The following is a 72089-nucleotide window of genomic DNA, read 5'->3' on the forward strand; positions in this document are numbered from 1 at the left end:
ACCGCACAAGCCTTTGGGCTACACATTGTTTACGGACTATAGGGCAGCCCATGTTAGGGTTCGGCCCACACACACATCACACGCATAACCCTTAGGGAGTAGTAACCATCTCCTATTTTCTTAACAAAACATAACACACACAAGAACCCTAGACTCTTTCTCTCTCTCGTTTGCTTGGAACCCGGCGGCACACACACACTCTTTCCAACCGAAGATTCATATTACTCGGATCATCCTTACTACTCGTAATCCGGTTAGTGTGATTATTGTTTGTATTGATAGATGACATGTTGTTTATACGAATTTCATGATTATATGTTTGATCGGATTGTTTTGATTGTATGTGGTGATAATAGAATACATGGTTGTTGATGATGTTATGATCTTAACGTAGAACCGGATGTACGAATATATATATATATATATATATATATATATATATATATCGGTTGTAATGTGATTATGTGAATCGCCTGCCATGATATATGTTCTAGATCGTAGTCATGCGATAGTGTTCTAGCCGAATCGGATATGATGTTTGATTGATGTTGATGTTCATGCAAATCGGATATGTTTAAGTGTTTCGATAGGTTGTTCTTGATTATGAGTTGTTATGATTCAATGAATTGTTAGGGTTCATGTGGATTAAATGTAAATTGGTTGATTTGATCGGATATTGCTTGAATGGAAAACTGTTAGTATTGTTAATTGATTGTGGTTAATTTGGAAACTAATGATAGTTGTAACCGATTGCTTATTTCACGGAAATTATTAACTGATCGCACAAGACCAAACGCACAATCCATTTTAGTCTTGCCTGATCGCACAACATCTTGTGGATCGCACAAGCTGGTGCGGATCGCACAAGATGTTGGGCCACACACTTATACTGAACTGTTGTTGACTGTTGGGCCACAAAGCCCATTTCCTGATCGCACAACCCAGCTGGATCGTACAAGATCAGCTGGATCGCACAATGTCTTTGGTATGTTAATTTTGGGCCGAGTATGTTTATGTTTGAACTGTTAAACTGTTTGCGGGTTGTTGGGCCGGGAATTAGTGGGCTTAGACTTGTACATCGCACAAACTGATTTGGGCCGGACAGCCCAAGTACCCAGTCGCACAATGTTGACGGATCGTACAAGCTGGCCCAGTCGCACAAGATCAGCTGGATCGCACAAGTCACATGTCTTATTTAACTGTTGGGCCGGATGGTTTATTGGGTTGGGTTGTCCGATCGCACAACACAGGCCGGACCGCACAAGTCCACTTATGGGTTATAATTGGGCCGCACATGTTGTTGAATTACTTAAACTAATATTGGACCAATTCCTATTTTCACAAGTTGGATATGTTATGCTCGTTAACCATGTTACATGTTTGCCATGATTATTACATGCACGTTATCTGCTAACTTATGTGATACAAACGTGTATTATTTGAAGTCAAAACCTGACTTGTATGGTAACCCTGATAGGACGTGGTTGACCACCTACTAGCTTACCTGTACTTTTTGTGTACCTGCCAAGCAAACCAAGGTGAGTTCACACAGCCAAGGCATGGGATTCCCGGGTTGGGAATTGGGTTGGAATGTTTGTTAAGGAATGATTACTCGTACTTACGCAATCGCTAGACTACAGACCATCGTCCTCAGGATAGTCAGGACACTTACGTAAAACCTACGTAAACTAGTATCTACCATTGTCTCCCGGGTCGGGAGGACACTTACGTAAATCCTGCGTAACCTAATACCCACTACTGTCTTCCGGGTCGGAAGGACACTTACGTAAATCCTACGTAAACCCCATGCGTACCACTGTCCTCGGGGAAGGGCACTCACGTAAATCCTGCGTGACCTAGTACGTATTCCTGTTCTCGGTTTAAGAAGAACACATGGTTGTAAATAGTCAAGTAAGTACCATAATGGGAATCCCCCATTGTTAAGGATAAATGTGAGAATCCCTCACCAATAGTATATACTTGTATGGGAAACCCCCACTAGATGAACTTACATATTACTGTTACGAACTTACTTTCTATGAACTCGCTCAACTAGTTGTTGATTATTTGCTGCATGCCTTGCAGGGCCTTAGGTACTTACGGAGCTTGCACAAGGAGGAGCAGGTCGTTGTGGGCAAATGGATCGTGATTACTTATGTTACTTCATACATTAATACTTATGATTGGGTTTTCACATTAATGCTTCCGCTACACTTAAATTATGTTGGTTTGATAAACACCTTTCGTATTGATGGATATTTATTACTATTTATTACATGTTCAATATGATTGGTGGCTTGATCCTGGCCATGTCACGCTCCCAAGCGGTGATACTCCGCAGGTGGATTTTGGGGGTGTGACAATATATATATGTATATATATATATATGCCCATTTTGTGCTAGTCGCTTAGATCTCATAAGGGCTTTCAAATTCTCATGGATAGCTATTTGTTAACAAAAATTTAGGACCCATTTTTACTAATCGCACCGGGCTCTTAAATTCTCAGAGGCGACCCTAGGTAAAAAAAAAGGGATACCCCTGAATTTTTGTTCTAGTTCCGCCACTGGTGTGGTATAAAGCCCCTAGGTGCTCTATCACGCTGCATCAGCGCCATGTCACATAGGGGCTTTAAAGCCTCTTTCCTTTAACTTGCATGCAATGGTTTAAAGCCACCTATTAAACAAAATATAAAAAAAATAAAGAGCAAAAGATATGCTCATACTCAAATGAAAGATAAGAAAAATTGTGCATTTATGGTGCATTTAAAAAAATAATAACATATGAAAAAGATAGAAATGTTTGAAATATATTCCAATTTTACCCCTCCTTCATTAAAGTCCCCTTTTACTACTTTTTGGTGGTTTTGATGGAGTTTTTTCGTTTTCTCATTAAGATAAGTTTTCTCATGATCTAAGTACAAAACCATTAATTACAAACTAAATATTAGTTACAAGCCTTATGTAAATTATTTACATAATAAACTCAAATAATAGTAGGACTAAATCGAGCCCACACCCCCGCGTCACTTAACTTGTTTAATCTCTACCATTAATTCCCCGATCAACAAGTTAATCCAATACCTTAAAATACATGCCGATAACACTATAATTATCAACGTAGATTGGTGTTGTTTTAAGACGGGATATATTACTCCACAAGAGCCGATAAACATTATTAAGCCATCAAATATGAATCACCCAACAAATAAAATATCAAAGTATTGGTTCTCACTCTTCCAATTCATACTTCTTGAAAGAAGAAGCCTCAAAACACTAAAAAAACATTCAATTCATTAAATATAAAAGTTATAAACCCGTTTTATCATCGCAAAGTTGTAAAATTTCTAGACCATGTACTTTGATGTCCGAAAGGTAACAAACTCTTGACGGGTACATTACAAATCATGCTAATGTGGAAGATCACACGAAATGCATGGTAACATGACTATCAATCAAAACAGAGATGTCAACATCAAATCGGTTATGCCTCAATGAGCCCACGTCTCCTTAGATAAAATGGAACTTTATAGAATATTGTAGAACTCTATAGAAAAGTATAGATATATAATATTATATGCTTAAAAGAATTGTATAGAACTCTTTAGAATTAAACTTTTTAAGATTTGATTTGGTATAAATACGTGCAAGCCTTATTTGGCCTACACACTAACAAAAAGTAACTTAGAACTATCTCAGTAACACATTTTAACTTTCTTTTGAAAGTCGTTTGGATCAATACAAAATATTAAAATGACAAAACTTACTAAAGACAAAGTGTTACACAAAGGATGAAAAAGACAACTCCGTGAGAGGTGAGCATCTCTTAGTACCAAAAGTGATTCCATGCTTCTGTGTAGGGATGGGATTGGTACAGTACCCGTACCTATACCCGTACCAGTACCGAAAATACCGGTACCGAATTTGAATAAAACTAGGTACCAAATAATGTACCAAATATATAGGTACGGTACGGGTACGAGTACGGGTACTGGTACGGGTATTTTCGGTACAGTACCCGTTTGGTACCATTTTGTTTTTATTTACTTTTTGAGCATTTGTACGAGTACTAAATAGGTAAAATTGACATGAGTACCAATATAGTACGAGTACCAAATAGGTAAAATTGGTACGAGTACTAATATGATACGGGTACCATATAGGTAAAAGCAATACGAGTACATTAAAATTACCATAATATGAAATAAAATATAATACAAAAAAACTTTTAAAGGTATACATAGATTTCGGTACCAGTACCCGTTTTTACCCGTACCCGTACCCGTACCAATACCGAAAGTACCGAATACCAAAATCAATAAAACTGGGTACCGATACATGTACCAAATACCTAAAATCGGTACGGGTACAGGTACGGGTACGGGTATGGTACGGGTACGAGTACGGGTATTTGGGAAAAAAAGCTCATCCCTACTTCTGTGTTTGATAATATTATTAATGTTATTTACCACATATAAATAAGCAACATTTTGTTGTTTTTGGTATTGTACTATATGGATTGGGAGTGTTTCAAAAAAAATTTTGATTTTTCATTTTCAAACTAAAGGTTTTATCTTTTTATTTTAATCTCTTTTAAGTTTTTAATTTTTAACTCAAAGTTTTCTATTATTTGCAACTTAGTCCCAACACTTTTTTTATTTTCAACTTTGATCCCCTATACTTTTCATCTTTTACAAGTTTTTCATTTTACATTTCGTTTAAAATTTCGCGAGTCAACACGACGCAACTGTGTGTCTCTGTGGTTCAACGTTTTTTGTCTGTTTTTCCCGTTTGACAGGCTCGTCGCAACACGTCTATTATTCTATGTTTGACAAGTTCGTTCCAATGCGTGGGACCCTAAATCAACTTAGTTTTTTTCAACGTTTTACGTTTCGGTCTAATTTCTTCACATTAACACACCGCAACGGGTGTGCGTGATTCAACGATTTTACGTATGATTTTCGTTCAGTGTTATTTTTTTCTTTTTTTTATTTATTTTATTTTACGAGCTCTTCTGTTGTTGGTTGTGTGGCATTGGGGATACTTGGCACGACTTTGCAAACGTATTTAACCTATTAGTTTTTTTACTAAAAATAATTTGTTTCGAGTTCACCCCTATACCTCCTTTACTTAAAAAAACCTATTTTTACGTGCATATTTTTATGTACGTGTCGGTATGAATTCGATTTACTCTACGTTTTGATGTAAACTTTTTTTTCTGGAAACGAGTCAGATCAAATATAATATTTTTGTTTAAAAAAAACATCTTTTATGTGCACATATTTTATGTACGTTTCGGTATAAATTTGAGTTGGCGTATGTTTCAACCTAAATTTTTTGGGAAATGAGTGAGGTCAAATATAATCTGTTTCTGTGCTTATTTTATTAATGTTTCGTTAATTTTGTTTCGAACCGAGTGGAGTCAAATTGGGGTTTTCTTTTTTTCAAAAGTTTTAATTAATCTCTTTTGATTATACGTGTCAGCTTTTCCGTTATACACATTATGTTTCCTATGTATGAGTCAGATCCTATATAATACGTTATAATTGTACGGTATAAATTTAATTTACTTTATGTTTTGATCTAATCGCAATGCTTATATTTGTTACATTGAGTTCTATGTCGAAATACATGTCTTCATATGGTTAACGCATCACATAACGTTTAGACTAATACATTTAATGTTTGCAATGTACCCGCCCCGCAACACGCGCGGGTGTTATTCCTAGTTATTATTAAATTAAAACTTAAGTGTATATTATATACTATCTTAAAAGAGAAAGTCGGTGGCTATTCCACCGACCCCTCTTCAATTTCTCCTCTCAAGACCCTTCTTCTATTTTTCCTTCTAAGCTATCACTACCAACAATCGGAATTCCAGAACACAAGATTGACGAAATCAAAATGCATATGAACTCATTCTCAATCCATAAAAAGGAAAAAATAAGAAGCCGGACCTCCACGGTGGTTCACCGTCAAGGCAGACGGCGACGATGGCGACGCCATCGTTTCTGGAGGCGGATGCGGCGGCTCCGATGGGTTCCGTTTTTACAACCATGATCTCCGGCGAACCGCTATGATTTTTTAATCGAAGATTGATGACTCTTAGGCCACCCTCGACAGGTTAGATTGTAGCTTTATTGACGAATTCTTATGGTTTTTCAGTTTTTGCTTTTCCAAGGTTTGTAATTGTAATACTGTAGGTTCCCGTTCCTGCATCTTTATATTGGAAAATGAATTTTATGAGCTGTAATTTAGGGTTAATCTTCATTGTTGCTTGAACTTTATTGAATTTAATCTCCATATATTTAGTCTTCCATTGTTACCATGTTGTAATTTAAATTTGCCCTCTAATTAAATGAAGAGTAAACATAAATTGATGTTCTACAGAGAAATTGAAGCTCTGCACACCAGGTGTTCGCTTAAATGCTCATTTCAGATTTACATTTGAATTTGAGGTCTATTTGGTTTTGTTGATGCTATATAGATTCCAATAAAATATACTGATTACGTTAGATATCACTATGCTTAGATCACCTTATTCTCAAACTTACTACAGGAGGGCTACATCATTCTTGAGTGATAAAAGATACATAATCAGTTGAAGAAGCCTCCCTTTCTTTGTAGGCGGAGGTGAGTATGTCCTATTACCAAGTTATTATTCTTTATTCTAATTGTGTGAGTTATATTTCCTCTTATTCTTTTTATTTTCCAACGAGAGTTAAAGTTTTGTGCCCTTTGAAGATTGGGGATAAGAAACCAGATGATATAAGGACGAATAAAGATTGGTATGCGTTCTTTCATTAATATATTTTGTCATTGTTATGTATTTTAGTTGTTAACTAATCCTTCGCATCCGTATGCAAAACCATTAAAGGTTGAGCTATATATATGTACAGAGCTCTGTATCTGGTGCTCATGTTACTTTCATTATATAGTAGATACTAGAAAGCGATGTATATCCCAGGAGTAAGAAACACGACACTAATCCCAAATGAGGCAGTATAAAAGAAAAGTAAATGTCTGTTGTTTCTAAATATAAATAATAATGTGTAAATACACGGTTTTTTAGTTATTTTTCTCTACGTCTATTCAAAAGCAAATTTGATGTTTATAAAAATGAGATAAGTGTGCAGTCTGTGCCTAAATTGCCATATCATAGTACTTCCCCAGCCTATTAGTGTTAGTTAGAAGTGGAAAGTCTACAGTAAACAATTTGTTTAGTCATCTTTGAATCATTTAATTATATGCTATTAGGTAATAATTTTCTTTGGGTAAAAAATTTCAAGCACTTACTTCCATGTTACAGTACATCATTATGTTGGACTACATGATATAGTCCAGTTATAAATACATTGACTATGTAATATTCAAGTTGTGATGACGCAACTACACTCTTGATATTGTTTTACATCAACAATGGGTATGCCACACTTTGTTTTAATCTACTACTAGACAATTTTACCTATTTAACCAATTTTATTTATTATAAGATAATATTTTATTTTACATATTTGACCCCTTAGATATTAAACGCAATACAGATCAACATATTACTTAGACCAACTTCAACTCATTTAGTCTTTTCTTTTCAATGTAGGTAGTCGAGTTGGATAACAGGTCAAAACTGGCTTTGGTTTGAAACGAGACATTGCAATATTATGGTATGCTTATTATGATTTAATATAAAATAGCCTTTGGGTTGAAGCGATTCAAATTTATGACGTCCCTAAAAAAGGGTGTGCATGTTCCCAACCCAGCTTTCATGTAAGTCTCTTTGAGTCTTCCTATATAAAAAAACACATTCTATCACCTCTTTGTGAATGATTTAAAAAGATGGCTCTGAATTTTTTTTAATTCCAATCATTAGGTACTGTGTAAACACTACTATAGAAGAAGAAAGTGACGATGCAAAAGTTGTTTTCTTCAACGAAGCGTTGGAACAAATGCTGGAAAAAAGTTGGGGGGGGGGGGGTGAACAAAGTTGGGGTACTACCCGTCCTAGCAACCCGGATCCTAAAACAACTACCAAAAGAAGAAGACCAGATTCGCCAGGTACATAAATTACACATGCAAATTTATTTAAATTTTCAATGTAAAAGGGACAATTAACATCCCCTATCCATTACACAGTGAAACAACGGGAAAGCAAGCAAGGAAGTAAAAGGATAATGCGGAAGGTAACGTTTTTGACAAGCCAGAAAAACCCAAATCCATGTTGATTTTCTAGGGGAAAAAAGCCAACAGGAAAGGCTTTGCCTCCATATGCAACAACACAACGTCAACGTTTGAAGTAACGGAAGACATTTTGGCTCCAGCGACAACATGACAAAACTGGGAAGGTAACTAGCAAGGACACCGACTTTTGAAGAAAAAAAACTTAACAAAAAACTATTTATTACTCTTATCAAAGTTGTAGTATGAATCCTCCTTATTGTAACCCGACCTCTATATGTAGTTGAATGTTAGTGTAATCGATTATCACCTATTAGATTACCCAATCCATAGTTGCAATGTATCCACGCCGCAACGCGTGTGGGTACGATTCCTAGTTAAATTATGAAACACAACATTTGTGACATCTTCACAAACATTTAAACTAAAACGATCTTTCAAATAGGTCAAACGAAAGTTGAGGATAAACGCATAACAAAAAAAAAGGCTAAAATGACAAATTGATGAAGTTGCAAGAGTTAAACTATTATTAATCATATGTTAAAAGAGGTTCAATTACTAATATTAGATTTTGCTAACACAGTCTAGGGGTAAGTGCTCAATTTGCATTTCTAATATCACATACACACCAGGGGCGTACCCACCCTAAGCCAAGTGTGGGCGGGCGCACCCCATGAAAAAAAAAATAGTGTTATTTTTCGCCGAAAATCCCGATCGCACCCTTGGAATTTTTCATCCGCACCCCTTGAAAATTTTCAACCGGCCCACTTAGAAAAAAATATTTATTAACCACTTATTCACTTAATTATTTAATCCAATCAAAGCCCAATCTGCAATCATTTTATTAACACAAGCCCAAACCCAACCTAAAAAAATTTGAACTAAATAAAATAACCCAAACAATCCACCAATTCCATTTCCAAATCCCGCCCCCAAAAAAACTCCCAGCGACTTGACGCCATTACTCACGACATGGTGGCTTTTTTTACCGGAAAAACCAAAATTCCGGTTGGACCGACCCATATTACGTCAGAATTCCAATATAGAACTAGTATGGTTTATTTATTTATTTTGTTTTATGTGATGATTAGGAGAAAATATAGATGTGTAAGGGTTTAATCTTTTTATATTTTTTTGATTTTTTTGTTGTTCTAGACTTGTAGTTAAATGATTTTGTTGTTTTATTTATAGCTTTGTTTGTTTAAATGATTAGTTACAAGTAATCAACATTTAATATTAGGGCTTGAATGTTTAAAAATATAATTGAAAGTTATGGGTTATGGTTGAACATGATTGTTTATTTTGTTTAAGTGTTTAGTGTTGTTTTATGAACTTATGGAGCAAATTATATGTGTTAGGAACAATGAGTAAAAATGTAATGAACTTATGGCGTGTTTAGTATCTTTAGATGATATTTTGGATATATTTAAAAAAAACTGTATGGCACAATTTTAAATACGTTTGTAATTTGTAATGACGTTTGACGTGTTTTTTATGATTTATAAATTTTAGTTTGATATTCTTTTGTCTTACATGATCCGACCCGGCCCGTTATGAACCGATATTTTTATATAGCTAGGGGCCTAAAATCTTTGAAAATATTCCGCACCCCCAGGAAAAAATTCCTGAGTCCGCCACTGATTATAATTAGCAGAAAGGGTATGGACGTTGTTCTGACCACCCCACATCAGCTGACTAGCTCCCTCACTCTTGTCTTTACTAGTATTACTCTCTCCTCCTCTCTCATATAACCGGTCCTTACAAAAAATATTCTCTTTACGAGCGCTCTCAAACACAACACTTTCAACTATGGACGCCTCGTTAAAGATGGTTAAGACATGATTAACAAAATATTCATAAAAAGTAGAAAATAAAGAATATACTTAATTAAGAGGGTGGAGAATCTTCTTCGTCACCCACTATATACACACCTTTGCTATAAACAATGTTATGGTCTCAATCAACTTTACTTCCTCGTCCGTTTTTAATATTAATCCAAAGCAAAACATTCTTTTTTTTAGTAAATTACAAGTTTTGTCCTTTATGTTTACACCAAATTGCAGGCGCTGTTCTTTAGCACAAAAGTTGACGAGTTTTGTCATTAACGTATCAAAATCATGCACCTTATATCCTTTAGGCCAAACCTAGTTAGATTTTTTGGTTAAATTTGGTCATGTGCCTTGCATATAAGGGCATTATTGTCATTTTACCTCCCTAGGGACTATTAGGTAAATAACTTAATATTCAAGGAACTAATTACGTACGAAATAGGAAATAAACTATAAATATTAAAAAAACCTCAAATTCTCTAACTCTCTTCTCTCTCTCTAACACAATCTCTTCTTCTTTCTCTCTCTCTCTTCACCCATTACCACAGCCTTCCACCTCCCACCACCGCCACATCCTAGATCGAAGATTCAACGGAACAACGTGTTTGATTTTGTGTTTGAGTTGATAACACAGAGAGAGAGTGAAGAGAGGGGGCGGCGACTGCAAATCAAACAATTAGGGTGTGAGAGAGAGATAAGAGAGAGAGTGCTCAGTTATGTTTTTTTAAATATCTTTTTTTTACACAATAGTCCCTTGATATAAGTTGTGTTACACAATAGTCCTTGGGGAGGTGAAAAGACAAGAAAATCCTCATGTCCCTTGCACATGAACAAACTTAACCAAAAAAATTAACTGGGTTAGGCTCAAAGGGCATAACGTGCATGATTTTGATACGTTAAGGACAAAACTCGTCAACTTTTACGCTAAAGGATAGCGCCTGCAATTTGATGTAAATATAAAGGACAAAACTTCTAATTTACTTTTTTTTATAATCATGATTTTATCTTACCATTTGGCCTTAACTTTTTTTTTTAACGGCAGCCTTAAAATCTTTGACGAGTGTATCTACATATTATCATTGATTCATTTATCATCGCTTGCAGGGGCGGACTTAAGGGTTTCTCAAGGTGGGCGGGCGCACCCCCGGGGAAAAAAAATTAGTGCTAAGTTCCGTCGAAAACCCGTCTGCACCCCTTGAAATTTTTCGTCCGCACCCCTTGGAATTTTCTGTCCGTGCCCCTTGGAATTTTTTGTCCGCACCCCTTAGGTAAAAAGTGTTATCAATTTATATTTTAAATTTTTTTAGTAAACTCTTATTTTTTTAAAAAACACTACCTAAATTATATAACTTTTAATACCTAAATAACTAAACTCAGATACCCAATACCTTTAACTAGCTCACTACTAAGTCTTAGCCCAATAAACAAAACCAACAAATCAACATTTTTTTTTTATTTTGTGGTGGGTTATATATTTATATTTTGTTAGTGATGATGATGATATTTTGTCTTTTTTGTGGTGGGTTATATACGATCAGACCTAATGTTTGGGTTTTTTTAATGGTGTATATATATAATGTTTAGATGATTTTTAGTGTGATTACATTATGATTTCTAGTGTTTGAATACTTGATACATTATGTAATATGTTATGGAGCCATGGACTTTTAGATCAATTTGTTTGTGATAGCCGATAGGAACCGTGAGTAGGGACGTTATGGCGCGATTTCTCAAGAGGAAAGTTGATACATCTTCCGAATTCGTTGATGTGGATACTCTTCCTTCGGATCCTTATAATCGCAAGCCGATTGAATCGTATAACGTGAATCAACGAGATGAGATTAGAAGGGGATATCTACTAAGAGGACCATATCAACCATTTAGTTTGATTTTTTTTGTTTTACATGACCCGACCCGACTCGAACCGACCCGATACGAACCAATTTTTTTACTTATATACCTTGGGGCCTAAAATTTTTTAAAATGTTCCGCACCCCCATGAAAAAATTCCTGGGTCCGCCACTGATACACACATGGTAATTCTATTATTCATTTTGTAATCACTTTTCAAGTATCTATTTTCTATAAATATATAAAAAAACTCATTTTTAATTAAAAAAATACAAGTTAAAAACTAAACACAAAAGGCCACTTATAACACAAATAAGATATATCCGGTTAAATGTAATTTCAATTTATAACCCAATCACTAGATGTTTACACTCGTAGCGTTTAGTGAATTACAAAATTATATCGGGTTCAACTTATTTCAAACAAGGCTCTATTCTTGAAGCCTAATTTACCAAGGCCCAATATCGTCAGCCTTCTTCCTAAAACCTCCCTGTTATATAAGAGACGACACCAGAAGAATTTGATGTTCACCTAACCAGCTCCTCAAGTCATCCATGAGTTTTCTAAATTCGGTATTCTCGATTTCTTCTTCGATTCATTGAAAAAAAAATCACTTTATAGTTTATATCATAAGTTATTGAAAGATTTATTATGGGTCCATGAAAGATTTATGGGTTAAAGGAAAAGTATTATGATCAAATGATGTTATTACTTATTAGTGGAGCTTCTATATCACCTTGCCAGACAACTGACCGAACCCTTTCTTACTCAACCTATTTTCTTTTTTTTTGTTCCACCTTTTTTTTTCCTATGCTATGGTGAGTTTTTGAATTGTCACTGCTCGAATCATTATATTATACATATTAATGTAAACTGCTCATGAACAATGATTCACAATTAGACTTTTAATTGGCTTTTACATTCATATAGTAATTCCTAATCTTTATGTATTTGTTTTTCATTTTTTAGTAATGTTTTATTTAATTTTTTAGTATTAGTTATATATATTAGTTCAAACTCTTGATGAATTATTTAATTTTTTAGTAATAAATAGTAATTGATAATATGTAAGTAATTGTTTTTTTAAGTTCTATTATTTATTATTCAAATTTTTTTAGGATGTTGTTTGAACGGTATGAATTGATTCAAATTGTCATGATATCGGTACCGATTGTCATACCCTGACTTTTGCGGAAGCGTGATTATGTATGACTTGCTTAATATCATTGCATTCAACCATAACAAACAACTATATGATAAAACCATGATGTTCATCCATAAATTAAGTTTCAAAACATTACAACCAACATTGTTTTAAACACAGACTTCAAGTTTGAAATACATAACAACCATAGTTTGAAGTTCCATAACGGACTTGACACGATACAACGATAAAACAAGGCTTTGAAATATATGTCTCATCTAGGATGAGACATCCACTCCAAACCCTTCAAAAGGTGGGATGACATCATTTATTTGGAAGACACAACTTGTAAACCTTCAACGCCCGCCAGATCCATTTCAGTTCCCTGAAATATATGTAGTTTGAAAACATCAACAAAAGTTGAGCGAGCTCATGCGTTTTGTATGTGTGCACGAATAAACCTTGTAAACATTGTAAGTATGTATGTATTTGTAAACCGGTATGAAAGCAACAAAGAAACAGATCAATTAATGGTTTGCAAGGCCATTAATATGTGTGAGGTGATGCAGGAAGGCTCAATCCTAGCCGATTTTGTACCTGGCTTCCGGCTGGAAGACATAGTCACCTCATGGGCATGGGCGAAGCTTAAGTAGGGCGGGAGGGGGCGACTGACCCCCCGAACTTTTCGCTCAGTAGTGTAGAGTGTGTAGTTTTCGTATAGAAATTTTTTGGTATATACGTTTTCAACCCCCCGGTTTTATAGAAATTTTTAGGTTCGGTGACTTCGGCCCCCCCGGTCGGAAATCTCAAACTTCGCCACTGCTCATGGGCCAAATCCCGGTCCTCATGGGTGGGGCTCGCAACACCCAAATAGATCTATGACTCATGTCCCTCGGTCCTACTACGAGGATTAATGGTCTTAAGCATTGTACCCACCACTCACGTGATCTAACAGTTCATTCCTTAGCTAACCACACCTTATGTAAACGTTTGTAAACAATTTGTAACATGTACTTTACCCCCAAAGTTATAAAACTGAAAACAGTTAAAAGAAAAGAGGGACCTGAACTCACTGTCTTACGTCTCGAATCCGATGTAACTCAAAGTGGCTACTTGTTATCATTATTTGATTATAAATAAAATTAGCTATCGTATATAACTTTTTTTTGTCAAAAACATTATTTTGCTTCATACTTACTATAAGTAACACTTAAAAGCCAGAAATCATGTATGCCTTGTTCATTTTATGACCTAAATTCTCTTATCCAAAACAAAAAGAGCAACGTGGATATATCATAATTAACTCTCAAGATAGAAAAACATGAAACTAAATTTATAGAGAAATCAAGAATATTATGGGTTCTTCCAATAGGATAAACATGTTATTTTTTTTAATAATTGTTACATTGACTTTTACCATTCAAGTAAGGGATTTGTTCACTTTTATACGATAAACATATTTCTTAAAGCTAAAATTTGCACTACTGCCCAAAGGGACATTGAAACATACATATCTAAGTTTGAAGGGGTAAGGTTCCAAAAACCTCATAATAAGTACTTGAAACCATACCACAACCATGTCTTTTAGCCCCCTTTTTGACCTTGCGCGACCGCACACCGGTCCCATAAAGAAGGCTCCCAAAGTCAGGTAGCAAGTAACACTTGCGCATCATAAAGCCTTGCGCTTTCCTTCATAAAGAAATGATGAAATTCCTAAGTTAAACATCTCCCACTGAATAAATACCCAGACTTGGGATTATTTATTCGGCTGACTCCACACGGTAAGGAGTCACACCAGATTACAGCACTAATCTTCTAGAAGGAAATTAAACGTGCACCACTAAGACGGTTATAACCATCTGGACACGTGTCACCATCTCAGGCATCCCTGAAATCACAATGATAGCATGTAAAGAGAGGAAAACCTCCACTTGATCACCTTCCACGTGGCAAAACCCCAGCCATAGATCTGCATAGTAATCTGTGTACACTCACCACGGATCGAGAAGATTGACGGAAGTAAGAATAACCGCTTACGGGGTTAGTATCTTCCGTCAACTTTTCACCAACGGGTTTTCCCGCCCAAAAAACTCCCGGCTATAAATACAAGACCAATTCAGGTATGAAAGTCAAGTTACACACACTTCTTCAATACTTCTTCTTCTTCATAAACACATACTTATTCTCACGCCGGAGTCGGGTCAATGAGAGAACCCCCTTTCTCCCCTTGACGAGGCTAACGGTGCTTTGTTTTGCAGAGTTTATTGGAGAAGAAGATCAGTAACGTCAAATCAAACGAGAGAGAACAAACCCCTTTATGTAGATCCAAACCCCCTAGATATTCCGATTCCAGTCGTTTATCTAGTGTTTCTTCATTGGCGCCCACCGTTTTTTCACTATTTCATCCATTTTTCCCTCGTTTTTCAACTCACTTCGTTGATTCCATTTGCATATGGAAGAAACATCAGCTCATCGACAAACCGGCCCTCAGCCGAATGTCGGAAACAACTTTCAGGTTGAAGGTATTCCAGAGGATGCCTCGGATGACAAGAGGTCCAATCAAATCGTATGAATGAACCTATCACTACAGGGGTACAGCCGGAGATCCCTGTTCACTCTATTCTGCCTCCAGGAGAAACCCCAATCTCCTAGTACGTCAGGTCTCAAGGGGCACTAAATGCAGTATACACACAGTTGTGTGCACAAACTGCTCCCCAAACTCAGTCGAGGAGGCCAGGATCCCGTGCTCATGTGTCCCAACGTGAAGACACAAAGGTATACTCCAGATCTACGTCGAGATATGAGTATACCCAATCAGGAAGTCATCAAAGAGAATATCGAAATGAATCTCATCCTCACCGAAGACAATCAGTTCATACTAGACTGAGTTCTCAGCGAAACACCCACACCGATGAATCTGATCCAACCTATCATGTGAGTAGGAATACCAGTGTGTTTGATCGCTTGCAGCCCAATTACAACAAATGCAGACCTCGTGGGGTTTACAACCCTGAGGCTGAGCATAATTACGATTTAATTTACCGCCCTACGGAAACAGCGGAAAATTCAAAATTCATCATGGAAATCGCTCTCGCGCCACTTGAGAAAGCGAAATTACCATCTAATGTGGGAAAGTTCAACGGGTTGACAGACCCAGATGATCATTTAAGGGTGTTTACAAGCGCAGGATTGGTTGGGGGCTGGACCCTACCATTATGGTGTCACCTGTTCGTACAGACCCTAACCGGCGCGGCCAGAATCTGGTTCGATAACTTACCAATTGGAAGAATCACATCGTGGAAAGATCTGCGCGAAAAATTTCTGACACATTTTAGCCAACAACATCGTTCTATTCACGATACATCTGATGTAATGAACATTTGGCGTTGCGACGACGAGAGTTTGGAAGACTTTATCACCAGATACAACAAAGATGTATTGGAGATTGGCGATGTTCATGAACAACTAATCCGCGCTCAATTCAAATACGCGGTTAGGTGCGATGACATGATTAAGGTCCTATCTGGAACAGAAGGCCTCCCCAAAAGTCGGGAGAAGGTGATAGCAGCAGCAAAAGTTTACGCTCAAACTGAAAAGAACCTTACCACCAATAGGCCGCCACCACCACATAATAGACCCGCGGACTTAAGCTCCACTGGCGGAAGAAAGTTCAAGAAATCATGGCATGATTCTGGCTCGGGAAATCATTCGTCTGAAGATGCTCGAGCAACGATCAACAAACTTATCGTGCAGAGGGAGACTAAACAGGAAAATAGGGAGGGACAGTGGACTCCCTTAACTAAGACCCTGGCGGAAGTTTTAAGTACTGAAGATTATCAGTTCAAACCCCCAATCCCCATGAAAAACAAGCGTGGACAAGACCCTGCCCAATATTGTGAATATCACAAGGACAGTGGCCATACCACTAACAACTGCATTTCTTTGCGCACAGAAATAGAAAAAGCCCTCAAAAGCGGCGAGCTCACACATTTGCTCCAAAACATGCGAAAGGAAATTAAGCAGATAACTCGGGGTGAGGAGGGCCCAAGCAAGAGGGCAAAAACTTAGAAGGCAACTCTATCACTTCTCCGCGGGAAAACACGATTTATCAAGACAAAGCGGGAAAAATAGAGAGTAAGTTAAGTTTCGTCTATTTATATTAACAAACTTTGTAATGGCCTCTGTGCCTTATCCCTAAACAAAAAAGCAAAGTTTCTATTATTCTTGTGTTTCCTTTTTTACAAAGTGCATGCAATTTCTTTTAGTAAGCGCAAAAAACATTATGGTAAAAATAAAAAGTCTCATGAACGGTCAGTGATCGTATCACAAAAGACTACACGTTCTCAGATGTAACATTCCTCAAATTTTTACACGAATAGGTCATGAGTAAATTGACCAACAGAAATATAAAGCATTTTGGCAACCGTAGGACCCGTTTAATAATTAAATTATAAAAATACATTATATTTGAACCTACTCCATTTTTAATGAAACTTGGTTCAAAATGTAGATAAGATTTTTCTCGTTCTAATGACATATTCATTGTTTTATGAATCGTCACATTTTAGAAGTTATACGTGCCAAATAAGCGAAAGCTGAATAAATAATAATAATAATAATAATAATAATAATAATAATAATAATAATAATAATAATAATAAGATAATAAAATCAAAAAGAAAAACTTATTGAAATTGTAAAGTGCACGTGTGTGCATGTGACTTAGATAATAGAAGTAAGAATAATAATAAATTAAAACCAAACACTCATTAATTGAATGGTGTACGTGTTGCATGCAACTGTTGTGAACGTGAAAATAATTACGTGAAGTTCAAGTTGTATAGCAACTATAAATAGCCATCTAACTCTTCAAAACACATGCTCACATCCTTTTGACTCTTTCGCCATCTCTCTAAATCCATTTTTCTTCTTTAAGTATTAGACACCTATAATAATAATAATAAAGCCCTGTTAGGTTTTTAGTGTTTTAACCCTTGATCACTGATACCCTGTCCGACTGACGTAGTACCCCGTAACGTATGTCAAGGCTTTGCCTAAATTCGTTGGGGTTCTGTCTCGTGACGTAGGGATAAAGTGGAATTGGGTTACTATACTTAATGTGAGTACATAATCTAGAAGTTATACCAAGATACATCAACCCTCCTAAAATATTTCTAACACCCATAATATATTTAGAGTGGCCCCATATGTCTTAAATTACACCCCGTATACGAAAACCGGTCCCGAAACACCTTCATGCTAGTAGAAATCAAGGAAAACAAGATTTGCCAGTCGCTCGCGGGCCGCGTAGAAGTAAGCTTAAGCTTACGCGGGCCGCGACAGCTCAACGCCTGACAAACCTCCGGTGCCGCGACGTGTCCCAACACCCAGCAAGCCTACTCAATGACTCAGCCAAGCTACGCGTTGACCCAACATTGACGCGGGCCGCGTAAGCCTTGACTGTTCTTTACGCGGGCCGCGTGGGAACCAGTTTCAGCAACTATAAATAGAGGCCGTCGGATTTCATTTGGAATTCGCTCACGAACGTTTTCTTCTCTCAAATCTGAATATTAGGCATAATACTCGGGCATTATACCCCCTAATTAGCGAAGCTCTGCCTCGTTGTAAGTATCATAACCCCTGGATACGTATTAGATACTCTGCCCGATTGATCTAGGGTTCCGTAACGGCTGTCGTGGTTCTGCCCGACGTAGTCGTTGGAATGCCGTCTCGGGGAGGGTATCACTAATGTTAAAATGGGTTATTATACTAATGCGTGTGCATTGTTTATTTAATTAGATTATAACCAGGAAGTCACACAGGAAAGCCCTATAATAGCAATGTGAGTAATCTCCTTTTTGTAAACAGTTTTTACAAAACCTTAAATGTTTTACAATGCAATTTAGCAGTGATTGAGTCTTTGTAATTCTTCAATTACTGCCGGTATTATGGGGTTTTGTATACATTACTTGATAATCTTCACAATTGGACGAAGAGTTAGCCAATGTGTGATATGACCATAGCCACAGATACGGTCGAGTGGCAAGTACTGAATGAGTAATTGTGTAGATATAAACATTGTAATCGCCCTCAATACTGTTTAAATTAAATTAACAATTCTTGATTAAACTGGGATTCACTCACCAGTATTTCCTGCTGATAAAATGTTTTAAACACGTGTTTCAGGTAACTTAGTGTGAAGCCCATAAAAGCCAGATGGAGAGCACTGAAGGCTTAGAAAAGTGGCAATAAAAGTTACCTAATTAAAAAGGAGAATTATTTTCAATAATTGGGGTTATTCCCTATAAATGTATAAAAATGAAAAATTGAGTTTTGTTCCACTTATAAAAATATTATAAGAGAAACTTGGGTTTTATCCCATTTCCTTAATTTAAATATTTTGGTGTTTAACTCTGATAAAATATTTCCTAACTACGGTCCTGATGAAATTTCCGCTGCCAAATTAATAAACACCGATACCACTGAAACTGGCTCACGGCCGCCCGCTCCCGGAATAGGGTTCGGGGGTTGTGACAGAAGGTGGTATCAGAGCTATGCCACTGGTTTAAGCCCTTTAGGTGTTCTTCTAATACCTAAACCCTTAACCATTCGTGTTAGGAAATTAATATCTTATGTGTTACCCTGTGAACATAAAAATCTTAATGTGTTTATTATGATTTTATGCCATTTAACGAATCTAAAAATTCCCAATATATGTTACCCATATCTGTATTTTACACTTATGCTATAGTATATATATTAAGGATATATATATATTAATAATATCATGTCTTAATAAACTTCGTGATATCTTATATATCCATTATATTCATAAGTATATATGAGAATATAATACAATATAATTTCTATAATAATAATAGAATATTAATATAGAAGATAAATGCAATTAAGATATGATACTTTGTAACATCATGATATAAATATTTAGTTAATATATGTTATACCTAAATGATTTTATAAATTCTCCGAATATGTAACTCCTATTGTATCTTACAATATGTTAGAGAAATATATTCATAATATAATATTTAATTCTGTATCTACATATTTATGTAAATACAATTCAAAATAAATTATAATAATATTATGATATTGGAATTAATATCTTAAATGAAAGCAGTATATATTTTATAATTTATGATATAATTTTTACTCGAATTAAAAGATATGTATTTGTCAAAATTTTGATAAAACATACAATTATATTAATTATGTTAGAAGATAATGTTTGAGCATTATTTAAACACGATAATTTAAAATACTTTGTAAATCACTTTATAATTCTTTATCGTATTATTAAATATTAAATATTATTTATCAAAATTTGATAAATTACGAAATTATGTATAAAGTCAACATTTATGATAATTAATATATTAAAAATTTTATATAACACGTGCTCTCTAAAGAAAAATCTTTAAGATATGCTGTTATTATTAATATAAAACATTAAACCAAAAATATTATTAAATTCTGTTTTAAATTAAACAAATAATAGTAATAATATTTTTGGAAGAATAAAATAGTTCGCTCTTGAATAAAGTACATTAAAAAGGATTTTATAAAATGTAATTTTATAATAAACAAGAATTATTACAGTTCGACGATTCTAAAATTTAAACACATATACGTATACCACAGAAAATGTAAAATATTTTATAAAACAGTATTTATGAAACCAGAATACATACAACAACTTGATATTGTGATTTTAATACATAATACCTATGTGTCAACAGGAAATAACTTAAAACTTATTTGGAAGTCAAATGTATGATAAATACGATTTGTATCAATATTATAAATAATATTTCATCCATGAAATAAAATATGTACAAAAATATTTAGTACGGTATAACGATACGGTTTAAAATATATATACATATATTTCCAAGGAAAACACTTTTTACCATTCGATAAGATCTATTTAAGTCATATGTATATATATATTTCTTAATATTTCTTAATATATTAATGATCGAATTTAGAAACACCAGACTTTGTATTGGTTATTATGAATATTAAAATAAGTAGAATTTGAAATATGTTTTTTTAAGTTAACCTGTCCAGATTAAAATTGATCTAAAAAGAATCCAGAAAATTATATCTCTATTAAATTTATTCCTTCTGATGAATTCCCTTTTTGTTCTAAAATATTATCTTCAATAAATTTGATAGAAATTTATTCGGTTAATATCAAGGAATAAACAAAGTTATGAAAATAAACAGGATAGCTAATACAATTAATTATGTAACTGAATTTTTATAAAGTTGATATTATAAAGGAAATTTTAAAACTGTTTACTTATACGTATATATATACAAGACACAATTTTCTTGATAATATATAATATGACAATCAAATATCCTCTGTAGAAAGGCAAGCTTTTATATAACAGAAGAAACAGATCTATATGTTTACTTAAGATCTATTTTGTTATCCAGCTTTAATTCAAAAGATACCTTAAGGATATCTGTATTAGCACCATCTCTTGAAAAACAATAAATGGGTCAATGACAGAAAATCTCAGAATTTCATATAAAACTTTTACCTTTATTTTTGAATACCTATCCAGCCATGAGCCCTGGAAATATAATTAAGGCAGTATAAAAGCTATTACATCAAAGGAAGAAAACATATAAGAATCCATATTCCTTATATTTTGATAAGACTTATAGTAAAAGAAAATGTTAAGATATAACATGTATATATGTTATTTTAATTATCATCGCATAATACTGATAGGTATGACCATAATGATGCTAAACAAAATATGCCTGTATAATTGCTTAGTTCTGTGATAATTATATCTGAACATGTTTGTAATTCAGATGTCAAAGGAAATGGCATGTGATCAAGAAATTGAGGCTAGTAATAAAAACTCTTTGGATAAAAATACTATAGAAAATATAATAGCTCAAGGAATATCGAATGCCATACCTTCGATCATTGAAGATATTAAAATTTCTGTGCCTATAAATGAGAGTCCTACTATACATTGTAAGCATACTCATCACTTCATACCTAGCCCTAGTATCAACGGAAGTCATGATATTCGTATCAAAACTCCATCTTCTAAACGAAAGAAAACCACAACCTATGGCTACTCCTATAAGGAATTCTACTCTAACAAATCCTCCAAGGACAAAGGAATGAAACCAGAAACCACACAGTCTACCAGCAACAGCAAAAAGCACGCAAGAAACGTCATTCTAAGAAGTCACTTCGTTGTAACTACTGCAAGAAAGCTGGACATGCAGAAGAAGAATGCAGAAGGAGAAGGGAAAGCAACGTATGTTACAAATGTGGAGATCCAGGCCACTTCCGTCGCTACTGCCCAAAACTATCTAAGGCTCCTGACAACGAGAACAGAAACCCAGATGAAGCTAAGAAGAACGCATAAACACCAGAAACCATAATAACTTTTAAAATAAACACCTTTATGTTTTGTCTGCACTTAAGTATTAGTTGACTTTTGATTCCGAATAAAACTTCATCAATAAAAGGTCTTTGTTTTCTTTTATAGAGTCAACTCTTATTTGCCTCATCTCTTGACAAATTCCTATGTTATACATTGCCTGTCATACATGTGAATTCATTTCAAACGCTCAACTATTCGCGAGTTTTAATGCATATTTCGTTATACTCACTCTGGTAATCTATATGACTGCCTAATATTGACTTTGATAATCGAGTCAACCGATTTTTTTTGGAAAACTTCTCTTCTTTCCAAAGTTACCAGATTTTCATTGAAACCATTTCTTGTCAATACATATATCCATTGTTGGAGTATGTCGAAACCAAACTCAATTGTATGAACTTGCTCATATATATTCAATTTCAAAATCCCATATTATGAATTGAGATCATCATATTCAAGGTAATTTCGTTATTCGAACTTGTTTAAAAATTTCGATATATTAATTGTTAAGACATGACACCTTGCGGTGACGATTTCTTTGAAACTTGGACTCATTTCATTTTCACACCTGAGGTACAAATTTATTGATTCATTATCCTAAACCAGTCTTAATGCAATTTTGTGTTAAGATAAATGTACCTCCAGTAATTCTTCATTTTTGAATTGATTTCACATTATTTCTTCAATTAAAATATCCTATCTTTTGAAATATCCAGATTCACTTCTTTAAAACTTTCAGTTAATTTCGAAAAAAAAGGGTTAATTCGTTCAGTCACCATACTTATTGAATTCTTTCAGTCACTACAACACCTTGCGGTGTCTGTATAAATTTGTAGCCTGTGCTAATAATAAACCCTATTCATACGTTATTCGTCTGATTCATCATCCAAGTAGTCTTGATACAATTATGTATTCAGACCATGATACACTAAATTCTATTGTATTGTCCAGTGTATCCTTGCCATTTAGATAAACGTTATTGATTTCTGGGTTGATCATTGACAAATCATTTTTCATACTTCTATTCATTGATTCAGAATCTCCCCCAATTGATGATCAAAGTAAGTTCTTTCTGGCATTGAATCCTATTGTTTCTACAAGTCATTGTATTTCAAATTCCATGCCTATCAAATATCTCTTTTGATTCATGAAACTTAGTCACCTTGTTAATGCTATTATTTTATCTCATTTAGTTAACATCAAATCTTGAAACTAAGTTTTGAGACCATTAATTTCCAACTATCCTATGATATCTTTATATTTATCTCAAACACCTTAGTATATTATTTTTACTAACTTAAAGACGTGACGTAACCTTAAGAAGATATCGTAGCCCAAATCTCGAGGACGAGATTTAAAACAAGGTGGGGAGGATGTAACATTCCTCAAATTTTTACACGAATAGGTCATGAGTAAATTGACCAACAGAAATATAAAGCATTTTGGCAACCGTAAGACCCGTTTAATAATTAAATTATAAAAATACATTATATTTGAACCTACTCCATTTTTAATGAAACTTGGTTCAAAATGTAGATAAGATTTTTCTCGTTCTAATGACATGTTCATTGTTTTATAAATCGTCACATTTTAGAAGTTATACGTGCCAAATAAGCGAAAGCTGAATAATAATAATAATAATAATAATAATAATAATAATAATAATAATAATAATAATAATAATAATAATAATAATAAGATAATAAAATCAAAAAGAAAAACTTATTGAAATTGTAAAGTGCACGTGTGTGCATGTGACTTAGATAATAGAAGTAAGAATAATAATAAATTAAAACCAAACACTCATTAATTGAATGGTGTACGTGTTGCATGCAACTGTTGTGAACGTGGAAATAATTGCGTGAAGTTCAAGTTGTATAGCAACTATAAATAGCCATCTAACTCTTCAAAACAAATGCTCACATCCTTTTGACTCTTTCGCCATCTCTCTAAATCCATTTTTCTTCTTTAAGTATTAGACACCTATAATAATAATAATAATAAAGCCCTGTTAGGTTTTTAGTGTTTTAACCCTTGATCACTGATACCCTGTCCGACTGACGTAGTATCCCGTAACGTATGTCAAGGCTTTGCCTAAATTCGTTGGGGTTCTGTCTCGTGACGTAGGGATAAAGTGGAATTGGGTTACTATACTTAATGTGAGTACATAATCTAGAAGTTATACCAAGATACATCAACCCTCCTAAAATATTTCTAACACCCATAATATATTTAGAGTGGCCCCATATGTCTTAAATTACACCCCGTATACGAAAACCGGTCCCGAAACACCTTCATGCTAGTAGAAATCAAGGAAAACAAGATTTGCCAGTCGCTCGCGGGCCGCGTAGAAGTAAGCTTAAGCTTACGCGGGCCGCGACAGCTCAACGCCTGACAAACCTCCGGTGCCGCGACGTGTCCCAACACCCAGCAAGCCTACTCAATGACTCAGCCAAGCTACGCGTTGACCCAACATTGACGCGGGCCGCGTAAGCCTTGACTGTTCTTTACGCGGGCCGCGTGGGAACCAGTTTCAGCAACTATAAATAGAGGCCGTCGGATTTCATTTGGAATTCGCTCACGAACGTTTTCTTCTCTCAAATCTGAATATTAGGCATAATACTCGGGCATTATACCCCCTAATTAGCGAAGCTCTGCCTCGTTGTAAGTATCATAACCCCTGGATACGTATTAGATACTCTGCCCGATTGATCTAGGGTTCCGTAACGGCTATCGTGGTTCTGCCCGACGTAGTCGTTGGAATGCCGTCTCGGGGAGGGTATCACTAATGTTAAAATGGGTTATTATACTAATGCGTGTGCATTGTTTATTTAATTAGATTATAACCAGGAAGTCACACAGGAAAGCCCTATAATAGCAATGTGAGTAATCTCCTTTTTGTAAACAGTTTTTACAAAACCTTAAATGTTTTACAATGCAATTTAGCAGTGATTGAGTCTTTGTAATTCTTCAATTACTGCCGGTATTATGGGGTTTTGTATACATTACTTGATAATCTTCACAATTGGACGAAGAGTTAGCCAATGTGTGATATGACCATAGCCACAGATACGGTCGAGTGGCAAGTACTGAATGAGTAATTGTGTAGATATAAACATTGTAATCGCCCTCAATACTGTTTAAATTAAATTAACAATTCTTGATTAAACTGGGATTCACTCACCAGTATTTCCTGCTGATAAAATGTTTTAAACACGTGTTTCAGGTAACTTAGTGTGAAGCCCATAAAAGCCAGCTGGAGAGCACTGAAGGCTTAGAAAAGTGGCAATAAAAGTTACCTAATTAAAAAGGAGAATTATTTTCAATAATTGGGGTTATTCCCTATAAATGTATAAAAATGAAAAATCGAGTTTTGTTCCACTTATAAAAATATTATAAGAGAAACTTGGGTTTTATCCCATTTCCTTAATTTAAATATTTTGGTGTTTAACTCTGATAAAATATTTCCTAACTACGGTACTGATGAAATTTCCGCTGCCAAATTAATAAACACCGATACCACTGAAACTGGCTCACGGCCGCCCGCTCCCGGAATAGGGTTCGGGGGTTGTGACATCAGATGAGCCTTATACCAACTTCATTTGCCTTACCTAGTCAAAGTAATTGTGTTCATACAAAATATTGTAAAATTATCAAACAAACAAATAGAAACATCATACTATTCCTAGCGTACAAATACGCCCCAAACTATCAAACATGGCAATGTTTTAGTTACTTGCGCAGCAGCGCATCAACAAAGCAGGGATCCATATCCCAAATGTTACAAAAATTGTTCATAAGCAATTACTTTACGACAAATCTTCACCGTCATCCGGAAAGATTTCTTTTAGTTGCGCCTCATGATCGTCAGATTGAAGCGCAACGTTTATCAGATCCATAACAGGAAGCTGCAAGTTGTCAAATTCTGTTTGTAAAGCTGAAAACGCAGCGTTTGTATCAACACCAAAAGTAGCAGATTTAGCGACATCCCAATCAACCTTCAAGGCGCTATTCACATGCTGGGAACACTCAGCGTATCCTTGGACATACCCATCTTTTCGCGCAGCAACAACCAAACGCGCAACGGTTTTATCCAGCTCCTCAGAATTTAACACTGATTCAGCAACCTGCAAAACAAGAAAGGGTAAATAACAAGAAGGCAAAAGCTTCCAGCAAATAAAACAACTTACACAGGCAATTCCACGATCTTTCAGCCACGCCATATCGCTCCTTAAAGGTTCTAGCTCACTTTCCGATGTGGCTCGCGCCGTTTCCGAACCTTCCAGTTTCTCTTCAGCTTCGGTCAAACGGCGAGAGGTCTCAGGTGCTGTTTGTTTTTTCAGAGGTAAAATGTCTGCAGTCTGCGGACCACATCTGCAGACCTCTGTAGCAGAAGAGGTGGACCAAACCTCTGCAGTCTGCAAGAAGAAGAGTGTTTGTTTTCTCATAAGTGTTTCATAACAAACATCACCATAAACAAAACCGATAACAATCAAATTGGCCCAAAAATTCGTTCCCACATTTGTAAAACTATAACTAAAAAAGCATTTAAGAACTAACCTGGATTCAAACTCTCTAATATCAACAAGTTGTTTCCCCAAATAATACGAGAATCAATCTCCATTGCAAAAGCAAGCACTATTATCCTCTTCATTGTCTGCATCACGCAAATAATACAAGAATCAATCTCCATTGCAAGATCTTTAGTTTTTTTTATGATCAGAAACCAAAAATCCCCATGAATAAAAGTGAAATGATAATTCAAATTTCCACAATTTAACAAAATAAAGTCAAACAATGATAAAACTTAATCGAACTTCGTTGTTACCGATTCGACAATCACCATTAAAAGATTATTCAACTTTATTTGAACTTTAATAAGAATCACTGATCAGTTCTTGATTCAATCTTTTCTCAAATTTAAGAACTAACCTGGATTCAAACTCTCTGATATCAACAAGTTGTGTGGGGTGGACGCAGTAGGAGTTTGGTCGGCGGCTCAATCGGAGGTGGGGGAGGTGACCTCGGGTCAACCGGCGGTGGGGGAGGTGACGGAGATGTGGTGGTGGCGGAGGGGAGATGTGATGTCGGCTGGGAGGAGCTAGGGTTTGTTGTGTTTTGAGAGAGCAGAGGAGGAGAAGAGGAGGAGAAGAGCTTTGAAGAGGAGAGTCCAGGTCTGCTTGGAGAAGAGGCCTGGAAGACCTTTTTTAATGAAATCACTTCTAAAAAACAAACGCCCTGCAGACTCAAACGTCTGCGCGTGGTCTGCGTGAGGCAGACATAAGAGATTCAGAAGTGCTTTTCACAAAAAACAAACACCACCTCAGTCTTCTCGGAATAAGCAAGCTCTAGATCCTTCTTAAGTTGTTCCTGGTCAGAAAGCAAAGCAGTAAGTTCCTCTAACTCTTTATCTTTAAGAGCAAGAGTGGCGCACGCTTGTACCTCTCGTTGCTCACTACACTCCCTATGAGAACGCGCTTCTTCCAGCGCGACTTCAACGTCAGCTTTCTCCTTTTTTAACTTTTCTACCTCCGCGTCCTGCTTCTTCAATTTTTCAATCTCAGCCTTGAGATTATTTATAACATTACGGAGGGTTGCCTTCTCAGCATTATCTTTTTCACAAATTTTCTTCCAGTTCTTGCATTCTTCGGAAAGGAGGGCAGCTTCAGCTTCCGCTTTCCTTTTCCACCCCGCAACAGACCATTCCTCAGTTTTACGATCAACCTCAAATCTAGCTTGATCAGATTCCAATTTAGCCTTCAACTGAGCCAAGCGCTTTTCATCATTAGCAAACTTCTTCTGAGCCACCCTGAAAGCTTCCCATTCCTTATGCCTACTATGCCACTCACGCACTATGCGGTGGGTAGTAGAAACATGGGAAGCAGTCTCCTCAAGATAAGCATGATAAGTTTGTTCATGAGAGCGACTCTCTTGAAACTTGATCTCCCCAGGCGGAAATATCGCCTGCAACCAATCTTGGCACACGCGCCAATCTGAGAAAGTGTCACCCTTCTTCAAATTCCAAACCGGGGTATGAAACTCAGAAGCATCTTTCTCCGAGTAAGTTCTATAATAGTAATCCCCCAGGGTTTCCTCTGGGCGGATCGGAGAATTTTTGCTAGCACCAGAAAAGGAGCCTTGCTCCTCAACAGTAACCTTCTCAACACGCTCAGGCGTCACATCAGAAGGTTTTGAAATAGGAATTTCCTCAGCAGTTTTCTCTTCCTCATGAACAACAGCTTCAGGAGTTCGCGGATTAACAACATCATCCACAACCTCTGGACTAACAACCTTCTCAGCTTCTGCAACAACATTAGCAGGCTTATCAACCTCAACAGTTTTCCTCACACCACCATCAGTAACCTCCATAGTCTCTACCTGATCAGCAATAGGAACGTGCGGAGGGGAAGGTGGGAATTCTTCATTAACCACAAGTTGTGACTCTGCGGGAACAGGAGAAACAGGGACTTCTGAAAAAACAACAAAGTATGTAAAAATTTCACGCGCCTAAAGAAAAGAAGCACAAGGAACACTTACTAGGAGCAGATTCTGAAATAAAAGCACCCAGGTTGCCTTTCCTGGTAATTTTCTTCTTTTGGATCTTCTTTGGGGGTTGACCTTCAGCTCCAACATCAGTCTGCTTCCTTTTACCCGCCTTCTTTAGCACCAAGTGCTCCAGACTGGACTCCAGATCAATGGGCTCATCCGGATTGGAAGGAGGGATGTCAGCAGCATCTCTTGGTTCAGGTTTCGGCCTCTTAACAGTAACTGCAGGCATAAGACCCTCCAAAGAGTCAGAAACCACCACATAATCACACCAGGAGTCAGAAGAATGGCGCATTCCTTTTTTCTCTCCTCCAACATTTTTTCCTTTGGAAGAATGAATGTCTTCCGCATCACTCTTTTTAGGCGCAACGTTACTGGTCGCCGCGCGTTTCTTCTTTTCAGGGCCTATGCCCAAATTCGACAAGTCACCTATAAAAAGCGCAGAATAAAGGTTGTTCAAACATTTAACAGGAAGCAGAAGACAAACAAAACGCGCAAACTTACCAACACCTGCAGCAGGCTGAGCAGATAGATCAGCCTCTCGGGGAAGTATAAAATTCCCAACAATCCGTTGGTACCAACGCTCCTCATCAGTTTTCTTCTGAATAGTACACATTTTTCCGCCTTCTCTCTTAAAGGCAACAACATATAACGAAACAACTACAATAGCAGCAGAGCAGATTCAAAAAAAAAAAAAAGAGAAAGAAAGAGGAAAAGGCAAAACCCCCCAATTTTACCTTTACCATCCTCCATGTACACCGGTTTGTCTTCCCGGTCCATCCTCTAATTTAAACTCATGCTAGCACCAACAAGGGCTTTCTCCGGTAAGATGATATCGGGAACATCTTTCAGATCTTGGTACCAGTTCTCGTCAACAGTGCATCTGGTGAAATACCCTAAATCGAGGAACTGTTGGTTCAATACGCATAGTCCGGCACACGAACTCAAAATGCCGAACCCTAACCATACCAATAGGGTGCAATTGAGAGATATGAATCTTGTAATAGCCAAGAATTTCAAGAAGAAATTTCGTCACGGGCAAACGAAAGTTGCTGTCACAGAAAAAAACCCCAAAACAGGGTAATATATCCAGCCGGAGCATCTGCAGCCGTCTGACCCTCCTCAGGGTACAAGGCACCCCAAATCTCCGGAAATTTAAAATTTCGAACCAAGCCATCAAAAGCGGCTCTAGACCACTTTAACGGTGGAAGTTCAGCAGACATTCCCTCAGAAAAATCTTCTTGGTGTTCTCCAGTTGACATAAGAAGAAGAAAGGGCAAATTTTCTCTTAACATATAACGAAGAACGGAGGAGAGAAACTTTCGACAAAACAATGATTAAAAAGGCAAGTCAAGCAAACTTATATACTCATCACAATAAATAGCATCGGTAACTGCCACAACACCTTTTCCGAAGGTCACGATTACCCAAGCGACAGGGGCGAGTGGAGAGTAACCACAAACGCGAGCTCACGCGCGCGTGTAGAACACGGTTAGCAAGGAAGACCTGACAGTGACAGCCTGTCACACAGGCCTTACTGAACCATCACCACCAAAAGTCAAGATCTTTATCTCCTCATAGAAGATTTTCTATTTTCGCGCCAAAAAAGCTTTCCCTCTCTTAAGTCCAGTGCTCCACTGACTTGAATAAGAGCAACACTAGACTGGGGGGACTTGAAGGGGTAAGGTCCCAAAAACCTCATAATAAGTACTTGGGACCATACCACAACCTTGTCTTTTAGCCCCCTTTTTGACCTTGCGCGGCCGCGCACCGGTCCCATAAAGAAGGCTCCCAAAGTCAGGTAGCAAGTAACACTTGCGCATCATAAAGCCTTGCGCTTTCCTTCATAAAGAAAGGATGAAATTCCTAAGTTAAACATCTCCCGCTGAATAAATACCCAGACTTGGGATTTATTTATTCGGCTGACTCCACACGGTAAGGAGTCACACCAGATTACAGCAGTAATCTTCTAGAAGGAAATTAAACGTGCACCACTAAGACGGTTATAACCGTCTGGACACGTGTCACCATCTCAGGCATCCCTGAAATCACAACGATAGCATGTAAAGGGAGGAAAACCTCCACTTGATCACCTTCCACGTGGCAAAACCCCAGCCATATATCTGAATAGTAATCCGTGTGCACTCACCACGGATCGAGAAGATTGACGGAAGTAAGAATTACCGCTTACGGGGTTAGTATCTTCCGTCAACTTTTCACCAACGGGTTTCCCGCCCAAAAAACTCCCGACTATAAATACAAGACCAATTCAGGTATGAAAGTCAAGTTACACACACTTCTTCAATTCTTCTTCTTCTTCTCCTTCATAAACACATACTTATTTTCACGCCGGAGTCGGGTCAAGGAGAGAACTCCCTTTCTCCCCTTGATGAGGCTAACGGTGCTTTGTTTTGCAGAGTTTATTGGAGAAGAAGATCAGTAACATCGAATCAAACGAGAGAGAACAAACCCCTTTATGCAGATCCAAACCCCCTAGATATTCCGATTCCGGTCGTTTATCTAGTGTTTCTTCAAAGTTGAATCCCATATGTTAAGATGAATTACACTATTACTTGTTAAGAATTCAAATTTTTGGTTTATATATTAACAGGTATTGTAGAGACTATATATGGTACACTACTAATAAAAGAGTATCAATGCCAAATGTTACCCTCTTTGTTGATTTGGTGATCACTAAAATGTTTGAATTGGTGTCCTCGGAATTCAAATGCAGTATTGATGGTCTTGGAAGCCTCATCTTTTGTACGTGATGTTTTCGTTAATGCCGGGTAGATTAACTGTGCTAACAAATTGTGGTGTTATACCAAAAGCTTATTAAAAAAGGGTCGTTGTTTGTGTTTTGGGATATATTAGACTTTTATGTGTTAATAATTTATGTTAGTCATCCATATTTTAACATGTAGCAAAGATATCTTTTTATACGACTATAAATGAAGAGGTTAACGCTAAGGGTGTGAATTTTTAACTTGACACAAATCTAACATGAAATTTACTGGTTTGGGTTTAGTCTAAACCAGTTCAGATCAATTTCGGGTTAAAGCCGTCAAGTTGTTTAGCTAAACGGTCGGGTTCGTGTCATCCTAGCGGGTTGGCGGATTAACCCGTTTAACTCATATATTTATTTATTTTTTTCAAAATGTGTATGTCATTAGTTAAATTGGTTGGATATTTCATGGCATAACTATAATAAAAGAAAATTTGACATAAGATTTTATAATTAAAGTTTAACTGTTTTATATACATTTATATATTTTTTTTTTTTTTTGTAAAACATTAACTGAAGAGGTATGGTCCCAATTCCCTGTCTACATGGCAGGGACCACACTACTTTTGAGCATACAAGGCGTCCACATCAGCGAAGTCATCCAGAAGCTTCTAGAAGCTTCTGGAGGACTCGCAGCTGGCACCAAAGATGCCTTATCCAACATAAAGGACAACACGTGTAACCACACACAGAACGCCACATAGGCCTGCGACAAATCAGGGAGCAAGGCTGACGGCGCCAGTACGAGGCATCCAGCATGGACAAATGTAACGATGCCACGTGTACCACTACACCTGCCGTGACAGAGCAGACCAAGAGGATATTCCCCTTGGTCGGACAGCTGGCACGCGTCCACAGCTGGCACAGCTGCTCCTTCCTTCTTCACCCTCCGGCTATAAATAGGACCCTTCATCATTCAGGTTCAGGATCTTTACTCTCCATACTCACTCTATACACACACTGTTTATTTTCCTCCCAGAACAGTACTTATTCTCACGCCGGAACCTGGTTAAGAGGGAAAACCTCCTCCCCCCTCTTAACGAGACTAACGGTGTTTACTGTTTTGCAGATCTCGAGCCATTGTTACGAGCAAGAAAAGAGGTTGAACCCCACAGACGAAATAACTCCATCGATAAACCCTGTGTTAATCGGTGTTTCATCATTAACTTTAAAATAATAATATGCAGTCAACTGCCGAATATTCGTGTCGTGTTTGGGTTAACCCATAAGTATCTGTGATGTTCGGGTTTATAGGTCTGACGCAATTTTCAAGTTTAGATTAATGTAAAATTTTCAAATTCTAATGAGACTGGACCCGCGAACACAATCTGTTTACACCGCTAGCTGACGTTGTCTTGAGATAAGATAGACTAAGATGTGCTAGAATTTATGCTTCTCATTTACATTCGTTTACATTTTAACAGGTGGCAAATACATTATTTCAATTACTTAAATAGATACTACCTTTTTAAGAGGTTATCTAATGACATTTATTTACTTGTCAGGAAAATGGTAATTGAACTTCAAAAAAAGGTTGACGAGATGGATTTAAAAGCTGAGTCGGCTACTCTAACCGAGCAGGAAGTGAAAGAAAGAGACTTGTGGCTGAAAACAATTAATGAGTTGGAAGACAATAGGATGGAAGATCTCAAGCAAAGGGCGAAAGTTAAATGGGCAGTAGATGGAGACGAAAACACTGCTTTCTTTCATGGGGTTATAAATGGACATCGGAAGAATAATCGAATCAATGGGCTGAATTTTGAGGGAGTCTGGATTTCGCAACCAGATGAACTTAAGAAGAATATAAAGACGTACTTTGAATCGGTTTTCACTGAACAAGTGTTTGATAGACCGAAATTCATAAATAACGGTTTCAAAGTACTTTCTTTATCTCAGTCGGCGATGTTGGTAAAAAGATTCTCTAAGGATGAAATTAAAGATGCGGTTTGGAATTGCGGGGGAGAGAAAACGCCGGGTCCGGATGGCTTTACATTCAGATTCATCAAAGACTTTTGGGAGATATTAGAAAAGGATTTTGGTTCGGCTCTTGAATACTTCTATGTACATGGCAAATTGAATAGAGGGTGTAATTCGAGCTTCATCTCTTTGATCCCTAAAACGAGTGACCCTCAATTCATCAATAACTTTAGGCCAATCAATTTGATTGGTTGTATTTCAAAAGTTGTTACAAAAATTCTTGCAAACCGACTAAAGAAGGTTATGGATTATTTGGTTAGCGATGTGCAAACGGCGTACATAGAAGGGAGAAGTATTCTTGAAGGGCCTTTGATTATTAATGAAATTATCTCTTGGGCAAAAAGTTGCAAACGAAAGATCATGCTTTTTAAAGTAGACTTTGAGAAGGTATTTGACTCAATAAGTTGGGAATTCTTAGATTCGATTCTACTTCAAATGGGTTTTCCGGCTCTATGGAGGAAGTGGGTTATGGGTTTATTAAGGACGGCCAGAACTTCGATATTAGTAAATGGCTCACCAACTTTGGAATTTGAAATTCAAAGGGGAGTCAGACAAGGAGATCCATTATCCCCACTTCTATTTATCTTGGCAATGGAAGCACTACATATTGCTACCGAAAGTGCGGTCGATGGGGGTATCTTCAATGGTATCAAAACGCCAGGATCAGGTCCGATTATTTCACATCTTCTGTACGCAGACGATGCATTATTTGTTGGTGAATGGTCTGAGGAGAACTTTCACAACCTTGCTAGACTTCTAAGATGCTTTCATTTATCTTCGGGGTTAAAAGTAAACTTTTCCAAAAGTAAAGTTTTTGGGGTGGGTGTTGATAATAATGATATCTCGGATATGGCTTCGATACTTGGGTGTGAAAAAGGCTCGTTACCATTCATATATTTAGGCATACCGGTCGGCTCCAACATGGGTTTGGTGAAGAATTGGAAACCCGTAATCGATCGCTTTGAACAGAAACTAACTCTATGGAAGGCACGGACACTATCATTTGGAGGAAGGACGACAATGGTGAAAGCGGTACTAGGTAACCTACCTACTTATTACTTCTCGTTATTTAATGCACCAATACATGTGATTAAATATTTAGAGAAATTAAGGCGTAGGTTCCTATGGGGGGGGTTGTATTGATAAGAATAAGATGAGTTGGGTACCTTGGTTCAAAGTGGTGGCTCCGAAACAGCAGGGGGGTTTGGGTATCGGTAGTTTGATGTCGATGAATAAAGCCATGATGGTAAAGTGGATTGTGAAATTCCGAAATGAAATAAATCATCTCTGGACGAGAGTAATTATGGCAATACATGGGAAGAGGCGGAACTATTCGATAATTCCTATAAAAAACTCAATTAGCGGTGTGTGAAAAAATATTGTTCAGATGGGGAAAGGATCAAATCTGAAATTTTCTGATGTCGAGAAGAGGTTGGAGCTGCAAATTGGTTGTGGAGATAAGACTTATTTCTGGCTAGACAAGTGGGCCGGTGATTTTGCATTAAAAGATCGATTTCCTAGTTTATTTGCACTTCAAGAGGATAAATTCAGTTTAGTTCAGCATCGATACAACATAACTAATGATCAAGTCTCTTGGTTGTGGGGTGGAGATGCAACGGTTACTCAACTGGAATTGGCGGATCTATGGGATGAATGTAAAAATCTGATACAAAATGTTGGATTAAAAAAGGAACACGATAGGTGGATGTGGAAACAGGAGAATGAGCGAGAAGACTTCACTGTTGGAAATCTAAGATCAGAGCTGGATAGTATGACTTTGATACCAGAAACGCAGGTTCTCAAGTGGCTGAACTGGATACCAAAGAAAATAAATTGCTTCCTTTGGCGAGCGGTGCTAGACCGAATTCCTACAAGAGACGCGTTAGCTATTCGGAACATACAAATACCCTCAGTTGTATGCGCATTATGTAATATACGCAGCGAATCGGTTGATCATCTATTGATCTCCTGTCAATACGCTCAACTGGTTTGGACGGCAATCTCGTTATGGGTCAAAATTCCTCTTCCGAGATATGTGCTCAGTTTGGTGGGACTATTGGAGCATATTCAAGCACATTGTTCATCACAAGAAAAAAAGAAGGCGGTATACATGATTATTGCGGCAACATGTTGGATACTATGGCGGATTAGAAATAATGTAATTTTCAATGACAAAACAACGAACGTTTCAAGGGCAGTTGGTGACATCAAAGCACTCTCGTTTGTATGGATAAGAGAAAGGGCTGGAAAAAAGGATCTAAATTGGGAGGCTTGGGGAGAATTTAGTTGTTTTAAATGATCTTATTGTAATTTCATTCTGCACTTTATTTGTTGCTGTAACCGTACTCTAAGGCCTTAGCATCTTGCTAAGGTTTTGCTTTTTTTTCTGTTTACTTAATATACCACCGTCTTTTTTCAAAAAAAATTTAACTTTTGGAATGGGTGCTACTTTCTACACCCCCCTATTTACTTTTTTCACCCCCCTCCTCTCACATACTTACAGGTGGGGCCTGCGTGGGACCGACAGTTTTCCTCTCACAAGGGGGGGTGTAATCAGGAAGGAGGGGGGTGTGTATAGAATGGGCCTTTGGAATACATATTGATGTATGGAAATGTTCTATGCAGAACACTGAATATTATGATAATACGTAGAACAAAATGAATTACTCATTTTTTCAATCCTAAAAATCTCAAAAGTAAATGAAAATGTTAAAAATGTAAGATTTATTGTTTCTTACACTAGAATTTAAATAAAATATGAAAAAGAGAAAAATGCCCGGATAGTCCCTGTGGTTTCGCATTTTTTCACCTATAGTCCCCAACTTTCTAAAATTACCTGAATAGTCCCCAACTTTTCATTTTTTGTTCCCGGATAGTCCTTGGGTCTAACTTTAGTTTGTTTTCTCTATTAAGTGGGTGTGAAATGACAAAAATACCCTTTCCTTTAAAAGGCCAAACCACAGGGACTATCCGGGCATCTTCTACATTTTTAGAGAAAAACCCCACCACCACACTTTCCGGCGAACTTTTCCGGCGAAATTAATTTCCGGCGACTTTAAATCTTGAACGCGAGTTATTCCGGCACCGCCGCCTTTCCGGTGAACTGACTTCGACCAAAACCACCACCCATCACTGTTCACGAACTCGAACCGTACACCACATAAATCTCACATAGATTTTCAATTACAAAGAGGGCTTTTAATTTAGCTTCAATTTCGTAGACAGTTGATGGGGTTTTGATGGGTGGCAAATCAGATTTGCACTGAAGCTGTAGAAGATGAAGCTTATGAAGATTTAGGGTGGCAAATCGATTTGGTTTGGGGTTGCTGTTCTTCAGATTTGGGGTGGCAAATGATTAGGGTTTGGGTTATTTAAGAGAGACAGTATTTTGTGTTTATATATATTTTACTTTTTAATTAACATATTTTTAATTAAATAGGCAAAATTACATAAGTACCCTCATGTGATATGCACATGATCTCATTTAACGTTAAAAACGAACTCAGTTAGGGGGCTAAAGGACAAACCTTGCAAGATTTTGAAACATAAAATACAAAAGTCATCAATTCTAAAGGCAAAGGACAACGCCTGAAATTGAGTATAAAGATAAAGGACAAAACCTGCAATTCACTCTTGCTTTTTTATACTTTTTTTTTTCTCCGAACAGCCACTCCATTGATGTACATCAGTTATTTTAGAACACCTAACTTCCACATCCTCTAAATCTACTTCTTAATGGACACCTTTAGTTCAACACATGAAGAATAAATTAGTTAAACCTTGAATTCAAATATAACATTTTGCTATTGCAAACAAACTGTATCAGCATTATGTTCCATGCAAGTATACCGAAGCGAACCTAGGCTTACACCAATACGTGTTCATAAAGAGGAATAGAGACACATGTCAATACATTATTGGACACGATTTTACGAGGTGTTACATATTAACTTGGGAAGAATTTAGAAATCTTATGATGAAAGAATTCTGCCCACGAAACGAAATGAGAGCTCTTGAAACTGAATTCTATTATCTTAAACAAGATAGTGGCGAAAATCGTGCCTACACTGATTGGTACTAAGAGTTGAGCCTACTCTGTCCCAGTATGGTCACGCCCTTAGATCCGGCCATTGAGAAATACATTGATGGCCTACCTGATCCGGTCCAATATATTGTAACTGGCAGCAAACCAGCTACTATTAGGGAGGCTATCGAACTAGCCGCAACCCTAACTGACTCACAAGTCAGGAAAGGAAAAATTTTTCGCACAGGTGATAAGAAACCTCATAAGGCTACCCAAGGGAAACCTACGGAAGTGAAAGCCGAACCCTCCAAAAATTCAAAGAAGCGTAAAGCTTCAAAGAATTTTACAGTTATGGCACCAATTCCACGAAATCAAGTACCCGTTGGGAGAGAGGCATACAAGTGCCCCGTGTTTGAAATCATATGAAATATCATAACACATTTTGATATAACTGAAGTAGCAAACATTATAGATGGTCCTTTATCACCAAAACGACAAAAGCAACAGCCAATCATATAAAAAAAAGACATAAATCTTTCAAAATCGACCAATCGAACATGAAGACACAGCAATTCATTAAGAGATTCAACCGTCACAGCATAAGAAAACCATTCTGCCCCCATTATAGCTACAAGACCAATATACTGATCTTCACATGCTCATATCATTCTTGAAGTAAAAAACCAAAACTTTATTGAATATATAAACATTGTATCAAGAACGTACGATTACTTACTATGTGCTACAAGAACAATAAGTCGATAACAATGAGCTTCATTTGCTATCAAACTGCCACTTTAGCTATCAAGTATAAACATTGTATCACTTGCTATATGCTACAAGAACAATTAGTCGATAACAATGAGCTTCATTTGACATAAAACTGCCACTTAGCTATCAAGTAATAACATATATCACAAAACATAGGAGAAAGAACAAAAATGCATAACTGCTATAGCATTTTGTCACCTAACCGAAGCCTCGCCTCAATTAACCGAGCAGTAAACTCTCCATCACTAACCATCAGCATTTCCCACAACGGTACAGAAAGCCCATGATCAACCAACAACCGATGCCGGCGCATAATCTTACCCTCTAAACTATACGAAAAATACTGCGGAAACCTCTTCAAATCACCCAAATCCCCCTTCATCTCATTCAAAAAGTAGTCAACTTTGGGCTTAAAATTGTTCTCAATGCTAAATGTCAACAACCCTGGTGACCTCAGCACCATATTAACCACATCATCATACTCAAACCCTAACCCCATCAAGTAATCCAGTTTGGGCATTAGTGTACCTTTCACACTTGAAACTAACAACATTGTTGTTTGGGCCGTGATTCTGTTTGGGCCCACGAACCCTAACTTTCTCAAGAACCACAATGTGGGCCGCAGTTGATCTTCCACGCTGCAAATCAGAAGTCTAGGGCACCGAAGTATCGATTTGCGAATGTTGAAAAAGTGGAGGCCGACGTCGTTTAGTAAGAAATCGAATACAGGGTAAAGATCGGCGTATGGGTCGCACGTGAGAAGCTGAGGGTACATGTCGAAGATACGGCCAAATTCTGGACGTCTTATTCCCATTGAAGAAAGACAATTCTCCACAGATTTTAAGGATCTGAGTGAGGTTGATCGGAAATCTGGGTTTTTTTGTAAGGCTTTTGTTGGGTTTACTTTTAGGGCTTTGAGATAAAGAATCTTTTCACGGAAAAGAAGGCCGGAGTCGGTGGTGAGCAAAGGCGGCGGTGGTGGACCGATGGCGGTGAGTACTCCATTTTTTGAGGTTATTGAAGGGTGGTTTTGTAGGGGTTTGAAGTGGGTTTTTGTTGTGTGTTTGGATGATTGAGGGGTTGAAGCTTGAAGAGGGATATGAATGAATCTAACTATCATTTGTTTTCGGTGGTGGTGTTCTACTGTTCTTGTGAAAAAGAAAGGATTGAGTTATAAAAGTTATCAGATATGATCTTGTTTGTGAAGTAATTTTATCACAAACTCAAACATGATTTCATCAAAAAGGCCAAATGAACCGATACACCAAGCGCTTTTTGAAGCAAGCAGATAAATAAAAGTACCGAGCTAGTGATGTCGTAGACGATAATCGCTGCTGCAGCTCCCATGTACTAGACCTTATCTGCAAGCAAAGGCAACCATATATCAACGCAGTTCGTAACAAAGTAAAAAACTTAAATTCATTATTTGTATTAAATAAAAGAATCCCACAAAGTAAACCAATTGCACACAATGAAGCATCAGTTTGGGGTTGCATATTAATTCAATATTACAACACCTATCTTCTTACACAAGCAATGAAACACTACTAAACTCAAATATAACTATCAAGCTCCAAAGCCAAATTTTAAGGTGTGATTGATGGGAATAAATAACTACAGTTTTTACTTGAATTGTAGGTTCTGATATACAAAAGTTTTCCCTTTGAACTAACATAAAATATGATCTATTCCCAACACAGGCATTTTCACAAACAATTGGTGAGCACAAGACATAAAGAGGGTGTTCATACAAAACTTCGTTTCCTATGGGGTTTCGGTTCATAAAGCAAGAAACATATATGATTAATTACTCGAATTCAGTATTCAATTTCATCATAAAATGCAAACCCTTAAAGTTATTACGATTCAATTGAAAAAAAGAAACATTTTTAACGGAAGAAGAGACGTTACCTGACGGAATCGTGGATGAGTTTTAGGGTTGAAGAAGCAAGACCTGCGATGGCTTCTTCTACTCTTGACGGAGACGAAAATGAGGTGTGAGATGTTGACGGTGGGAAAAGAAGATAGAATTATTCAGTCTCCTGGTGTTGAAGAAAGAATTCAGGCATGTGTGTTGTTTGCGACCTGCGAGCGAAAAGGGAAGGGGTGGATGTTGAGATAGAATATGTAAAATGGGTTGTTTTTGGGTCCAGAATAATAACTATTTAGGCCCAAAAGGGCAAATTGCAAAACCCCCCAAACCCTTTGCGTTCGTTCGCGGGACAACCAAATTTTGTCCCGCCAAAACTCCAAATCTTTTTTATAAATCACTCGTTTCATTAATCAGTTTCATTTTCAATCGCCCACAAGCATCTACAAACAAATCGCGATAACTTCTTCGCCGCCTCAAAGTATTTATAAATTTGAAGATCTAGGTCAAATCAACACAGAGATCAGGATCTGTACGAAGAAACAGTCATGAGTGCTGTAAATCTAACAAATGTTACTGTATTAAACAATCCAGCCCTCTTTCTCAGTCCTTTCCAGTTCGAAATCTCCTACGAGTGCTTGGTTCCCCTTAAAGACGGTAACTTTCGTTTCCTAGTTTCTGTAAATTATGGATTTTGTTTGTCTGTATAAAAGGATGACTGTTTAGTTTGATGAGATAGATGTGGTTTTAGGGTTTGATTCAGATTTGTGGTTTCTTGAATTGATGTTTTGGTTTGGAAGTTGTTGTTGTTGTGTAAATTTAGGGTTTGGTTCAGATTGTTTGGTGTGCTGAATTGCTGTCAAGGATGCTTTAGTCAAGTTAACGAATTTATTTATTTATTTTTGTATATATTTATAGAATTTTATTGTTAATTTATTAAGTTAGATGCATAGTTTGTGAAATTAGGTCGATCTATGTAATGTTTGTGATGAAAGATGCCGGTTTTGTTTGAAATTTAATGTGTATTGTTTGTGTTCGTTTTTGTTTAAAAACTCTTTTATGTGTTCATTTGTGTTCACAAACGTTTGTCTGTGCTTCTTAACTAAGTTTAACACGAACACATTCATTATTTGATGAACTAACACGGTAGTTTAGAATGATTAGTAAAGTAGAGTAGGAGTAACATTTGTCGTTCATGAACACTTTTATTTAGGGCTGCAAACGGACCGAACGAACACGAACAAGACCTTGTTTGTTAAGAAATATATGTGTTCACGAACTGTTTATGAACACTTACGGAACGAAATCTTATGTTCGTGTTTGTTTGATAAGGAAATGAACTTGTTCGTGTTTGTTTGTTAATTTTAGGCAACGAACGAAAATGAATGTTGATTAACACAAATGGAAACAAACGATCACAAACAAGAGTTTATGAGCATAAGATATAATACATTGACACTTATTACATATTTCATTTGTCAAAATTAAAATATCGAACACGATAACACGTTACCAAACGTTCACGAACATAAACGAACGGATACGATTTCTGTTCTTGTTTGTTCATTTAACTAAACAAATGAAATTTTTGTTTGTGTTCGTTTGTTTAATAAACAAACAAACACAAACGAACTTCCCGCCGAATGGTTCATGTATTGTTCGCCTAACGTTTGGTTCGTTTGCACCTCTACTTTTATTTTCTTAACGAACAAACACCGATGAGGTCTTGTTCGTGTTTGTTTGGTTCGTTTGTAGTTCTAGAGAGGTCAACTTGCATTTTTAATGCCACATTTTGATCTTAAATTATCTTCTTTCTCATATGTTTTGTCTTGGCTATACAGATTTAGAATGGAAATTAACTTATGTGGGATCTGCTGAGGATGAAACATATGACCAGGTTCTTGAAAGTGTGCTAGTTGGACCCATTAATGTTGGCAACTACCGTTTCGTCTTTGAGGTAACTTTAAGATCCCATAGCTTCCATTTCTTGATCATGGTTTATTTTGTTGTGAATCATAGGATTAACTTAAATTCACATGTTGCAAATTTTTAGGCAGACCCACCAGATGCGTTAAAGATTCGTGAAGAGGACATAATAGGTGTTACGGTCCTGTTATTGACATGCTCTTATTTGGGGCAAGAGTTTGTTCGAGTGGGATATTATGTGAACAACGATTACGAAGACGAACATTTAAGAGAAGAGCCACCGCAAAAGGTTTTGATCGATAAAGTTCAAAGGAATATTTTGGCTGATAAGCCTAGAGTCACAAAGTTTCCCATTAATTTCCACCCTGAGAATATCGACCAATCAGAGCAACCTGATCATTTACCTGAAGTTGAAGTTCCAACTGAACAAGAATCTGAAACTTTGTTGGGTGAACAGGAGAATCCAGAGAATCCTGTTGATTGCGAAGTTAAAAGCGATAATGAAGAACCGGCACCTTCTGTATCTGATCATCCGCCTACTCTAGTGTCTGCTTAAAGATTTGGATGAATCTAATTCGTTTCCAATCGGCTGTCTTCTTTTCAAGAACAGAATGTGTCATGGTTATAATGATCAAATTATAAGTTTTTAAGTTTTATGTCGAGAGTTTCGTGGTATGAGTTTGCATATTGCTGAGAATGGTTTTGAAGATCTATGGTTTGTCACATACTCGCATATGTACTGAAAGTTCGCCTTGTTTTATCATATGACTAATTGATTTGGTGCTTCTTAACTGTTCTTGAATGGCATTTTGTTTGTATTTTTTTCCAGTTTCATTTTGTTTGTTTTCGAAGCTCTCATAAGTTAATCGAGCTTGAGCTCGAGCTCAAGCATGGTCGAGCTCGGGTTCGTCTCGTTTGCACCCCTAGCGGTAGCAAACAACAATACAAAAGTTTTTCTCTATATCACACTAATTATTTCTTGTAATCTATTTTATATAACTTGTTAACATTTATATCAATTTGTTTAGGCTGTATAAATACGCAGTAAACTAGTTACAACAAGTATGTGCAGGCTTGGGGCATGCTTGCTTGTCTGCAACCGATCCAAATTAGAGCAACACTCGAAAAGTCGAATACTAAGTTAATCATGGGGCTGGGGTAGAACACAGTGGGTCGATGGTTATTATACTGGAGCTCGTTCTATATACCAGTAACATATAACAAATACATTCTACAAAAAAGCACAATCATTGTACATCTACATGTAGTTTTATCTCATTCTATTGGTACACAAAATGGTGTGCGCCAGTGACCGATTTGGGACCGAGCCACTTACTTACCAATGAGCTTAACGGTCCACGCACCACCAAAATAAAGACCCAAAAGCGGTCCCGCCAGAAGCATCTGAGTCAGAGGATCTGTTGATGGAGTCACAATAGCGGCTGCAACCACAGCACCAACTACTACATATCTCCATATCGATAACATTTGATCACCCGACACTAACCCAACTTGCCCTAATAAAAGTTGTATAACCGGGACCTACATACATAAACAAAAAATATGAAGGCAATTATAACCCCTGTCCATTTTTGACCTTTGAGGTCAAACTTATCACAAATAAATTTAAAATTGATAGGATTTCGTAGAACATCAATAATACTTCCAATACTCTTATAAAATTTCCTTGTATTATAAATAAAAGGGTAAATTGCTTTTGCATCCTTTAAGTTTCAGCAAAATTTCAGGCGTTGTCCTTTAACTAACGAATTTACAGCGGATGTCCTTTATGTTCTAATTTTTTTACAAGCATAAGGACATCTTTTGTAAAGAAATTAAAACATAAAGGACATCGGTTGTAATTTCATTAGTTAAAGGACGGTGCTTTTAATTTTGCTGAAACTTAAAGGATGTAAAATGCAATTTACTCTAAATAAAAACATCTAAATAATTATAAGAACATATGTCGGAATTTGAAGGTGAACATTAGTCAGTTTTGACCTCAAAAGTAAACCCGTTAGTCCGTTACCCTTTACTCTTAAGATTGACTATTGATGTTAAAGGTACTGTTTTCGAATGATCTGGTCAAACTTTCAAATGTAACAACCAGACGATGAAAACTAGTATGTTCGAATCTACATATAAGTGATTACCTGGAAAGACAAGCCTGTACTGAACATGAGTACCAATACGAACTCGAAGTATTGGTCAATAGACCACAACGATTCGACAACCCCTTCGGCATAACTAACAAAGAAATTTAAAGCAGCGGGAGTAAGCACCACGTATGAAAAGGCGATTCCGGTGTAGAAAAGTATCGAAGATCCTAGAACAATCGGGGCCAAGAATTTTCTTTCTGATCTTGTTAATCCAGGAAGAACAAAAGCGATGATTTCGTAAAGAATCACGGGGCTTCCTATAAGAAGGCCACAATAGCCTGATACCTGCATACGTAAAAAAAAAATAAAAAATAAAAACAGAATGATCGGTAAATATATGTCACATGAAGTGCACACGGGTTCAATGGTAACCTTTATAGTGGTAAAGAAAAACTCGCCGGGAGCTAACTGCAAGAACCGAACACCTTGAGTTCTAACTGGAGCTTCAAGAATCATTATGAGATCCTTTGAATAGAAAAAACATCCCATGATGGCAGCCCCAACTGCCAAAACTGACACGAAGATTCTATCTCGTAGCTCTTCAAGATGATCAAATATGGTCATTTCTTTGTCTTCTGGAAGGAGTTCCTTATCAGGATACAGAAAATTGTAAAGAGCACTTCCATTATCTGTTGAATCAGTGTTTGCTAGTGCATCTTCTTGGATGTCATCAACCAGTTCTATATGTACAATGTCAAAGATAAAGTTAGTATATTCCCATTTTCATTTTGTGGGTCCCATATAAGTCAGTCAGTATTAGTGTGTTTTTTTTTTTTTTTTTTGAACGGCAAGGAACGACGTGCCAACCACCGTGACACCGGGCGCTGTGGCCAAGGTCGACTACTCGACCGCTGCCAGCCCCTTGGCTCTCCCAGATGCGCGGAAACCCGACCTCCACCCGCCCAAAGGCACGGCAGTGGAATAATCAGTAAAACCTCGCCTCCCATCCAAGACGAACCGGCGCCATCCGTATTCGCCCTTCACCTGGATACCGCAGAAAATAATGGGGAGAGTGGGAGTCGAACCTGGGTCACAAGGAACACCAAGTCTTTCCTCAACCACCCCACCACTACCTCATTGGCAGTATTAGTGTGTTACAAACAAAGCATATCAATACATGATGCTGAGGTCTTAAAGCAAACAAGGGTTTAAATTCTCAGCTACCGAAAAGATTTCTTGAAAACTCAAGTGGTATGTCATCACTACAGAGTTCAAAACTCACCGAAATCTGAATTCATTAGTTAGTCATCACTACAGAGTTCTTTGACCTTTTTCACTATGCTAGTTGTCTAAGAGCAATAAAATAGTTGTCTTATCTTAAATGCCCATGAATCTATCAACAAAGAAAGCTAAAGATCACATAAGTTAGAATAAGTAGAAACCAAATTATCCTCTATAACAGTTACAAACTAACTATAATAGTTGTGTTCATAATGTGACCTTAAAATTATCAACAACTGCCCTAATATCAACTAAAATCAAGATAGCAAAGTGGGCAGTAATCCACCCTACAATTCATGCCAAACACAGAACTTAACAAAGGGATTTAATCACCACATAAAAGGAGAGTAATTTACAGTTAATAAAGAACTAACTCACCAGGTCTATCTTCAACAACTGCTCTTGTTTGCATATCCTCAAGAGCAAAGCAAACAACTTTGCTCATCTTTCTTTGCCTTCTACATGAGAAACTTAAAGGGTGTTTCCTTTGATTGATTTGCAAACAACTTGAATGATTTGTTGTTGACTTCACACAGTTGAAGCTTCTGCTTGTGTTGAGATAAAGATTGTGGTGGATGAGGGTGCTTGTGCTTCCCATTTTTTGACTTTATTTTCTGGGGTTTTACTGAAATTGAGTTTGTATATTGGTTGAAATGATTCTGATGATGTAGTGACTGGTCCTTAATTGTTCAACTTTGGGTGTGTGATATTTTTTGAGGTGCATGTTAGCAAAAAAAACCTTAGTGTTCTAATCGTGCGCTCACTTCTTTTGTTTTCTTATTTAACAAAATAAAATAAAAAGTGTTGATACACTCCCTTTATAAATGACACCCCTTGTATCTTGATAAGAATTTAAAACACTACCTACAAATAGGGCTATTCACGAGCCGAGTCGAATCGAGCGGACTTTTGTTTATGTTTGGCTCGTTTACAAACAAACCGAGCAGAGCGGCTCGTTTACAACCGAGCGTCAAATCGAATGAGCATTTTCCGAGCAATTTCCGAACAAACATCGAGCGAGTGATTTGAACAACCCTACCTATAAAATTTTTGATTATTTATTGAACTAACAATCACAATAATACGATACCACTTTTTTCAACTAAAAATAAAAAATAAAAGAGATGATTCTTAATAAAAATACAAACTGAACATTTTAAACAAGTTTATCATTTTTAATAATATATATCTCAATTTTATATAACCATATCCTTAAGGTGGACGAATGCTTTCGGGAGGGGAGAGGTGGATGCGGGAAAGGAGCAAGGGAAAGAAAATTGGGCTGATGTGGTGCAAGATGCGGGATGAAGAAGTAAAGAAGTTGGCAATCTCGAAACAAAGAAGCAACAGAAAAGGAGCTAAGGATGATAGTAACAGGGATATAAGGGGATGCGGTAGAGTGGGAGCACCATTTCATTATATCTGACACAAGGATGCGAGAGAGTAAGATGCTTTGAGTTTGCGCTTAATCCAGTGGCGGATCTAGCCAGTTTTTTTACTGGGCTCCTTTTTCCAAATCATACAAGGTTTACACTACAAAAAAACGTTTATTTTCAAATCATACAAGGTTTACACTACAAAAAAACGTTTTTTTCCAAATCGACTGGGTTCCTGAGAACCCGAAAAAAGGCTCTAAATCCGCCCCTGGCTTAATCTATGATGCTCAATATAAAGTGTTTCTATTAATAATTAGATAATTAAGGTCTAAGAAAATGCTATGACAACCAACTTGACAATAATGATGTGTGATCCTCACTCATATGTTGAGACAATTGCATATTTTATGCACGTGATACATATGTGGAAAAAAGGAAAGTTGCAATCTCGCAACTAAAAATAGAAATTATTGTGTTTTAATAACGTGATTATTTTTCACTTTTTAAGTCCATCTGATATACTTTAATACCAAAGGTGTGAATCCTAATTGGCATTCGTTACCATCTGTCATACCTCTTCAACAACCGCTCTTGTTTGCATATCTCTCACATTTTCAAGAGCAAAGCAAACAACTTTGCTAGTCTTTCTTTGTCTTCTACATGAGAAACTTAAAGGGTGTTTTCTTTGATTAATTTGCAAACAAGTTGAATGATTTGTTCTTGAATACACACAATTGAAGCTTCTGCTTGTGTTGAGAGTAAGATTGTGAATGAGGGTGTTTGTGCTTCCCATTTTTTGTTGATTTTTTAGGTGAATTTTGACTTTATTTTCTGGGATTTTTACTGAAATTGAGTTTGTATATTGGTTGAAATGATTCTGATGTGATGGAATGTAATGACTGGTCCTTAATTATTCAACTTTTGGGTGACTGATATTTTTTTGAGGCGCATGTTAGCAAAATAACCTAGGTGTTCTAATCGTGCGCACATTCATATTGTTTTCTCATACACCCCTTTATGTTGATTAGGGCTGTAAATGAACCGAACGAACACGAACAAGACTATGTTCGTGTTCGTTCGTTAAGGAAATTTGGATGTTCGTAAACTGTTCGCGAACACATGACAAACGGAAGTTTGTGTTCGTGTTCGTTCGTTAAGGAATTTTGGTTGTTCGCGAACAGTTCGTGAACACTAACCACGAACGCAAACGAACACAAATGAACTTTAATTTTGAAAATTAAAAAAGGCACCGTTAATCTTAAACATTGTACACAACGAAAGTAGTTAAATATAACCATTTAAAGATTGAAGGGATGGATAATATTGAGTTCAATCGATTGGAGATATTGAATGAAGGAGCGTGATATCAAAAGAGGGAGAGGGCCAGAGAGAGGGAAATAATACATATGGGGGAAGTAAAAAAATAATAAAACATTAAAAACTTATAGAAAAATAAACATAAAAAACCGAACACGAACGGACATAAACGAACGAACGAACACGAACGAACATAAACGAACATATTACCGAACGGTCACGAACGCAGTCGAACGAACGAGACATTTGTTCGTGTTCGTTCGTTAAGCTTATCGAACGAAATTTTTTGTTCATGTTCGTTCGTTAAGCTTATCGAACGAACATAAACGAAATTCCCGCCGAACGATTCACGAACTGTTCGCTAAACGTTCGGTTCGTTTACAGCCATAATGTTGATAGAATGAATGACACCCCTAACCCCTTGTATCTTGATAAGAGTTTACAAAGCTACCTCCAATATTTTGCTTATTTATTCAACTAACAATCACAATTCACATGATACCACTTTTTCCAACTAAAAAATAAAAAATAAAAGAAATGATTCTCAACTAAATTATTAAAAAACAAACATTTTAAACAAGTTTATCATTTATAATAATATATAAAGCCCCCATCATTGGAACACACTTCCTTTTCCTTAACCGTCGTCGTTGGCACCCTGCCGTGGTGGTGTTTGGCGCTCGCAACCCTTCGACGTGGCATGGCTTCTACACCCACAACGCACACTTAGCCAGTTAAAAATTTTCATACTAATTTGGAGTTTTACTTATGAGTTCGATGAGCCTTTTATCAACACCACTAATCAAGCTATCAATGATTGATAAATATTCTCCTCCCATTTATTTAGTCAATCAACATAATTGACAAATGATTGTAAATCAATCATCATTCAAAGGGTGCACATAATTCTCTCCCTTGATCTACGTCATTTGTAAATATGTTTGTATCTTTACTTTTCCTAGCATTGTCTATATATTTCAATGTATACCTTGTACACGATTCATCACAGATCAATACAATACCATTTTTATCAATATGGTATCAAGAGCCTAACAAGCTCATTTGAGCTACATTCGATCTTATCAACCTTCTGCTGCAACAGCCTTTTTTTTTTTCCTCTCGCACACCTTCTACTCTCTTGTTGCCTACCCGTTTCAATCCCCATGGCCAAACCGATTGTTCATATTACTGCTGCTACTCACTTTCCCATCAAACTTACCCCTCAAAACTTCCCCTCATGGCGCACCCAAGTTACCGCGACCCTAATTGGTCTTGAACTCGACCACCACATCATTGGAACCGAGACCACTCCGACCGAAACTATTACTGAGGGCCAACTAACCAAACCGAACCCGGAATATCTCCTTTGGTTCCGTCAAGACCAAATGATTATAAGCGCTCTTCTTGGTAGTTGCTCCGATCAAATCCAACCTATTGTTTCGTCCGCCAAAACAGCCCGCCAAGCTTGGGATCTCCTAAACTCAAGCTATGCGAGTCGATCACGTTCTCGCATCATCTCACTTAAGTCTCGGTTAGCCAAAAATCCAAAAGGAAATCGCTCTATTTCCGACTATCTCCATGAAATGAAATCTCTATTTGATGAACTTGCTATTGCTCAAAGCCCTATGTCCGAGGAAGATCTTGTTGTTCATATCATGAACCAACTAGGCGATGACTATTCCAACTTGGTAGCCTCTTTTCGAACCCGTGACACCACAATCTCCTTTGCCGACCTTTTTGAAAAACTCTTAGACCATGAACGCACTCTCAAAGAAACTCTCACCGAACCCATCCTTACCACCGTCAACAACACCTACCGAAGCTCCACCCGCTCAAACTATAACTGCCAACCAACCTCTGATTCTCGTTTCACTCGCAACACCACTCCACCCACTAACCGAAACCAATGGAACTCTCGGCCTACCTCCTCTACAAATCGCCTGACCCGAAACAACAACACCTATTGCTATTATTGTAATATTCCCGGACATGACACTAAGGATTGTAGGAAACTTGGTCGCTTTCTCAAAGAACACAATGTCTCGTGTAATGCCCATAAATTTAAAATCATTTTTATAGAAATAAAAATAATAATAGTAATTATTTATTAAGGAAACCCTAAATGAGACACCCAAGTAAATTGGCATGAACCCTAAAAATTTTTAGAACAATAGGAATCAGGATCAGGGCCCCTAAAACTCAGGGGGGGCAAAACCCTAGTTACGATTATCTAAATATCTTGCTGGCCGTTTTGAATTTTACAATTTTATCAACTCAGCTAAGCTACTTAGACACGAAGCTACCTATAGAAAATAGGTGACCACTCGCGTAGCGCGACACGTATAGGGGTTACCCCTCGCGCTACGCGACAGGGACAAATTTCGCCTAACATAAATTACCAATAGCGTAGCGCGACGCCTACAAGTGATACCCCTCGCGCTACGCGACGGTGTCAAAATTCGGGTATAAATAGAGGAGTCTGGGACTTGATTTCTGGCACAAAATCGACGGAAAAACTCACAATATACACAGAGTTATCGTCGTTTTACTTCAATTAACACACACACTATTATCGAGGTGCTGCCGCAATCAGGGTAATTACTCAATCGCTATTACGATTCATTGTCCGGAATCAATATATCCCAAAGAATATCTAAGTGCTGCCCATATTTGGGTTATGCTTCATCTATCGTCGGTAATCCGATGACTGAGTCGAAGCAGTGTACTTTATCGTTGTCGATGATTCGATATACGAGCCGAAGTACTGTACTTTATCGTTTGTCATTTTGATAAATGAGCCGAAGTATTGCACTTGGACATTCATTGTACAAATTGATCTCGGGAAATTATCGTAATCGTTGTATTGATCAATAACTCTGTTTTGTGTGCATTATGGTAAAATTAGGTTAAAGGATTGATCCATAGTCGAAACTCTAAAATATTAGCATAAGGTAGCTTACTTTGAAGTTTTTAAGGTACGGATCCTTACCCCACTCTTTATTGCTTCAATTCAAATTGTTATAAAACTACTAAATTACTATATCTGTTAAAAACTCCTCACGTCTTTGATTATCGATTCATTTGACAGTCCGTTCGATTCCTATCCTAATCATTTGATTTAGCTTTCATATCATGCGATAGTATTATGTTATACTCATTATCGCATGTTCCAATATATGTTCCGTTTTATTATGAAAATAAGTTTTATAAGTTATGTGAATAAGACCATTTGTACTCTGATACCCTGAGTATCGCTTCTCGTGGAGTGTCCCACGAGCATGTTGTTGTGGCATCAACATCATGTGCTCCATCCGTGACGGAGAGATCAGTTCACGGCGTCTCTTAAGTACAAGTGTGGTACATAAGGCTATTAGGAGGCGTATGGATCGATCCTAGGATTTAAGTATAAGTATAAGGAGGTGGATAACGGGTATGCCAATTCGCCATCTCATGTGATAAATATACAGGAGTAGCTACCTGTGTATTGTCACGTTTTAAGTTTGCTCATGGGTACATCCTTAAGATATGATTATGAAATTTTATTCTTGCATCGTATCATTTTCGCCTAAAGTTCCATCCGGATAAGATTTCATATGAAGCATTTATTTGTTATTTGAGCCTATAATTCCGTACTGAGCATTCGGCTCATTCCGTAAACTTTTTGTACATACAGGTCCACAAGTTACTTTGGGAGGGGAAAAGAGAGAAGAATAAAGCATAGGAATAAATCTGAAGATATTAAGTTAATTAAGATCAATATCTCCGCTTGTGTATAAATTTTAATAATCGTATGATTGTATCCTTATCAAATAAATAAATGGAATTATGACTTTTGTTATGCTACCGTTATTGTGACACGTCAGCCCTTCCGGGTTGGGGTGTTACAGCTATGGTATCAGAGCAAAGGCTCTTTCCTGTAGAAAACTTGAAGATAGTAATTAAGACCTGTGAGGAATGGGTAGATATCTATGATAGGATTCAACTTGATCTCTTATTTGGTTTAACTCCTATGTCTATTCTTATAGATGCCTCCTCGTCGTCCGCCACGTAGGAATACTCGTACTAACCATGAACGTAACAACACTTCTTCGAATGAGACTCCAGTTGATCCAAACATAGTTAATGCTATCAACCAGGCTGTTGCTGGGTTGCTTCCAAACCTTGTTGCCCAAACAGCTGAGGCCGTTATTCAACAAACTCGTCATCCAGAACGCACTAACACTAATACAACCTTAGGTGGTGAAACTCGTGAGAATACCACGAACAATATTACGTATACTATAGACATATGGATTAGTAAATTCCAAAAACAAAAGCCGAAATCCTTTAGTCACGCTACTAATCCAGTCGAAGCAAGAAATTGGATAGCTCACATTGAAAAGATCTTCGGAGTTCTTGGAGTTCCGGAGCAATACAAAGTTAGACTGGCTACCTACAAATTTGAAGATGACGCACAAACTTGGTGGGAAGGATATAAGCAAGTCAAAGGAGGGGATGATTTTGACGCTAATCTTTCATGGGTCGACTTTCGTAATATCTTTTACGACAAGTATTTTTCGACCGCTGATAAAGAAGCTTATATCAGGGAGTATGCAGTGATTCGACAAGGGAGTGATGAACCAGCCTCTGAGTTCATTACTCGATTTTCAAGATTGGCTAGTATTGTAGGAGATGTTGCAGGATCAGCAGAAGTCCAGGCTGAAAAATGCAAGTGGGCAGTTAATGATCGAATTCGGAAGTCGATCATGTACATAAAATTTAAGGATATCACCGAAGTTGCTAATGCAATCAAAACTTTTGAATTCGAAAGGAAAGAATTCCTATCTCGAACTGGGGATAATAAGAAGAGAAATAGGGAAGGCCAATTTAAGCAGGAAATCGGCCAATCATCCACTACACCACCACATCAAGCTCGCAAAGTGCAAGGAAATCCAAACTTTGGAAATCAAGCACGTCCATGGCAACCTAGACTTCAAAACCCGAGACCTGCTCAAAACCAGATTCAGTTATATGCAGAACCTATTAGAGCTCAACCACTGAATCAACAAGTAACCCGAATCAGATTACATATCCTCCATGTAATACTTGTGGTAAGAGACATCAGGGCGTATGTCACCGAAGTACAGGAGCATGCTTTAGATGTGGCCAAACTGGACACATGATCAAGGAATGTCCTAAGAAAGATACTAAGAAGAATAATCAACCCAATATTGGAGGAAGAGTTTTCACACTTTCTGCTACTGACGCTGCTAATGTTCCAGGTACTGTATCTGGAACCCTTCAGATTGGCAAACGTAGTATCTATGTGTTATTCGATACAGGAGCAACTCATTCTTTAGTATCCCACTCGTTTACTAAGTATCTTCCGATAAGACCAACTCTCTTAGATCATACTTTAACCATTTCCACTCCCATAGGAACTTCGTCCGTAATCACTTACGTATATAAGGATTGTCCGATCCGTATTGAATCTATTGTGTGTAAGGCAGACCTATTTCCAATACACATGTGTGACTTTGATGTTATTCTAGGAATAGATTGGTTGTCTAGACATCGTGTAACTATAGATTGTCATTCTCGCCGAGTTATTTTCGGTAATCTTCATCATCCTGATATTATATATCAGGGAACTCAAGCTCATAAATCTCTTAAAATTATCTCTGCGCTTAAGGCTCGAAAATCCATATCAAACGGCTGTGCTGGATTCCTAGCATCGATTAAGGATATTTCTGCTAGTATTAAGAGTATCGATAGCCACTCCGTTGTCCGTGAATATCCTGATGTATTTCCGGATGAACTTCCGGGATTACCACCCGACCGTCAGTTAGAATTCACCATCGACTTGATCCCTGGTGCCGAACCTATTTCTAAAGCTCCATACCGTATGGCCCCGATGGAACTGAAGGAGTTGAAGGAACAATTGCAAGAATTGTTAGATTTAGGATTTATAAGACCCAGTGTTTCACCTTGGGGTGCTCCGGTCTTATTTGTGAAGAAGAAAGACGGTAGTATGCGTTTATGTATTGACTACCGAGAGCTGAACAAGATTACTATTCGTAATCAGTATCCTCTGCCTCGCATTGATGATCTCTTTGATCAACTTCAGGGGGCTCAGTTCTTCTCAAAAATCGACCTGAGGTCTGGGTACCATCAACTAAAGGTCAAGAATGATGATGTTCCCAAGACCGCTTTTCGTACTCGATATGGTCATTACGAATTTTTGGTTATGCCCTTTGGGCTAACTAATGCACCCGCAGTCTTTATGGATTTGATGAATCGCGTATTTCACCAATTCCTAGACAAATTCGTTATTGTCTTTATCGATGACATTCTGGTATATTCTAAGAGTCGCGAAGAGCATGAAGCACATCTACATATAGTACTTGGAACCTTGCGGCATGAGAAGTTGTACGCGAAGTTTTCCAAATGTGACTTTTGGCTTAGCCAAGTGTCATTTCTAGGTCATGTCATATCAGCGGAGGGAATTATGGTAGACCCAACAAAGGTTGAAGCTATTACAAAATGGCCAAGACCCACTTCTGTTACCGAAATACGAAGTTTCTTGGGTCTTGCTGGCTATTACCGAAGATTTGTTGAAAAATTTTCGGTAATTGCTTTACCACTCACAAAACTCCTAAGAAAAGGGGTGAAGTACTCCTGGAATGAGGAACAAGAGAAAAGCTTTGAAGAATTAAAGAAACGACTCGTATCCTCTCCGATACTCGCTCTCCCTTCTGGATCAGGAGGTTACCAAGTCTACAGTGATGCCTCAAAGAAAGGATTAGGTTGTGTACTAATGCAACATGGGAAGGTTATCGCTTATGCCTCCCGTCAGTTGAAGCCTTATGAAGTTAACTATCCTACACATGATTTAGAACTGGCCGCAGTCGTCTTTGCACTTAAGATTTGGCGACACTATCTGTATGGTGAAAGATGTGATATCTTTACCGACCACAAGAGCCTCAAGTATATATTTACGCAGAAAGAGCTAAATATGAGGCAAAGAAGGTGGTTAGAACTTTTAAAAGATTATGACGCAAATATTCAATACCATCCCGGCAAAGCCAATGTTGTAGCTGACGCATTAAGCCGAAAGAATTCCGGGACTATATCTTGCCTACAAATTCAACCTCATATTAGGAGGGATCTTGAAAGGATGAACATTTGGCTTCAGTTTAGTAAATCTGATGGATATCTAGCTAGAATGCAGATTGAACCCGACCTCATATCCCGGATCAAAGATGCACAAAAGCAAGATGGAGAACTTTGGGCAATTGTGCAAAATCTCGAGGTGGGTAAGCAATCTGAATTTAGTATAGACCATCAGGGGGTGATTTGGTGCGGCAAAAGACTTTGTGTACCCGATGACTCCACCCTTCGTGAGTCATTATTAGCCGAAGCTCACAGCTCACCATTTTCAATTCACCCAGGATCTACCAAGATGTATAGAGATTTAAGACAGAACTTCTGGTGGAATGGCATGAAGGAAGACGTTGCTCGATACGTAAGTAAATGCCTCACTTGCCAACAAGTGAAAATTGAACACAAACGAGCAAGCGGTCTGTTGCAGCCATTGGATATTCCCATATGGAAGTGGGATGAGATCACAATGGATTTTGTTACTGGCTTACCTAAGACGTTCAAGAAGAATGACGTTATATGGGTTGTTGTTGATAGATTATCAAAGTCAGCACATTTTCTACCAATTCAGCAAGGATTTTCAGTTAATAAGTTATCCGAAATATTTCTTCAAGAAATTATTCGACTCCATGGCACACCATCTTCCATTGTTTCCGATAGAGACCCACGTTTCACCTCACGATTTTGGAAAGGTTTTCAGGCAGCTTGGGGGACACGACTAAAGTTTAGTACGGCTTTCCATCCACAAACAGATGGGCAGTCAGAACGTACGATTCAGACCTTGGAAGACATGCTCCGAGCATGTGCACTTGAATGGTCTGGAAACTGGGATGAATATCTATGTCTTGTTGAGTTCGCTTACAACAATAGTTGGCAAGCAAGTATTGGCATGGCACCCTTTGAGCTTTTGTACGGTCGGAAATGTCGTGCACCCATATGCTGGGATGAAGTCGGAGAAAAGATTATTGAAGGGCCAGAATTAGTTCAGATTACAAATGAAAAAGTCATTATAGCCCGAGAAAAATTGAAAGAAGCTCAGAGTAGACAAAAGAGCTATGCCGATCAAGATAGACGACCCCTCGAATTTAAAATTGGTGACCACGTATTCTTAAAGGTATCACCTTGGCGTGGCGTTCGTAGATTTGGAATTAAAGGAAAACTTAGTCCCCGTTTCATCGGTCCGTTTGAAATCCTTGAAAGAATTGGAGAAGTATCATATCGACTGGCTTTACCGCCTCAACTCTCTCACGTTCATAATGTTTTTCATATATCCTCTTTAAGAGGATATAATTATCATCCACTCCATGTCATTAGTTATCCGTTACTTTCAATTCACGAAGATTTGTCCTACGAAGAGGAACCAGAAGCCATCTTAGATCGACAAGAAAGGGTTTTACGTAGGAAAGTAATCCCGTTCGTTAAAATCCTTTGGAAAAATCACTCTGAACGCGAAGCAACATGGGAATCCGAAGAATCAATTCGTTCTCTATACCCTAATCTATTCTCGCAATAGAATTTTAGTCGAGTAACGGTAAATCTTGCTATTTGGTATATGTTCATTTGTTTCTGTTTACGGTCATTTATGCTTTACCTTATGAGAAGATATTTTAGCTATAACTAAGTATATCTATGTAGGAAATTTCAGTACTAATAGTCACTCTAAGTATCTGAAAAATCTCTATTAAACTTTTCATACGGTAAGATATCTTAGTAAGAAGGACCATTAAGGCACATATATAAGGTAATTGACAAGTATAGTCATAACCTTAGCTATGAATTTCAAATACCCATGTGTAGTTAGAAAATTCGGGTTATATAAGTTAGTAACTCTGCTAGGAAAGTTTCGTTTCTGTTACTTATACGATAGGTTATATTCTTATTTGCAAAATTTCGAGGACGAAATTTCTTTTAAGGGGGTAATAGTTGTAATGCCCATAAATTTAAAATCATTTTTATAGAAATAAAAATAATAATAGTAATTATTTATTAAGGAAACCCTAAATGAGACACCCAAGTAAATTGGCATGAACCCTAAAAATTTTTAGAACAATAGGAATCAGGATCAGGGCCCCTAAAACTCAGGGGGGGCAAAACCCTAGTTACGATTATCTAAATAACTTGCTGGCCGTTTTGAATTTTACAATTTTATCAACTCAGCTAAGCTACTTAGACACGAAGCTACCTATAGAAAATAGGTGACCACTCGCGTAGCGCGACACGTATAGGGGTTACCCCTCGCGCTACGCGACAGGGACAAATTTCGCCTAACATAAATTACCAATAGCGTAGCGCGACGCCTACAAGTGATACCCCTCGCGCTACGCGACGGTGTCAAAATTCGGGTATAAATAGAGGAGTCTGGGACTTGATTTCTGGCACAAAATCGACGGAAAAACTCACAATATACACAGAGTTATCGTCGTTTTACTTCAATTAACACACACACTATTATCGAGGTGCTGCCGCAATCAGGGTAATTACTCAATCGCTATTACGATTCATTGTCCGGAATCAATATATCCCAAAGAATATCTAAGTGCTGCCCATATTTGGGTTATGCTTCATCTATCGTCGGTAATCCGATGACTGAGTCGAAGCAGTGTACTTTATCGTTGTCGATGATTCGATATACGAGCCGAAGTACTGTACTTTATCGTTTGTCATTTTGATAAATGAGCCGAAGTATTGCACTTGGACATTCATTGTACAAATTGATCTCGGGAAATTATCGTAATCGTTGTATTGATCAATAACTCTGTTTTGTGTGCATTATGGTAAAATTAGGTTAAAGGATTGATCCATAGTCGAAACTCTAAAATATTAGCATAAGGTAGCTTACTTTGAAGTTTTTAAGGTACGGATCCTTACCCCACTCTTTATTGCTTCAATTCAAATTGTTATAAAACTACTAAATTACTATATCTGTTAAAAACTCCTCACGTCTTTGATTATCGATTCATTTGACAGTCCGTTCGATTCCTATCCTAATCATTTGATTTAGCTTTCATATCATGCGATAGTATTATGTTATACTCATTATCGCATGTTCCAATATATGTTCCGTTTTATTATGAAAATAAGTTTTATAAGTTATGTGAATAAGACCATTTGTACTCTGATACCCTGAGTATCGCTTCTCGTGGAGTGTCCCACGAGCATGTTGTTGTGGCATCAACATCATGTGCTCCATCCGTGACGGAGAGATCAGTTCACGGCGTCTCTTAAGTACAAGTGTGGTACATAAGGCTATTAGGAGGCGTATGGATCGATCCTAGGATTTAAGTATAAGTATAAGGAGGTGGATAACGGGTATGCCAATTCGCCATCTCATGTGATAAATATACAGGAGTAGCTACCTGTGTATTGTCACGTTTTAAGTTTGCTCATGGGTACATCCTTAAGATATGATTATGAAATTTTATTCTTGCATCGTATCATTTTCGCCTAAAGTTCCATCCGGATAAGATTTCATATGAAGCATTTATTTGTTATTTGAGCCTATAATTCCGTACTGAGCATTCGGCTCATTCCGTAAACTTTTTGTACATACAGGTCCACAAGTTACTTTGGGAGGGGAAAAGAGAGAAGAATAAAGCATAGGAATAAATCTGAAGATATTAAGTTAATTAAGATCAATATCTCCGCTTGTGTATAAATTTTAATAATCGTATGATTGTATCCTTATCAAATAAATAAATGGAATTATGACTTTTGTTATGCTACCGTTATTGTGTCACGTCAGCCCTTCCGGGTTGGGGTGTTACATCTCGCCTCACAACAACAACACCCCGGTAGTCAATCATACTACTCCTCATCCCACGGGTACAACACCTTCTTGGATGTGGGACACCGGCGCTTCCGACAATACCGGGAACAACAAGCATCCATTTCCCGTTCTTTCTGAATACGGAGGACCCGATGAGATCGTGCTAGGTGATGGTAAAACTCTCCCTATAACTCATATTGCTCAAACAACTATTCCAACAAAATCCCGTCCACTCCTTTTAAACAATATTTTGGTTTCTCCAAATATTCGAAATAATCTTATTTCCGTTGCTAAAGTCTGTCGTACTAACCGTGTTTCCGTTGAATTTTTTCCTTATCATTTTTTTGTCAAGGATCTACGCACGGGGGCGCGTCTCATGCGGGGAGTGAACGTCAATGATGTCTACTATGGACCCATCTCCTTATCTCCTCAAGTCAACACCACTCAAACCACCTCTCTTCTCATGTGGCACCACATACTTGGACATCCATCGTTTCAAGTGTTTAAGTCTCTAATTTCTAGATTAGGACTTCATTGTAATAAAGTGACCCATGACTCGTTTCATTGCATGTCGTGTTCTTTAAATAAAAGCCACAAACTACCTTTTGGCAAAAATTCTTTTGTTGCAAATCAACCTCTCCAACTCATCTACTCGGATGTTTGGGGTCCCGTCAAAACATCTATTGATGGCTTTAAATATTATATCATTTTTGTTGACTATTTCTCCAAATACATTTGGCTATATCCAATTAAACGCAAGTCCGATGTTAAAACACTTTTTCCACAATTCAAAACTTTAGTTGAAAAATTTTTTAAAACCAATATTATTGCCTTATTTACCGACAATGGGGGTGAATATGTGGGTCTCTCCGCATATCTTACTTCCCAAGGCATCTCCCATTATACAACACCTCCTCACACACCGGAACAAAACGGTGTCGCCGAGCGCCGTCATCGCCATGTCGTTGAAACCGGACTTGCGCTCCTCCATTACTCACACTTACCACAACATTTTTGGTCCCATGCGTTTCAAACCGCCACTCACCTAATTAATCGATTGCCTACACCCATCCTTAACAACAAATCCCCGTTTGAAATGTTGTTCAAAACCACCCCCACTTATTCCAAACTCAAACCCTTTGGTTGCCTTTGCTACCCATGGTTACGGCCATACGCCCCTTCTAAACTCCACTCCCGCTCCACGGCGTGCATATTCCTTGGGTACTCGTCTTCCAAATCGGCATTCAAATGCTATGACCCCCTTACCCATAAACTCTACCATTCTCGGCATGTTGAGTTTATCCCACACATCTTTCCATCCCAAACTATAAACTCCCAACCTAAACACATGTCCTTTGAAACCTTTCTGTTCCCACACCACTCGACCAACCAACATCCCTCTCCTGCCCAACACTCCTCATCCTCTGACCCAACAAGCATCCCTCAACCAACCCCTATTCCCCAGCCCATCTCTCCAGAAGCCCACGACCCATCTAACCTTTCTCCTTCTCACGGCCCACATACCTCCTCCCTTTCCTTCAGCCATAATGCCCCTACATCAGGCCCATCTGAAACTAGCCCATCACCCACCCCTAAGCCCATCTCCTCACCCGGCCCCACTCTTCAGCCCAGCGAACCTTCCTCACCCATCGGCCCACATACTCAGCCTATTAACTTACACCTAACCGAATCTCAATCCACTACCAATTCCTCCAACTCTTCTCCAAACTCACCTCCACATATTTCTCAACCACCTCGTCGACAACCAAAACCAAATCCAAAATACTACAACCCAAGCTTTGTCAACTCTACCATCATTCACCCTCTACACGTTTCCCTTGAACCATCTACCTATACTCAAGCCTTAAAGGATCCGGATTGGCGCCATGCCATGGACCTTGAGTACAATGCTCTCCTACATAACAACACATGGACACTTGTACCTCACACAACCCAAACTCCTATTGGTTGCAAATGGGTATTCCGAATCAAACGCAAACCCGACGGCACAATTGACAAGTACAAAGCCCGTCTAGTCGCCAAAGGGTTTCACCAACAACATGGAAAGGACTATCATGAAACATTTAGTCCCGTCACTAAACCCGTCACAATTCGTACCGTTCTCTCTATTGCTCTCTCAAAAGGATGGTCCTTGCGTCAACTAGACGTTAATAATGCATTTCTTCATGGGACTCTCCACGAAGATGTTTTCATGATGCAACCACCCGGGTTCACCAATACGGAATTCCCACGCCACATTTGCAAACTCAAAAAATCCCTATATGGACTTAAGCAAGCACCGCGTGCTTGGTACATCGAACTAACCAATTTTCTCATTCGCTTTGGTTTCAAAAAATGTATCTCAGATCCCTCCCTCTTTGTCTACAATCTCAATAATATCACTTGCTATCTCCTTGTGTACGTTGATGACATTGTCCTCACTGGCAATCATAATCCGTTTATGGATTCTTTTGTTCAAGCCCTAAGCAAACAATTTTCTATCAAAGACTTAGGCCCTCTCCATCATTTTCTAGGAATTGAGGTCATTCCTACGCCTCAAGGTCTATTTCTTTCCCAACACCGCCACATCCAAGATATTCTCACCACCTTTAAAATGGATGGTGCAAAAGAGGTGCTAACTCCTTTAAGCACTTCCGATCTCCTCTCTTCCTTTGACTCCACTCCCCCAGTCGATCCCACCCCCTACCGCAAACTGGTAGGTACTCTGCAGTATCTTGCCTTCACTCGTCCTGACATCTCCTTTGCGGTCAATAAGCTATCTCAATTCATGCACTCACCTAAACAATCACACTGGCAAGCTCTCAAACGGGTACTCCGCTATTTGAAAGGAACGGTCTATCATGGGTTGTTCTTGAAACGCAATACTAATCTTACCTTGCAGGCTTTTTCGGATTCGGACTGGGGCGGTATTAATGATGGGGGACGGTCCACTACCGCCTACCTCATCTACCTTGGGCCCAATATCATCTCTTGGAAATCTGCTAGACAAAAGACTGTTTCTAGATCATCTACCGAAGCTGAATATAAAGCACTCGCCAATGCTGCGGCTGAAATCTCATGGGTTAAGAATTTACTAAGTGAACTCGGGCTTCCAATTATGAGCACTCCATCAATTTACTGTGACAACACCGGAGCAACCTACGTTTGTGCAAATCCTGTTTATCATTCGCGTATGAAACATATCGCTCTAGATTATCACTTTGTGCGAGAACAAGTTAATTCCGGGCAACTCAAAGTTCTTCATGTCAGCACCAAGGATCAACTCGCGAATGTCCTCACCAAACCGCTTGCAAGAGCGCCTTTCATCTCGTTTCGGTCCAAGATTGGAGTCTCCAATGGATCCTCCATCTTGCGGGGGCGTATCAACACCACTAATCAAGCTATCAATGATTGATAAATATTCTCCTCCCATTTATTTAGTCAATCAACATAATTGACAAATGATTGTAAATCAATCATCATTCAAAGGGTGCACATAATTCTCTCCCTTGATCTACGTCATTTGTAAATATGTTTGTATCTTTACTTTTCCTAGCATTGTCTATATATTTCAATGTATACCTTGTACACGATTCATCACAGATCAATACAAAACCATTTTTATCAATACCTTTATGGTACATGTTTAAGGACTCAAGATCAACTTAAAAACATGAATGTTTATATAAAACTTGTTTTATACGGGTAAATTACAATTAAACTTTACTAGGGTTCGGCTACAAAGTCAATTTTTCCTACAAAGTGTACAAAGTCATAAAACATAACAATTTCAGCCATAAAACACACTCAAAACTCACAAATAACAGAGTGAAAATCACTAAAGCGCAATATCCAAATCCTAACAGTCCATAAAAACTTTAAACACACAATCGTAGAACTATGAATATAAAACACAACATGATAATCAACATAAAACACACTAATGTTAGTCATTCGATAATCAAAGCCTTATCATCCAAAACACAACACAAACCCCACAAATATGACGTTTTAGTAATCTTTACTTTGGTATTTATGGGTTTTGAGTGTGTTTTATGGTTGACATGATGGTGTTTTATGACTTTTTATACTTTGTAGGAAAAATGAACTTTATAGTCAACTTCCACCCTTAATTTTATTATACTAAGTATTAACATCACAATTAAACTTTACTGCAAGACAATTTTATAATTATATCACTTGTAAATTCTCGTTTTTGTATATGCTTGTACATACACACAAATAAATATTACAAGACTTACGCTAAAGGTTGTGGGGGTATGGTTGTGACATGATTTGTCACGTAGGAACATGAATGGAAGGCTGCATCACCCCATTGCCTGATCTATAATGGTTCGCATGGATTAAACTATGACAACCATGGTACTCTTTTCCATTTTCCAAGATTTCCTTTCCTTTTTCTTTAGACAAAAATAAATAAGGGGATAGTGGTTTGGGTCATGACCACACCCTTAGGCTAGAGGGTATGGTGATGGTCCTCCAAGGGAGGATGATCCGCCACGTAGGCGTCACGTCATAGTCCTCCCAAGATGGTCCATCCCACAAAACTAGAGGGTAAGGGAGGATGGTCCTAGTCATAGTCCTCCCCACCACTTTTATGTTTTTTTTAATCTTCTACTTTTTATTTTAACATTTAACAAATAAACTAACACAATATTTTCATTAATATTAAAAAAGATTACATAAATTTAAAAAAAAAACATAAACTTAAATACTTTCATTAATTTCCAGTTGGATCCCAAACTTTCTTTGCTGACCGTCTTATCCCCTTTCTTTTGTCTGCAAGCCATTTTTAATATATAGACATACAAAGATCTTTACACAACCCTCCACCGCCTTTTCCGGTTGGATCCCAACACTCCTTCACTTTTCCAGTTGGATCCCAACACTCCTTCACTTTTCCGGCGATTCAAAACCCTCCACCGCTTCCCCCTTTCTCTCCATCGATAATCGCTTTCTCCGATCCCTTTTCCGGCGGTGGCGGTTCTACATCCACTTCTCAACAATCCGGCTGGTGGTCGTCGTCGTCAACTGACGTACAGATTCCTGATTTTGCTCCACTTTCAGGTACGAAAACTACCTTCGGTGGTGTAGAAATATCACGATCTGATAAAAAGGGTTGCAACTTGATAAAAAGGAGGCCCACCTTTGGATCGTCCTCAACGTCGATATTCTGACGGAGAGGACGGGGACGGGATGAAAACGGGGATGGCGGGATGGGAGGACGGGCGTCGCACATGGAGGACGGATGGGCGACGGTGCCATACCGTCTAGCCTTAGGATAGTGGCTTTCGATGGTGGATTCGAGGTGAGTGACATGGTGCGCACGTGAAGGATCATGGTGATCATGAGGGTCATGATCGTTGAATCTTTATATGCTTATTAAAAGACTTTAAAATTCGATAATGTCTCAACTCGATTCTTTATAAGCTTAAGCTAGACTAATTATATATTTCAAACGGTTTTTTATGCTAAAGCTCAATGAGCTCAAGACACTCATCAATTTCAACCGATCAGATAGAGAAATCTAACAAACATTTAAAATTATTTGAATAATTGGCAAATAGTTATAGTATTCGAATGACACAAAGTAAAGTAGGTTTGTCAACAATAAAAAGATACGATCAAATATTTTAAATCATATTGAAAATCTTGTGTATCATCAAATAACTAATTTTCTTTTATATTTTAGCAAAATATTTTATAATATTAAAATAAAACATAAATACAATATTATTAATCATAAACAATAAACTTAAATACATAAACAACTTTAAAATACAAAAAAAAAAAAAAAAGAGTAGATAAAGAATAGTACGTGTATTTACTCATAATATTTGGCATGAAGTTATTAAACTATACGTAAAAAGACTTTAAACTAAAGATATTAAAAATAAGCATGAAGGTTATTAAACTATACTTTAAAGTTTAAAACAACTTTAAATTAAAAATATTAAAAATAAAAAGAGTAAAAGTATAATAAAATAGCAAGTTAAATGTCATTTTAGTCCCTGCGGTTTAGTCTATTTTGTCAGTTTATTTCAAAGGTTTCATTTTTTGTATGTGGGTCCAAAAAGGTTTCACATTTGTCATTTTAGTCCACTGGATTAACTTTATCCATTTTTTTGTTAGCAAGAAGGACAATTTGGTCATTTTATATGTAATTCTGTTAACTAGAAGAGCAATTCAGTCATATAAAATGATCGAATTGTCTTTCTCGTTAACAAAATAAATAGATAAAATTAACCCAGTGGACTAAAATGGCAACGGTGAAACCTTTTTAGACCTACATACGAAAAACCAAAACTTTTAGACTAAAGTGATAAAATAGCTCAAACTACATGAACTAAAATGACATTTAACTTTAAAATAGTCTTTAAAGTTTAAAACAACTTCAAACTAAAAATATTAAAAATAAAAACAGTAAAAGTATAAAATAGCATAAAGTAAACAGAAATGTTTTCTAAATAACGAAATGAAGTAGATCATTAAGTAAAAGTTGCGTTTGCCGATGAGGTACCGGTGGAGTGGTTGGAGAAAAATTTGATATTTTTTGTGATCTAAGTTTGACTTTCACTCTTCCCATTATTTTCTGCGGCATCCAGGTGAAAGGCGAATACGGGTGGCGCCAGTTCGTCTTTGATGGGAGACGAGGTTTTACTTATTATTTTACTGTCGTGCCCTCAGACGGGTGGAGGCCGGGTTTCCACATATCTGAGAGAGCCAAAGGGTTGGTGGCCACAGCGTTCGGTGTAACGATGATTGACACGTCGTTTCTTGCCGTTAAAAAAAAAAAAAAAAAAAGGTAAAAGTTGCGTTTATTTTATTTTTTTGAAAGGTACGTTTCGTTTATTGGGAACTCCCTTATAGTGAGACAGAAACACAACAGGCACAAAGCCTTCCAACCAGCGTAGTAATATTCCCCGCAGTCAACGAAGACAAACCACCCAACAATATTAAGCCAAACTAAAATCATAAACTAACCCAAACTTATTTAAACCCAAAACCAAAGGCTAAACTGCAACAGACGATGCACCCTCACCGTTAGATCCTCCACCACTGGCCATCATCATCTTCTTAAACTCATCAAAGTTAACACACCCATCACCGTCCGAATCCACCGACTTAATCATCTTCACACAATCCTCCACCGTACAACTCTCCCCCAACCGCCCCAAGATCTGGTGCAACTCACTCGCCGATATCAACCCGTTGTTGTTCAAATCGTACATCTCAAACGCTTCACGAAGCTCCTTTGCTCCTTCACCTTCTTCACCGGCGTTTGCTCTGCAGAAACCTGCGAACTCTTCGAGGTTTATGAAACCGTCGGAGTCTGTGTCGATGGTTTTCATCATTTGGTTGACTTCTTCGTCGGTGGTTGTTGAGCCGAGGGATTTCATGACGTGGATGAGCTCGGTGCCGGAGATCTTGCCGTCGCCGTTGGTGTCGAAGCGGTTGAAGACCTTTTTGATGTCGTCGACATTGGGGAAGTAGAGTGAGGGTGTAATGGGTTGTGTTGACATTGTTGGTTGGGAGTGTTGAAGAAGAGAGGTTGAAGATGATGGGAAGAAATATACAAGTGGGAGCCGCGTATGCCGCGTGGGGTTGGGGAATATTATTGAATTAATGAATTATTCTTAACTTTTTTTGGTTTTGTGGAAGGGATAGGAAATGTAAGTTTACGTTTTTGACCTTCTAGTTTGGTTACATAAAGTGAATAAAACTCAACTCTCATTTTATTTGGTCTTGAGTTGACTATACACAAACTCACACGCCTAATTGTGTTTCTGGAATTACTGGTCCAGTGGTGGTCAAAACTCAGAAGGCTTATCTTTCCTAGTAGAGAGATATGTTCAATTCTTGTTCAGTCAATTTTTCAGGGATATTTGGATAAAAGGATGAATCAGGGCTTTAGTCTTGAGTTCGAACCTGACGGGGGCGAGAGTTTACGGATTTCATCCCGTTCCCGTACATCAGGGGGCACGGTTGAGGAGTCGACACTCGACCTTGGACATAGCCCTAAGCAGAAGTGGGTTTACACGTGAAATTTTTTGCCGTTCAAAAAACTTTCTGGAAAGTGTCTGGTTTTCGACAGATAAGCTATCAAAAATCAAGGCTAAAAAGGGTTGACGTGAGACTTATTGGTCTCGTATCACCAACAGACACATAGAACGTTGAAACTTTTTGAGGGAACACAGGTGGCTTCTTAAAATTTAAACAAAAAATTAATTATATTGGATTAGGATAGCATGAGATAGTAATTTTCACACAATCTTTTGCTAAGGTGAAACCTAGTTTTCTTACAGTGTATACATACCAACATTTTGAAAAGCGGGCCGGTTTGAACAAAGAGCTAGTAAGAATGTAATTCACAATGTATGCTTCATCTCTATCTATATATAATTCAATTAAAAAACATATTTTCCTCTATATTTTGCTTATTTTTTAAAACCATCCTATATCCGATAAATAGTGCGACAATAATTACAAACCAATTTTGTAGTGAGTGACATCTTCCAATCCTTATTATTTAGCATTTTTTATGAACAGATTAGGAATGTGACCACATCTTTTTTGTTTTTTACTATAATTGTAGTATTATTAGTTAAAATATTATATTACAAGACATCTTCAATTCTTTTTTTTTTATCAACCCAGTTGCATAAAACTAATATTTTACGCAACTCATGCAACTTGGAGGAGACTCCTTGTAATCTAATAAAAGTTATATTAACTCCAAGACGTTATTGGTATTTTTTATATTATCTTCTTAAAATCAATTGTATATGCTGATTGAAATTCTTTATAGATAAAACAATAAATGACTGTTAAAATTTAAAAGTAACTTGTAAAAACAAATATTCTTCTTTTTCGCTGTTCCCATAAAAAAAAAAATACATGTATAACAAAAAGCATTAAGAGGTTATAATGAGGTTATATTAACAAGTCTTTGTTTTCTTGTTTGATACATGAACTTCATTCACAACACCACCAAAGCCGAAAGGCAGAGGCGACACAACAACAAACAGACTACAACATACTTATCAAAATTACACTAAATAGTCCATGAAATGGACTTAACTATCCACCTAAGCTTTGACCACAAGAAACCAAGCACTTTTATACTATCTATGATGTCTTTGATTTCCCGTTCCTTGTTTGAAAACACCTTTTCGTTCATCGCTTTCCAGATGCACCAACACATAACCATAATGATCCCATGAACGACTTCCTTTGTTTGATCACCTAACCCTTGTGACACTCTAGTAAATCTCTAACCGAAATGGCGAAGATATGAGAAATTTAGCACCACGAGCTTATGATTTGCCAAATCACTATATATAGCGACCGAGCAGACTGTGAATAAGTGGTTCAAAGATTCAATATTCCCGCAACCGCAAAAAAAAAAAAAAAAAAAAAAACCCTCAACCATCCGAGTTAACAACAATGTTCGCTCTTCTAAGCGCCTCCACCATGGGGATCCCGATCATTTCAGCCCTCCAAACAAATACATTGCATTTTTTTCGGGACCCAACCACACCATTCAATACAATAATTTATACTCGAATCGACCGAGAATTGAAAAAGCCTCTTAGCCGATCCCACCATGAACTTGCATTGTCAACAAGTTAATCAGTACAAATAAGTTGGAGTTTACGATGATCAATCAATATGAGTGAAGTAGGTAGTCTTGACTCTTGACTAATTTATAAACTCAAAGCATAACATAAGATCATGAATATCTAGAAACCAACTATTTATGCATGAGGATTAAGAATCAATCCATAAGAGGGCTATTCTTAATTGTAGCCATCCTTGCATGATCAACGTTGATTAAAGATGAATGTTGTTATACACAAATACGACTGCTCTTATCAACTAGTATGGTCATGTTTTGTTTACAGGTAGCTCATGAGTTATCCAAGGGGAAACTTTCATGAGAGCCGAACTCAAAATATAAATGAGTACTTGAGAGTTACATATGTAGCATCTACACAAATATATATACACACACACATCAATCACTAATATGGTGTGTGTTGGCATGTACGCAAGCGATCCCCATGACTTGTAGTATTTTACTTAATCTTGTGATTGACTCATAAGTAGGGGTGTAAACAAGCCCAGAGGCTCGAGAGCTACTCGTGATCGGCTCGGTTAAAAGCTCGAACGAGCCGAGCCTTAACGAGCCCGAGCCTGAAATAAAGCTCGTTTTGTTATCGAGTCCGAGCTCGAGCCTGAAATACAAAGCTTGTTTAGGCTTGTGAGCCTAAATGAGCCCATACAAAATTTTAATTTTTTATATATAATACATTAGTAATGAGGATAACATTGACGAGCCGAGCTTTGGCTCGTTTAAGCGATGTTGAAGTGAGCTCGAACCGAGCTTTTAGCTCGTTTAAGGTTGTTCTCAAAATAGTTCGAGCCGAACACGAGCTTTGGGTTTTACTCGCGTGTCACACCCCAACCGATGGCGGAATCATCGGGGCGCGGCACTGAGCGAAACAGATTGTCCAGAAATTTCCACAACAACTATTATTACAAATTCAGTTTAAATGATACGTCCCACACCGTATCCCAAATAAATAAACAAGTTATCATAGAAAACAACCAGGCAAATACTTCCGTTCCGACAACTCAGATTTAATTATTACAAACCAATGACTATAAGTATTGTTTGAAGTCATTAAGACCTATCCGGACAAGATCTACAGACAGCTAATGCCATAGACCCTTGATCGGACAACTCCAACGGCTCCATGGCAATCGTTTATTTGCTTCTAGAGACCCCTAGGTAGACCACTACCTATAACTATTCATCGGCCTCTAGAGCTTTATTCTAGCCTCGCTCCCCAAGCAAGAAAGCATCTTAATTACTTGTCACATACGTTAAAATAAAGTCATTACATATAATGTAAAGGTGAGCACACAAGTTTGATACTAGCATATAGAGTTGAATAGTTTACGCATAACCAGGCACGTACACAGAGGGAAACGATGCATGTTAATTATCGACATGGGACCATAGGTACCAACGACTGCGGGTTGACCGTCCGAGACGGTTCTCAATACATGATTACCACCGTAATCCATGCAAGTATTTATCCTTAACAACCCCCGTGTGAACGGGTGCTGAGTCCAAACTATAGTACTATGTTGCTAAGGCAGGTAGATAGCACTCCACGTGTAAACATAATAAACAGCATTCATTTAGTCAAATAGCACATGCAATCGGTTAGCGTTCAAATAACTTGTGTTTGATTGTGATTTGATAGATAACGTATGTAACACCCAAAAGTGCTAAAAGCAAAAAGGGATCGAGTATACTCACAGTGATTGATTGTGGATTGAAGGGAGCACTCAGTGTATGATTAGCCTGAATAGTGCGATAGCATAACGATAAGTAACACGGAAATGTAAACAGGTGTAGGTGGATCGAATAGGCTGGTCGATCGAGCGGCAGGTTCGATCGAACGGGCTGTTCGGTCGGCTGGTCTGTCCGGTTGAACAGTCTTGTTCGATCGGCCAGTTGGCTCGATCGGCTGGGCCATTCGAGTGGATTGTTTCTTCCTCTGTTGTGTTTGTGTTTGGGGATTTGAACTTTCGAAGTTTTCGTTGCAGTATTTGAGAACACTGAAGCGTTCTTACCCTTTCAAGTTGGTCGATCGAACGGTTCGTTCGATCGGCTAGCTCACTCGATCGGCTAGGAACTTCAGAATTAGTTCTCAGCCGAATGCCACTCGATCAGACGGTATGTTCGATCGGGTGGCATTCCAACTACGAACGAGTTGTAAAATCGACTAAGTGTTGAAGCATAGTATCTTGTGATCCGAACAGTAATGTTTACAAATCGAGGGACATATTCGATCGAACACTACTTCGTCAATACTATACCTCAAAAGTTTGAAAAGTGGGACGCCATGTGCTAGCCAATCGGCTGGCCGGGTCGATCGGCTGGTGTGTCCGATCGGCTGGGCTGTTTGAACAGCCTAGCCGTTCGGCCAGCAAGTCTGACCTGGTCGGCCTTTCGTCTAACACTTGGCTGTTTGGTTACTTGTCATTATATCGAGGTAGTTAGATAACGAGTTGAACTATGATACCTTCGTTCTTACCCGTCTCTCCGGCTCGGACAGGAATCACCCAAGTCCGTCCGTTGGGCGGTTCGGAACGTCGGCTTAGAGTTTAACCCATCGTCGGTGAACCTCATAGATAGAATCCGAATCTTGAACCTTCCTAACTGTTAGAGTGATTAGTTAGCCGGTTTAAGCTCCGTTTCTATCGGGTTGAAAGCATTGAGTGTAAAAGAGTTGAAAGAAAGTTGGGATTCCTTCTTTCAATCCTTCACAACTTGTGGATGTTTAGATCTTTGATAGATCTTAACTTGTTTATGTGGAAATCGGTTAGATCTAAGCTATTCATAGTTGAATGAGGCCAAAACATGATGTTCTTCAAGAACACCATGATGACATCACCCAAGAACACCTAGATCTTGGAGATTTCACGGTTAGAATCCATGTTTTGAAAGATAGAGAGGTGTAGAATCATGTAATGATCAAGAACGTACAAGAACTAGAGTGAGAACTTACCGAGATTGAGAGAAATCTGAGAAAAGGTGAAGAATAGGAGCTGGCCGGTTAGAACTTTCCAAAAGTGGAAATGAAGACAAGGACAGCCCTATTTATAGGCTTCCAAAAGAGGAATGTGGCAGCCGATCGGCCAGGGGCTTCGATCGAGTGGGCTGCTCGATCG

At 37.7% G+C, this 72089-nt stretch overlaps 4 protein-coding genes and 1 long non-coding RNA gene across 11 annotated transcripts; 2 read left to right on the top strand and 3 right to left on the bottom strand.

Annotated features, from left to right (window-relative positions):
• The first annotated feature begins 3690 nt into the window (after positions 1-3690).
• Positions 3691-8499, top strand: LOC110869906. 7 transcript variants are annotated; one of them, XR_002553106.2, is made up of 7 exons: positions 5659-6121; positions 6389-6456; positions 6558-6631; positions 6726-6786; positions 7599-7765; positions 7869-8053; positions 8132-8499. It is a non-coding gene; the product is annotated as an uncharacterized LOC110869906 (long non-coding RNA). The 7 variants fall into 7 exon arrangements; XR_002553102.2 differs by lacking the exon at positions 6389-6456 and adding an exon at positions 3691-3813 and having other exon boundaries at positions 5852-6121; positions 6558-6786; XR_002553103.2 differs by having other exon boundaries at positions 6558-6786.
• Positions 8500-38445: 29946 nt separating this feature from the next.
• On the bottom strand, positions 38446-41030 carry LOC110869942 (transcription termination factor MTEF1, chloroplastic). The gene is made up of 2 exons (XM_022119145.2): positions 40455-41030; positions 38446-39904 (listed from the first exon to the last, which is right to left on the bottom strand). The coding sequence occupies exon 2, from the start codon at positions 39661-39663 to the stop codon at positions 38725-38727; it is 939 nt and encodes a 312-aa protein (XP_021974837.1). The 5' UTR covers positions 39664-39904; positions 40455-41030; the 3' UTR covers positions 38446-38724.
• LOC110869949 (probable histone chaperone ASF1A) lies at positions 40689-43160 on the top strand. Its single transcript, XM_022119153.2, has 3 exons — positions 40689-41070; positions 42255-42370; positions 42467-43160. The coding sequence occupies exons 1-3, from the start codon at positions 40962-40964 to the stop codon at positions 42893-42895; spliced, it is 654 nt and encodes a 217-aa protein (XP_021974845.1). The 5' UTR covers positions 40689-40961; the 3' UTR covers positions 42896-43160.
• Positions 43161-43466: 306 nt separating this feature from the next.
• LOC110869937 (sec-independent protein translocase protein TATC, chloroplastic) lies at positions 43467-46380 on the bottom strand. Its single transcript, XM_022119138.2, has 4 exons — positions 46098-46380; positions 44871-45178; positions 44493-44783; positions 43467-43881 (listed from the first exon to the last, which is right to left on the bottom strand). Exons 1-4 carry the CDS (start codon positions 46315-46317, stop codon positions 43672-43674), a joined length of 1029 nt encoding a protein of 342 aa, XP_021974830.1. The 5' UTR covers positions 46318-46380; the 3' UTR covers positions 43467-43671.
• A 19760-nt stretch (positions 46381-66140) lies between these two features.
• On the bottom strand, positions 66141-66933 carry LOC110869956 (calcium-binding allergen Ole e 8). The gene has a single exon (XM_022119157.2). The coding sequence runs from the start codon at positions 66860-66862 to the stop codon at positions 66353-66355; it is 510 nt and encodes a 169-aa protein (XP_021974849.1). The 5' UTR covers positions 66863-66933; the 3' UTR covers positions 66141-66352.
• Between the last annotated feature and the right edge of the window lie 5156 nt (positions 66934-72089).

This window comes from Helianthus annuus, chromosome 17 (assembly GCF_002127325.2).
Source record: "Helianthus annuus cultivar XRQ/B chromosome 17, HanXRQr2.0-SUNRISE, whole genome shotgun sequence".
In the NCBI taxonomy this organism is placed as follows: domain Eukaryota; kingdom Viridiplantae; phylum Streptophyta; class Magnoliopsida; order Asterales; family Asteraceae; genus Helianthus; species Helianthus annuus.

What these genes read in the sequence shown, in the direction of transcription:
- LOC110869942 (XM_022119145.2), bottom strand. Translation starts at nt 39,663, where the DNA reads ATGATAGTTAGATTCATTCATATCCCTCTTCAAGCTTCAACCCCTCAA.
- LOC110869949 (XM_022119153.2), top strand. Translation starts at nt 40,962, where the DNA reads ATGAGTGCTGTAAATCTAACAAATGTTACTGTATTAAACAATCCAGCC. An exon ending in CTTGGTTCCCCTTAAAGACG is followed by an intron (nt 41,071 to 42,254) that starts GTAACTTTCGTT and finishes TTGGCTATACAG; the next exon opens with ATTTAGAATGGAAATTAACT. An exon ending in ACTACCGTTTCGTCTTTGAG is followed by an intron (nt 42,371 to 42,466) that starts GTAACTTTAAGA and finishes GCAAATTTTTAG; the next exon opens with GCAGACCCACCAGATGCGTT.
- LOC110869937 (XM_022119138.2), bottom strand. Translation starts at nt 46,317, where the DNA reads ATGGGAAGCACAAGCACCCTCATCCACCACAATCTTTATCTCAACACA. An exon ending in AGTTGTTGAAGATAGACCTG is followed by an intron (nt 45,179 to 46,097) that starts GTGAGTTAGTTC and finishes TTGTACATATAG; the next exon opens with AACTGGTTGATGACATCCAA. An exon ending in GTACAGGCTTGTCTTTCCAG is followed by an intron (nt 43,882 to 44,492) that starts GTAATCACTTAT and finishes TTATGTATGTAG; the next exon opens with GTCCCGGTTATACAACTTTT.
- LOC110869956 (XM_022119157.2), bottom strand. Translation starts at nt 66,862, where the DNA reads ATGTCAACACAACCCATTACACCCTCACTCTACTTCCCCAATGTCGAC.